The 60,948-nt window shown below is 47.5% G+C and overlaps 5 protein-coding genes across 17 annotated transcripts in view; 2 read left to right on the top strand and 3 right to left on the bottom strand.

Moving 5' to 3' along the window:
* Positions 1–2,669: 2,669 nt before the first annotated feature.
* LOC130528968 (uncharacterized) lies at positions 2,670–6,379 on the top strand. Of its 2 annotated transcripts, none has more exons than XM_057038820.1 (9): positions 2,670–3,334; positions 3,466–3,673; positions 3,755–3,834; positions 3,910–3,953; positions 4,184–4,640; positions 4,736–4,858; positions 5,001–5,139; positions 5,281–5,319; positions 5,574–6,379. In XM_057038820.1, the coding sequence occupies exons 1-9, from the start codon at positions 2,885–2,887 to the stop codon at positions 5,822–5,824; spliced, it is 1,791 nt and encodes a 596-aa protein (XP_056894800.1). In that variant the 5' UTR covers positions 2,670–2,884; the 3' UTR covers positions 5,825–6,379. The 2 variants fall into 2 exon arrangements, with proteins under 2 accessions (XP_056894800.1, XP_056894798.1); XM_057038818.1 differs by having other exon boundaries at positions 2,672–3,334; positions 4,947–5,139.
* Positions 6,380–7,190: 811 nt separating this feature from the next.
* wdr18 (WD repeat domain 18) lies at positions 7,191–10,721 on the bottom strand. 2 transcript variants are annotated; one of them, XM_057038821.1, is made up of 10 exons: positions 10,478–10,721; positions 9,776–9,886; positions 9,489–9,622; positions 9,277–9,418; positions 8,796–8,939; positions 8,526–8,596; positions 7,998–8,122; positions 7,754–7,917; positions 7,564–7,635; positions 7,191–7,478 (listed from the first exon to the last, which is right to left on the bottom strand). In XM_057038821.1, exons 1-10 carry the CDS (start codon positions 10,685–10,687, stop codon positions 7,350–7,352), a joined length of 1,302 nt encoding a protein of 433 aa, XP_056894801.1. In that variant the 5' UTR covers positions 10,688–10,721; the 3' UTR covers positions 7,191–7,349. The 2 variants fall into 2 exon arrangements, with proteins under 2 accessions (XP_056894801.1, XP_056894802.1); XM_057038822.1 differs by having other exon boundaries at positions 7,564–7,632.
* Positions 10,722–11,047: 326 nt separating this feature from the next.
* Positions 11,048–16,759, bottom strand: LOC130528844 (ELAV-like protein 1). Of its 4 annotated transcripts, none has more exons than XM_057038625.1 (8): positions 16,587–16,759; positions 15,267–15,324; positions 15,104–15,175; positions 14,703–14,871; positions 13,448–13,551; positions 12,865–13,024; positions 12,568–12,793; positions 11,048–11,886 (listed from the first exon to the last, which is right to left on the bottom strand). In XM_057038625.1, the coding sequence occupies exons 2-8, from the start codon at positions 15,300–15,302 to the stop codon at positions 11,571–11,573; spliced, it is 1,083 nt and encodes a 360-aa protein (XP_056894605.1). In that variant the 5' UTR covers positions 15,303–15,324; positions 16,587–16,759; the 3' UTR covers positions 11,048–11,570. The 4 variants fall into 4 exon arrangements, with proteins under 4 accessions (XP_056894605.1, XP_056894606.1, XP_056894607.1 ...); XM_057038626.1 differs by having other exon boundaries at positions 16,659–16,759; XM_057038627.1 differs by having other exon boundaries at positions 12,871–13,024; positions 16,587–16,758.
* A 798-nt stretch (positions 16,760–17,557) lies between these two features.
* Positions 17,558–32,559, bottom strand: apc2 (APC regulator of WNT signaling pathway 2). Of its 2 annotated transcripts, none has more exons than XM_057038473.1 (14): positions 32,381–32,559; positions 29,647–29,796; positions 29,427–29,517; positions 28,957–29,314; positions 28,464–28,572; positions 27,538–27,651; positions 27,263–27,337; positions 26,964–27,047; positions 26,212–26,611; positions 25,940–26,038; positions 25,726–25,865; positions 25,448–25,642; positions 24,911–25,125; positions 17,558–24,759 (listed from the first exon to the last, which is right to left on the bottom strand). In XM_057038473.1, the coding sequence occupies exons 2-14, from the start codon at positions 29,785–29,787 to the stop codon at positions 19,320–19,322; spliced, it is 7,461 nt and encodes a 2,486-aa protein (XP_056894453.1). In that variant the 5' UTR covers positions 29,788–29,796; positions 32,381–32,559; the 3' UTR covers positions 17,558–19,319. The 2 variants fall into 2 exon arrangements, with proteins under 2 accessions (XP_056894453.1, XP_056894454.1); XM_057038474.1 differs by having other exon boundaries at positions 27,538–27,639.
* A 2,721-nt stretch (positions 32,560–35,280) lies between these two features.
* Positions 35,281–60,948, top strand: part of bcar3 (BCAR3 adaptor protein, NSP family member) — a 35,730-nt gene continuing 10,062 nt past the window's right edge. The window contains exons 1-6 of one of the 7 annotated variants that reach the window (XM_057037631.1): positions 35,281–35,416; positions 39,333–39,469; positions 41,409–41,523; positions 51,644–51,839; positions 52,045–52,263; positions 56,234–56,276. In XM_057037631.1, the coding sequence (XP_056893611.1) occupies positions 39,380–39,469; positions 41,409–41,523; positions 51,644–51,839; positions 52,045–52,263; positions 56,234–56,276 (663 nt within the window). In that variant the 5' untranslated portion in view covers positions 35,281–35,416; positions 39,333–39,379. Of the gene's footprint in view, positions 35,417–39,332; positions 39,470–41,408; positions 41,524–47,065; positions 47,222–50,080; positions 50,097–50,444; positions 50,592–51,643; positions 51,840–52,044; positions 52,264–52,744; positions 52,786–56,233; positions 56,277–60,516; positions 60,830–60,948 lie in introns of those variants that run through there. The other 6 variants (XM_057037632.1, XM_057037633.1, XM_057037636.1 and 3 more) reach the window with 6 other exon arrangements.

Genomic DNA, 60,948 nt, shown 5'->3' with positions numbered 1-60,948 from the left:
TGAGGGCGATGCTGCGAGGGCGATGCTGCGAGGGCGATGCTGCGTGGGGGTGATGCTGCGGGGGCGATGCTGCGGGGGGGTGATGCTGCGCGGGGGCGATGCTGCGAGGGGCGATGCTGCGTGGGGGCGATGCTGCGGGGGGGTGATGCTGCGCGGGGGCGATGCTGCGAGGGGGCGATGCTGCGGGGGGGTGATGCTGCGGGGGGGCGATGCTGCGCGGGGGGCGATGCTGCGTAAGGGTGATGCTGCGTGGGGGTGATGCTGCGTGGGGGTGATGCTGCGGGGGGGTGATGCTGCGAGGGCGATGCTGCGGGGGGGCGATGCTGCGTGGGGGCGATGCTGCGTGGGGGCGATGCTGCGTGAGGGCGATGCTGCGCGGGGGCGATGCTGCGGGGGGGGGGCGATGCTGCGGGGGGGCGATGCTGCGTGGGGGCGATGCTGCGTGAGGGTGATGCTGCGGGGGGGTGATGCTGCGTGAGGGTGATGCTGCGGGGGGGCCATGCTGTGGGGGGGCGATGCTGTTTCCTGTTTCACTCTATCACCAGACACAAGTGGTCCAGCTTCAGTCAGGTTGTGTTTTATGTTGTGGAATATTATTGTTGCCTGATATCAGGTAAAGATAAATACTCAGTTCATAGTTTCCACTGTTTTCTTTGCCTGATACTTTCACACGTTTTTCTTCTTCAGTTCTCTTTCCAGCACAGAGGTTTGGTGGTTTCTGCAGGCAGTGAGGGGGGCTCCCCTTATGTAGGTTTCCATGGCGACAGCAGCACGTTTGAGTGACTGTTTATTTTAAGTGTATAAAACTAGATCAGGCCTGGCCAACCCGGATGCGGCTCTTTGTCTGGTTCATGCAGCTCTAACGTTCACATTGAAGTTTTTATTTTTGTTTTGTTTTTTATGTGCGTGCTCGCTTCGCTTGAGTTCAACACGGTACTTTCGCCAAAGGTGCATGAAAATACCGCAAAGTTTCTCAGTAGGGACGAGATCTTTCGCCTTCAAAATGGCAGGAAAACCTGCACGAACGCTTGGTGACCTGGTTCTACAACTGAAAAGGCCACAGATCGCATCCCTCTGTTGCCCCTTTTAATGTGGAGCCGCACTGTTTTAATGCCCCGCACTGTTTTAAAGCCCCGCACTGTTTTAATGCCCCGCACTGTTTTAAAGCCCCGCACTGTTTTAATGCCCCGCACTGTTTTAAAGCCCCGCACTGTTCTAATGCCCCGCACTGTTTTAATGCCCCGCACTGTTTAATGCCCCGCACTGTTTAATGCCCCGCACTGTTTAATGCCCCGCCGGTCACAGGTGAGGCTGCAGCTGATGATCGATCTTTGTGAGGAGGACCAACTGAAACCTGCTTTAAGGGAAGGGGCCAATGGAAAAATAGCCCAAAATAGCCCAAAATAGCCCAAAATACCCCAAAATAGCCCAAAATAGCCCAACGGGCTGCGCTTAAGATCCTGTCAATATTTGGGTCAACACACGTCTCGAGTCTGTGTTTTCTGTCCTGAAACACGTGAGACCAAAGCACCGATCTGCTCTGACTGACACCCAAAGCAAGGAATGCCAGAAGTCCCACTGAGCAACATGCACAGTAAGAGAAAAATATAGATTTTAATTTTTATTTATTTTTGTTTGTAGACTTAGTTGAACTGAGAGTTTGTGTGTGTGTGAGACAGTTTGTGTGTGTGTGATGCGGCTCTTGGGCTCGGACTGGTTGGCCACCCCGGAACTAGATAATTCCATACGAGTGGAACTGGTTTGTGCTTCAGGGAAATGTTCTTTTGTCCAGACACAATGATGTGCACTTGTTTTGGCTGCTGCTCTAAAAGCATCTAAATGTTAAACCCCCCCCCCCCAGTCATTATTTCATTTTAGTGGACCTGCCACACGCAGCTCAACAGAACCTCCGCCACATTTCCTCCGTGTTCCGTCGGACCGGAAATGTCTTTCCATCCTCATGAGGTGACCCAGGCGGGGAGCCCAGACCCAAACGAACTCAGACAATCCTAGATGTCGTTAACAAAGCAACGGTGTATCCCCAAAGTGAACCGCCAACAAGTGATTAAACATCGTATAACATCATAACAGCAATAAAGAAATAAACCAGATTTATACCCAGACCGCTCACAGTTCATTAAAGGGAGCCTAAAATGGAACCAGACGATGGTCAGACAGCTGCTGAGGGATGTCCTGGTTCTGGTTATTTAGAAAAAACCATGCTGCCACATTAAAGGACAGCCAATCAGCAGCACGGAGGAAGCCTCATCTCATCTCAGCAACTACATGAGGAAGCCACAAAACTATAAAGAGGCTTCACAGAGGTTCTGGAGCAGTGCTGCACTGATAAACGGCTGCTTATCTGCACATGTGACATCTGTTTGGACAGCTGCTGGACACTGGACCGATCTGGAGCACAGGAAAGACAGGGAAGACAGGGAAGACAGGGAAGACAGGGAAGACAGGAAAGACAGGACAGACAGGAAAGACAGAAAGACAGGGAAGACAGGAAAGACAGGAAAGACAGGAAAGACAGGGAAGATAGGAAAGACAGGAAAGACAGGAAGACAGGAAAGACAGAAAGACAGGGAAGACAGGAAAGACAGGACAGACAGGGAAGACAGGAAAGACAGGGAAGACAGGAAAGACAGGAAAGACAGGGAGACAGGGAAGACAGGAAGACAGGAAAGACAGGGAAGACAGGAAAGATAGGACAGGCAGGAAGACAGGGAAGACGCACCGTATAGGAGCATTGTTATTATATCTGGAGATTAGATCATTACATGATAGCAGAAGAAGAACGTGTTTCATACAGCTGCTAGAACTGGTCCTGGAGGTTCTCTGCGGAGGAGTCTGATCGGTCCCTGCCAAACAGAAGAGCATCATGGGTAACGGGGTGACGGCTTCGAGAACATGGCGAGAGCCAGGTGACCCTAAGGTGTGTGAGGGTGGTTCGGCACCGTATTGGCTGTGGCAGCCGCAGCAGGTGGGCCTGATGGGGAACCAGAAGGACCAATTTGTTCTGAGTCACATAATCCGTGAGTTCCTTCACCCAGACCTGGAAGCGAACTTTGTGAAGAGGTGCCGCAGGCGCCTGATCAAGAGCATCCAGCCGGTGGACGCCATCGTGGACGCCCTGCGTGAGGTCGGGGTCCTGAACACGGCCAATCTGGAGGCCATCAGCATCCACGCAGACCAGAGGGAGAAGCAGCGCATTCTGGTGGACCAGGTTCTGTGGAAGGGGAACAAAGCTCAGGACGCTTTTTTCCTGGCTCTAGCCAGATCAAATCCATTCATCCTTCAGGAGCTGGACCGCCGGGCTCTCAAGAACCAGGTTCGCTGTCAACCCGTGAACCGATGATGGGGAAAGTCTCATTTTCAGGCTCTGTTAAACCTTCTGACACGTAAAAACATGTTTGTTTAACTGCACGTTAAACTGTGACTGTTTGGTTGTTGTGGTCCCAGGGTTTCTCAGAGGGATCCATCCAGGAGGACCTGGTGGATTTCCTGGTGCCAGATGAAGAGAAATGGCTTCACTGGGTGTTGCGAGACCACTTGATGGAGGGAGACTCCAACGGGCCAAGAACACACGGACCTCTGCAAAAACATTTTGGATTCAAACAGTTGGACACCATCACCAAGAAGGTTCTGTTGAAGATCGTCCCAACTCTCAGTAGGTCTCCGAAAAGGGCCGCCAACGCTCCTGCTTCCCGTCTTAATGCTAATGCTAATGCTAGACATCATCCTGCTGCAGGCACCTGTTTGGAGAAGGAAGAACTGGTGACATCAGAGAGCTCCAGCGCCATGACAACGGAGAAGAACCTGGAGCCAGAGGTAGAAACGGCACAGTGGCGTCATGGATAAGGCTGGTGATGAAAGGACTGATTGGTTTCTAACTGATGTGCTCAGGTGGAGGTCAGCCCTGACGTCTTCGAGGATGGGGACATGTTCAGGTAGCTCCTCCGTGGTCCGATGCAAACAGGCGGCGCAGCTCCTGGGCCGAGGCGCCGCTGGTGGCCTCAGCCTCCTGAGATCTTCCAGGCAGTAGTGGAGACTCTCCACTCTCTCTGGCGTCCCCCGCAGGCTGGGCCACGCATGCGGCGCCATTTCCTGTAGTAGCTGCAGCCCGTTGCTCAACCGCGGTCGTTTACGTCCGTCACCTTGACGCCCAGCGTGTGTGTAGGTTGCAGTGCGAGCACCAGGGGCTGTTTCACTGCCGGCTCACGGGGCTGCGGCTGGAGGGGGTCGGCGACGTGCTCTACCAGCTGGTGCCCTGGGACCTGGACTTCCTCTCCTCTAAAGGGCTGAGACCTGCTGGACCACTCTTCAGGTTCACCCTGTTGTCGGGGCGATTTCACCGGCTGCACCTGCCGCACTGCCAGCTGCTCGAGGACGTTGCAGAGGGAGGTCAGCACTTCCTGTCTGTGGTCCATGCAACGGAGGAACGAGTGGACTTCATCACCCCTTCTCACGTGACCCAGAGCCACGTGATCGTCGATGTTCCGGGCTTCTCTTGTTTCGGGCTGGTGACAGGACGCAGGAACAACAGTGCGATCAGGGGTCTGGTGGTCCTCTTCTCCGAGATCCGCCAGCACTTGCTGTTCGTCCTGCTGCTGCCCAGGAACATCTGTTTGACTCAGGTACACAGAACTCCCACGGACCTGCAGGCCCTCCTCCCAACCGGAGGAACGCTGTATCCTTGATCTTCACTGGTTGTGCATCCTGTGACCAACAGGTGATAAAGGAGTGGAAGCGGCGAATCGGAGCAAAGTATGTGGAAACAGTCCCGGACTGTGAGTTGATCCCAAACCACACCTACAAGCTGAGTGGTCAGCCCGTCACCCTCATCCAGCCGGAGGTCAGTGACCCTGCCCCCCCCCCCCTCCGTTAGCTGCCAGATGTGGAGCGCCACGCTTTTCCTAAACTTCGTCCTGTTTGCGTTTCAGGCCTCAGAGTTTGTCAACTTTAGCGACTACACCAACTTCCTGCCGTCGTTTCAGGTGCAGCTTCCTGACGAAGCCACGTCGGTGAAGCTGCAGCTGTCGAGTCCCGAGGCCGCGCTGCCTCTCATTGGTTGGCTCTTCAGATCCACGGACTCTGTGACGTGGGAAAGAGTTGTCCAGCTGAGAGCCCACACAGGTGAAACATGTTAGCACAACATGCTAACACACAAGTACACTTCCAGAACATGTACCATGACTCAAACATACTGTGCTGTCATGCTAATGCAACATGCATTGCTGGCATGTTAGGACAACGTTTAAAACTATTTTATTGCAGGTCAACCAGAAGAATTGTGTCCCGCAGTGGCCATGGAAGGTAAAACCCAGCTGAGCTGAAAATAGAATCTATTTCCTCTGCACAGCCAGATGCAACATTTGAGATTCTTTTTTTCTTTTTTTTGCTCATAGCTGCATTAGCATTAGCAGGTAGATAACCGGGTTAGAGTCAGTTTGACTGATATGATCCACTTCAAGCCCATTTTATCAAATCTGAAAATGGGTTTAACTTAGTTTAACTAATTTGGAGCGAGTTTCAACCCGGTCCAACCAGTTCTGTCTCGTTTGTCTTAGAACCAATGCACACCACCCTGATCCTGCTCCAGATGCTGCAATCCCTGGAGTCAGAGGATTTTTTGCTGTTCCACTATCATCTGAAGCTCCGGCCTAATCCGATCCCTGTCAGCCGGCTGGAGAACGCAGACAGGCCCAGAACTGTGGACCTGATGGTTCAGCAGTACCAGCCTGAAGGGGCCAAACAAGTCACAGAGGAGATCTTCAGGATGATGAAGTTTGAGGACCTGGCGGATCAGCTCAGGGCCTGATCTGGACCAAAGCCTGTAACCTCTCATATTGATTATTATTGATTTTATTTTAAAGTTATAATATATCAGCATTTTTTAACAACGATATGGACCTGGTGTGTTGGGGTAAATGCTTTTAAATGATTATGTTTAATACAATCATCCTGTTTAAGATTAATGTGAATTCAATGTTGTTTTAATTTATCTAATATATTTTTTAGTATGATATAAAGTCAGAGTTTCCTATTTCACTTTATTATCAATCACAAATGGTCCAGATTCAGTCAGGTTGTGTTTTTAGTTTTTACTCGATTTTGCAGCATTGGTCAACCGCTTCGTGGCGACCACCGCTAGGTGGCGCTGCGCGGCTGGGTTTATTTCTAAATGTGTTCTGAAAGTAAAATCTGCCCATCAAATGGAACTGGAGGCGTGAAACGAACTTTGAGGAGACCAAGCCGACTCGAACTACTTAAAAAAGAACCACGGAGGATTAAAAGATGCAGATTATCTGTGATGAGGGGTGAATTTATAACAGTGGATTGTTAATAACTGAATAAAAGATATAGTGAGTATGTATTTGTGTGAAGGAAATTCCTAATATGGCAAAGATTCATTTATGTTATTTAGAAGTTCATCTTTATCATAATTTACAGTGATCTCGAGAGCTGGAGGTTTAATCTTACAGAGTTGGTCACAGTTTGGTGACACGTGTAGATACGAGTGGAACTGGTTTGTGCTTCAGGAAATGTTCTTTTGTCCAGACAGAATTATGGGAACTTGTTCTGGCTGCTGCTTCTGAATCCTCTTAGTTGAACTGGACCACGTGAGCGGCTGTTTTAGGGACAGAAATGTTCACCCACCGTGGATCCTGGGTGGTCTTCAGCTGGAATCCACAGGTCTGATGATTTAGAGGCTCAACACACACACACACCACACACACACACACACACCTAAACCTTTAATTACAGGAGGGACTTTAAACATTCCATCATCGCCATAACGGGAGAAAATTGGAAAAACTGCTTCTTCCAGGAAAATTTGATGCAAATAAAATCAAGGAGCCACATCAAGAAGACAAAAGGAGCAAGAAAATGACTGAAGATCTGCATAGAAGTAGCAGCTCAATCCTGCTGATGGGGGGGGGGGGGGGGGGGGCACCTCGCCCTTTAATGCTAAAGCTTCATGTTGGTCGTGGGTCAGTTCTGTCTGCTGCTGACCCGTCTGGATCAGCCTCTCCTGGACCACTGAGACACCGCGAGCTTCTCTACCTACAGAAACGCTGTCAGTGTTGCTAGGATACGCCTGCCACGCCTCCCAGACAGAAGAAACGGGGCTCGCCGAAAACGTGAGATTAAAGAGATTTGCAAACATTAATGAAATAACGGGAGGTTTTACAAAACGGTTTATTTTGATGCATCGTTGATAAAAACCAGACTTCCACAACTAAATCATTACATTTCAGGTGAAAGACGCCCATCGGTAATACAAATGTTCATGTAAGAATTAAATTATTCCCGCGTGTGTGTGTGTGTGTGTGTGTGTGTGTTTATGTGGGTTTGGTTAGCAGCTGACTGGAGAACTCGTAGAGATCTTTGTTGATTTTCTTCAGGGTGTGAACTTCATCTTCAAGTTCTGCAACGCGCACCTTCGTGTTTTCACCATCACCAAAGACCGACTGACACACACACACACACACACACACACACACAGTTAAAATGATGCCTCCCCAGCCTGCCCCGTCACGCCTCACACACACTCACCTTGTCCGTCACGGCGTTCATCAGAGCGTTCAGCCGATGGGCTTTCAGCAGGTACGACTCCTCCTCCTCCTGCTACCGCACCAAGACCACGTCAACATCAGGCTTTTCTCACCATTCGTGCGATGCAAACGAGCGGATCTGACAGGTTTCGCTGCCGTGGTGACGGGGAGGACAGGACGTTCGCTCTCACCTGTGTATAGAGGCCCAGTCGCACACACACCTCCCCCGACTCCCTGCCGTCGCCCTCCGAGGTGTTCAGGTGACGGCTGAAGCGTGGCAGCGGGACGGCGGGACGGCTGTCAGGCAGGAACATGTTGGCTGGAGCTGCTGTGATGACGGCGTTGGTCACCGGGCCTGCACACACACGCACGCACACACACACAGCAGCTGAGGTTCTAAACTGCCTGGCAGGAACCCGCGGGACTTTGCTTTACCTTTGTGGGCGAGGCAGCGGATGGTCTGTTTGCTCTGGATGTCCCAGACGCGAACCGTCTCATCGTGGGACCCAGACAGGAGGAGCGTCCCGTCCATCGACACGGAGACACAACCCACCATGTTCCTGGGGGAGACCACACGGGTCGCACAGCATGAAAAAGGGCCCCCACGCCACGGTCGAGACCACTGGTGGGTCAGGTGACACCGAACACGGAGCCAGAAACGTGTTACCCAGGTAAAAAAGTGCCCTTGACGTCCCTGACCCCCTCCCTCCACACGACCATCTCTACGTGCACGGCACAATCCTGTGCAACTCTGTCACGTCTCCTTCACAGATGTGATCCATCCAGATGTTCTCATGATGAACAGAACCACAGAACTAACTGGACATTTTGGCCAGAAGGTCACGTTGAAGTCACGGAGGAGGAGTCTTATCTCCTGTTACTCAGTCAGTACTCTCAGACTCCATCTTTAAGGATTTAAATTCATAAACTGGAAACTTGATGAAACACATGCTTTGAGCTCACGTGTGTCCTTTGAAGATCTGGTTCTGGTTCTGCTCGGTGTCGGACTGAAACGGGCGGTCCCGGCTGAGGCCCTGGAGACGACACAAGGATGGTTAAACATGGTTAATCAGACAAACGGCCTGGCGTCGTGGACGCCGTCGGTATGAGATGGTCGTCACTGTCACCGCACACACACACACACACGCGCACACACACACGCGCACGCGCACACACACACGCACAACCTAATGCTTCATGCTGGTGTGATAAAATAAATCTCTCTCTACTCACCTGACTGCACAGAGACACCTGGAAAATGTTTCCATCGCTTCCCCCACAAAATAGGAAGTATTCACAGGGGTCAGAGGTCACAGACATGATCTCCACATCAAATAAAATGGACAGGAGCAGCTCGCCGGAGGACAGCTCCCACACCTGCACACAGGAGACACACATTTGCTGCTGACAATGACACAAAAGAAGGTTTCAGACAAAACAAGACAATAAACAGCGGCACCGACGTCCACAGACTAAAAAAGTTACATTTGAAAAGATGCAATGGAGGAGGAAATGGGGGAGGAAAGCAGAGAACCTCGGCACAGAACGACCCCCCAAGCAGAAAACTCCACATTAACGGAGCGTTTCACCTGCCCAATTATGATTCCACTCAGGCAAAGAGAGGCGGAGTTGGCTGAGCCCCATCATGAGGACACCTGCGCAGGTGTTAAGTCTACCTGTCATAGCAGTACAGGTGTACAAACACACATCTTACCTTAACAGTCTGGTCCAAGGAGGCCGTGACAACTCTGGCCTGAACCCCCATCATGCCACAGTGCAGGTCTGTGATTGGCAGAGAGTGACGAGACAGGACGTGCCGCGGCTCAGGGGTGTGGCCTAAATCCAGCTGGATCACACTAAAACACACACACACACGTACAATAACATCCAACAAGACGCGTTCAGATTTGATCAGCTGCGACCTACCTCGAAAGGTTCCACACAAGAGCCAGGTTGTCTTTTCCTCCAGAAACAAAATGGCTGCTGTCGTCCGTGAACTTCAGGCAGGTGACGTCCTGGTAGTGGCGACTGAGCACGGACAGCAGTTTACCTGTGGACACCTGGACCAATCAAAGGACCGAAATCATACACCTGAACCGTCGGGTCAGAAGAGACGATGTTCAGCCCTGGTTGGATGAACTGGGATCAGGTCAGATCAGGCAGAGACACTTGATCATCTTCCACATTTCAGAGAAATTTAGAAATTGACGGACCTCCCACAAATAAATGGCCTCGGCGACGGCGGCAGCCAGGAACAGTCCATCAGGCGAGGCGTTTAAACAGGTCACCACTCCTGGACACACGATCTTCTGTTGGAGCTGGTCCTGGACCATGAACAGAGCCAGTGAATACAGACGGGTCATCCCAGTGACATGACCTCTGACCTGACCGCTGCGATATGGCGTCTGACAATCAGACTGTCGGCATTTCACGTTTTGGCTGAACATATCGAAGGTTATCTTATTGTTTTCACTTCACATCTCACCTGTAGCATCATCTTTAGCTAAGGTGTTGCTAAAGGATAGCAGACAGATACAGACGGGTACTGTCAGTACAGCCAGATGTGCTCGCAGGTTTAAATGTGTTGTGTAATTAAATGAAGAGGTACAGTTGTATCTTATTCCTTTCGCACCAAATGTTAGTGTAGATTTTGCTGCTTTAACGAGAGGAAATCGTCGCGACATTTGACAGGTAAAGAAGGTTCGTAAACAGAGATCTTAGACACGTTAGTCTCACCAAACACGTCTCAATGTGGCCACAGACAATCAGTAACTATTGATAAGAAACTGTAGACTTTTGTTTTGTCGGGACGGCACTTCTGGTGCGGAGGTTCAAATTGTAAGGGACAGGACAAAACCTGGAGGTCCATACGACACGCTCGGTCCGAAGCACGCAGCAGTGTAGCGGGTCCGTACCTTCCTCTGGATCTCCCACACGTTAATGAAATTCTTGCCCAGCTGGGCGGACAAGATGTATTGTCCGCGGAGCAGGGTGAGAGTCCGGGCCGAACTGTTCCCTCCCCGGTATGACAGAAGGCTGGAACCGCTGTGAAGGTCGAACACAGTCAGATTCCACAACTGAGAACCCGAATCCGAGCTCAATATTACTTCTAGAGGAGCCGCCATCTTACAATACAATATTCGCGGGACACCGGATGTTCCCCGCTTTAGATCCGGTGCGATGTGCATTGTGGGACATGTAGGAATCTTCTCTTCATTGTGGAGTTGTAGTTCTGTGCTGAGGAAACCTCATGCATGAGATTTGAAGAAACCGGGATGACTTAACATTTACCACAGCACTTAAAAAACCAACGAGGGATGGATATATATTTTATGAATTTTTTTTCAAGGTTTTTCAAGGCTGACTTGGTTTCAGGGTCAAAATTTACACAAGCGGGAGAAAAGAAAAAAAAAGATGTTATCCATGGTGAAAAAAAAATAATCCAAATGTCAGCTGTAGGAAAACAATAAAACAGGATGACCAACTAGAACTGTAGCTTTTATTTAAAAGACTTCACAATACACAATTGAATCAAATGTTAAGATAATTATAGATAAATCAGATTTTAAATATTATCTTTACAAACATTGTGTTTTACTAGAGCTCCCTGTTGTACTTCAGGTCAACGGCAGGGCCGCGAACCTCAGGAGCCATGGTTGGTTTTAACATTTCCATGTTTACATCAATCAGAATTTTATGTCCTTTAGTACAGACTGAAGTTAACATACACAGTAAAAGTACACACAAGTATTCCATCAACAGATTTATTATGTAACAAACACATAAATCCATACAAAAGCCTACCTGCTTCTATGCTGAGAGAACCAAGCAATCAGCTGACACTCATCTCAGACTCCAAATATCACATCAACAATGTCCAAATTTTAAAAACAGAAAACAGCATGCTGGGGGGGCAGTTCACTATTTGGATCAACCTCAGACTACAAAAAAAGAAAAAAGGAAAAAAAAAAAAAAAAAAAAGAAAAAGAAAACGCTGTCTCCGACCGCCTACTTGTGTCCTTTGCTGGTTTTGAAGGACACCTGTAGGACTTTGTCTCCAAGGCGGTATCCATTCAGGCTGTGAATCGCCATGGCAGCCTCCTCGTAATTGGACATGGTAACAAACCCGAAGCCTTTGCACTTGCTGGTGTTGAAATCTCGGATCACTTTCACGTTGACGACGGCGCCGAACGGTCCAAACAGCTGCCACAAGATGGCCTCGTCCGCTTCCTGACCCAGATTATAAATGAAGATGCACCACCCGTTTGGGGAGTTTCCCGAGGCACTGCTACTGCTCACGTGGTCGACGCTCATGGGAGAAAACCTAAACAGAAACAGCAAATGTAACAAACAGCCAATCAGAAGGGTTATTGAGCAGCAGGATGAAAAGAACAGCCCAAGTTTCTGGTCGTGGGCTTCTGATGGTCAAGGTCAGTTCACCCTATCAAGCTACTGGCTGACCAGGCCGCAAAAGGCTCAAAATGAGCAATAGACGAGCGCGGCGTCCTGCTCTTCGACACGAGCGAGCAATGCGGTGAGAGCGCCCCCTCTTGGTCGCCTGCAGCTAATCAGTGGGATTTGGCTTATGTGGAGGGGAAGAAAAAAGCTTCGCCTGCTAGGAAAAAAAAAAACTGACTGCGGTTTTGGAATCAGCACAACAATTTTAGTTTCAACCAGCATCAAAATGTAATCAGCGTTAGAATCTAACTGACCAAACAGAATTTAAGTGTTATTGGTTCAGAATTTCAATCTCGAAAAGAGCCGTCGTTGTTTCGACTCACACATACATTAGAGATGCATGTAGATGTTCTTGTAGCTTTACTGCTAAAGGAACGGAGCCTTTTCAGCCCTGACCCGACCCCTCCGGACACAGCGTGACTGTCTAAAACAGCACCTATGTCTCTTCGTGCACACGTTCAGCTGTTTAGAGCATTTATCAGGAGCACCTTGGAAGCCTTTCAAATGCGATTCACCGCTGCGTAGCACCGGACCTTTAGGCATGTACCTGAACCTCTGGGCCTGGTGGTGGACAGGCCCACCGAAGCGCCGCGATTGGCCGTGGTACATCTGCGACATCACCTGAGAGCCCCTGGCCTGGTTTGGATTGGTGGCAAATTTGACTGTGATCGGCTCGGCGCTCCCGGGTGGCGTGTGTCCATTGAGGTGTTTGATGGCGTCTTCAGCTTCCGATCGTTTATCGAAACGAATAAAAGCGACACCCCGGGACACACCTGCACAGTCGAGGACAAAACGGGTTAGGCTGAGGACTGGACCCGCCGCTGTTGTTAGAAGGTTAAATAACTGTTACCAGAGGCTTGGTCCACCAGCACTCGGGAGTTGATGATCCGCCCATAGTGTGAAAACATGTCCTCCAGATCCTGCTGACTCGCCGTCCTCGGCAGACCACTGATGTACAAATTAGCATCTTTGATCATTTCTGAGCTGGGCCGAGCGTATGAAACCTGGAGGAGGAAAGAGCGTCACCACGCGTCTTCAGGAAGAGGACTTTCAGTCAAAACCATCTGCTTATCAAAGCAAAATCTTTCATATATTGCAACTTTAATCATTCAACATTATCTGGGAAAAGAAAGAAAGAAAGAAAGAAAACAAAAAGAAAACAAACAAAATCGAGACAATCATCACTGGGCACATTGTTCAAAACTAGAGTATGAAAATAAATAAAAGTCTGTCACACTGAACTTGGAAGTCACATGTGGTGGCAGCATTTAGTGATATTAAAGTAGCAAAAAACAAACAATATGGCAGCAGACTTTGAAAAATACCTTCGTCCGTCACAGTTTTTGTCAGGAGAGCGCCCTCTACTGTCCGGGGAACATAACACATCAGTTGAGTCAAAAAGTCAAAAAGCACCTGTGGAACTTTACCTTGAGGGTTTTAGACTGTAGCCTCAGGCCATTGAGGGTATTGATAGCCCTCACTGCATCACTAGGGTTAACAAAGTTAACAAAGCCGTAACCTAAACTGTGGCCTAGAGAAACAGGAAACAAACAAAAACAACAAAATAAAAAACAAAAGGGTGTGCGTTACAGGCGCGACACATCTGGAACAGTCAATGTACAGAGAGGGAAAAAGAAAATTCTGAACAAATCCAGAAAACCACAGCACCCAGTTTTCCTCAGAGTGAAACTCAAACCAAATGACCGCGGAGGAGAGGTCAGGCTCGGTCAGTCCCGGTTACAGACGACATTCTTCATGACTGATCGAGCGTCATTAAAATGTGTGATAACAACAGCCCAAACCAGAAACACAAACTCCAGACCTCCTGTCTCGCACAAGTCAAACTCTTTAAAATGTCTTGGATAAAACACCAAGAACCGTTTAACCTGTGATGCTTGTTTAGAACTGAACAAGACTTTCTATCCCAAGAGTTTCGCCCCAGTGAAGTTACAGCTGATGGAGCCATTTGTACTTAGGTGACTGCTAGCGACAAGCTAACCCAACAGACCCCAACTCTAATATTGGACAAGCGCTGTGTGTAACCACAGACTTGAGATTGAGGTCCGGTTCTGATTTTTTACTGGTTGCTGACCCAGTTCAAATGAGACCATAGAAGATGATTCAATCATGGATGGGAAACGCTCCCAGGAAATATCACTCTCAGGAAAGTGAGATACATTTACTTGATTTGTTCAGATTTGCATTTAAACTTTACAAAGATTCTGTAAAAACCCAAACATGAAATAAAAACAGCTCAAATATTTTACATCAAATATAAAAACAGCCATAAAACCATCATTAGCAGCTCTGACAAATGCATTTAGTTCCATTTCAGATTTGAACCCATAAAAAAATCCAAACTGTTAAAATTCTATTAACTGGTAAACAAAAACTCTGATAAACATTTAAACTGAATAAATTACAAGTGACAAAAAAGACAGAATTGTCCATCAAGAACAAAATCTTAAAAAGAAACTGGGTGGATCAGCAGTTAAAAGAAAGAAACCAACGAAACAAACTTCAGAGATGAAAGCAGGTCGTTCCGGGCACCACCGTTAAAACTAGTGCTGCGCGTGCTCGGACTATTAGCGCTGTAGCAAACATGCTCTCAGCACTACTGCAGAAGTACTGCTAGGTAGTGGGATGGAGTACTTCTGTGGTGTACTAGCGTCTGAGTGTTACCTGCTACTTTGTCACGGATGAGCTTGGCCGATTCCACGTCGCCAACGCTGCTGAACAAGCTCCGCAGCTCCTCCTGACTCATGCTCTGAGGGAGATAGTTGACGATCAGGTTTGTCCTGGCGTCCTCGTCCTCCATCAGCTGATCCTCAAAGCCATTGTTGTACAGCTCCTACACACAGACGGACACACTCTTAGAGCACGCTCGGCCTTGAGTTCTGCTCATTTCATCGTGTCCGCTCATCCACGCCGTCAACGTTAAATTAGCCTCGTCCAAATCAAGCCTCAAGTCTTCTGATCAAACGATGCCACATATTTATATTTGTTTAGACGGCAGGTCCTGAGTGGTCGGTGCTCGACCCAGTAACAGACCAGAGTGTCTGTGGACAAACCAGCAGGCTCACCTTCCCAGCAGCTCCTTTGATGGCATGTTGTCCTTCTCTAACATCACTCTGAGACGTCTGAACTTCACACACCTGTACACACACACACACACGTTACAGTAGTGCACATTCCCTCCTGCTGCCTTCAGTCCAGATCCAGTTCTGTACATTTGTGCCGACTCACCTTCAGGTACCTGATGTGTCCCCGTCTAAGCGCCATGGAATCAAGTTGCTCACTGTACCTGAAAAACACCACGTGACAGACTGCTTATGGTGGGTAACGTTAACATTTGATCGTCATGGAAACACGAATACACAGTAATGTCTCATGTATTGGCAACTGCCTTATCCAAGAGTACACATCAGCCTGAAGTTGGTAATAAGCACCTCTTTAAGTGAACATAAGCGTTTCAATGGGGTAAACCTCGTTTTCTGCTTCATCATCACGTTAAAAGATGCATGGGAAATTAAAGAGCGTAAACTTAGAGATAAGAGATTTTAGTTGCTGCTTGTTGTCAGATAGCATCGGACATTTTAAGATGAACACAGCATTCTTCAGCCCTCTCAGTCCGATTTTAAACTGTTCCGAGTCGGCACTTTTAAGAGTTTTTAATGATACTTGACTCGCTGGTGCCCACAGGGGTCTCCAGAGCAGATCAACTGTCTCCATCTTCTCTTAGACCAGCTACATACATGTCCTCCATCCACGTCACACATCTCCTGCCTGGTAGATCCATTCCTCTACTGTCCCACCTCTAATGTGCCCAAACCAACTCTGTCTGGCTTTACCTCCCAACATCTAACGTGTGCTGTCCCTCTGATATTTTTCATCCTGATTCCTCCCAAAGAGAAACTCGGTGTCTTCATCTCTGCCACCCGTCCCTAAACCCTAAAGCACCACTGATCTTATTGACCCTTCCTTTGACTCTTACAGATAATACAACTGACCACTTCATACGGCTCAGTTAACAACTATGGCTGCAGTAAATCCATCAATAAATATTAACAATATAAATAAACACTTGACCAAACGAATCGAGACTTGTAACACGATAACAGTCATGGGACAAATTAAAAACAAGTAGTACAATCCTCAAATAAATAGTATTGGGTATTTGAGTTTATTAGTCCCAGATTAAGCTTTAAAATGTGTTTACCATTAATCTCAAGGTTTTGTGCCCCTGTGATCTTTCTTGTTAAGAAGAAAATACCGAGCGGAGATGTTTTCTCTGCAAAGACTGCTCATTTATCTTTACTTATTTTGTGTCTGTACAAACAACAACAATAATGGCGACTTAATAAAATCAGAACAATGCAGCAAGACGAAAACAACGCGGTTTTGAGACCAGAGCCACGTAAACTCTTGATTTACCTCTATTTACTCAAACGTGAACGATTATGGTGCACAAGAAGCTAACAGACAGCACATGTTAGCACTGTTCCACACAAAGAGAACAGCAACTAGCGGCGGGAGCTAACTCTGCTAACACGTCTTATCTCTTACCTTCGACTTTGATTGGCGAATCAACAACAATGCAGAAATTAGTTCTTATCGTGTTTAGCGAATAGAACCTACGTTGATTTTCAGCAAAAACAACTTTGAAAGGAATTCCTCGCTATCCGCCACGCGACACGACCGTCAGAACTCTTCTTCGTCGTCTTCTTCTTCTTTTCCTTCTTCTTCGTCTTCGATATTTACTGGTGGCGATCGACGTAGTGTACCGCCATCTACAGGCGTATTTTAGAACTGAGACCCGAGAGCATACAGCGCACTTTTCTGAGCTGGCTTCTACAACATTTAAATCCTTCTAATCTAATCATGTCTCTTCCAAATCAGCTGCAGTAATTTGACCATTGTTAAAGAAAAATCTTCGCTTGATTCAGATTCTGTACATTACCAAACTACAGACCAGCACCTGGGTGGCTCTGTTGGGGACTAGGCTGAGAAGCAGAGGGTTCCTGATTCAAGCCTCAGGGCAGAAAAAAATATGCAAGGTGTTTAGGGAATAGGGGACAAACACCTTTACCAAGGTACGAAATGCTCATATAGGTGGACCTACCTCCACCCCCCTCTGTGACCCTGAAAAGAATTAAGAAGGTGATATATAGCTAACTTCCCCTTTTACTCCATGTGACAGCAGTGGTGACTCAATTACTGGACCATGTGCAGAGGAACATTCTGTTGGAGATGTTTCAGTCAGATTTCAGGTCAGAACTAAGTGAGGCCTGAGTTTTATGGAGTCTGTGTTAGGATGAGGGGAGGAACTTGAGTCAGCTGACATTCTCCTGCTGCTGCAGGCAGTTACAGATATGAAGAGAGAATATGGTCACGCTTGTGGGTTCCTGTCAAAAGATGAGTGGCTGCTCATGGGTCTCCATGGCCGAGACACTGTCTTCTTTAGCTAAATTAAAGTCTTGTCCCTGACTGATGCCATATGTGATAGGCATAAAAGAAAAATAAACACCATCACCAAATTGGGTTTAATCAACTTTAATTTCAGGAATGAACAGCCTTTGGTAATGTAGATTAATACTGATTTCATTAACACGCTGCTGCTTCATGAGGAAGATTACTGGTAATACATGGAAAAAAATCACGTTGGCCTCTTCCCATCATGACTTGTACACACTTTAGCAGTTATTAACAGGCTATAAAGTGAGTATATCCTTTAAGATGCATGCACCTCAACAATAAAAGTCCATTAAACAAGGCTTCTTCTGGATTCACAAAAGAATCTCATTATCCCCAGAGTTAATGAAGACAGTCAGCGAGTACGCTAGCACGCTATCGGTGGACAAACTGATTCTCTAGCCAATTTTCTTTATTTACAATATTGGGTGTAAAATGAGGACAGAAGTGTTTAAAGTTACTACCGGTCATTTTATACAGCTGAGAAAATACGTTTTGTGGAGCGGTCATGGAATCCAGGAGGTGACGTTCTAAAAATGTATGTCAGTGTTGGTTAATTAATGTAATATGTTTTCTGGCACAAATGAAACCATTTCTACTCATCTTAAGCACTCAAAGTAGTTTTTTTTCCACAGTTCTACAATTGTCAAGGTTCCAGTTTGATGCTTTATTAAGGTTTTTCTCCTGAAAAGACAAATTTATACCCTTTATTTAAGTATAGATCATATCCAGATTTCTAGAGGAAGTGTACCACAGCAGTGAGACTTTCTCCAAATTCTGAGTTGCCTTGAGGTTAAAAACGACTCTTAGGACAAGAAAGTCACCTCTCTGAGGATGGAGGAGTCGGAGCTGGCATGCAAGGGTTACAGACGCATATCTTGGGCTTTGCAACTAATCTTTTTGAGCGCGGTTGTCTTTGTCCGAGTCGTGTCCGGGAATAGGGGAGCTTAGTTTATCCTCCAGACCTTTGCTGGGTGTTAAGCATTGAAACCAATGACGACAGGATCACGTCCCTGCAGCGTTGGGTCGGGGAACAGGTCCAGGCTGCAGCTGAGAGCACCTTTGTTGTGAGCGATGCTTCCCCTGTTTGTTTCCAGGACTGGACTTTTGCTCTGGTCACTACAGCAAACACACAGTTGACTGAAGCCTTGGAGACTTTAAATTGTCCCTAAAGAAGCTGAGGATATAGTCAGAAGGTGGGAAGAATACGTCTGGGAGATTTTCCATCCGAATGACAAGGAAGCACAGCCTGCAGACTCTTTAGCGAACTCTCTTATTACTGGGACTGAGTTCACCGAGGCTGTCAAATGACTCCACATGGAGATCTGTCTGCTCACCAACCGTCAGGTAATAGAAGACTTGAATTACAGGTGATCATAGAGTAGATGTGGATGCAGTTCAGTGCTGCTGATTAGACATAAACATTTAACATTAGAATGATTCTTGCTTACATTCACACAGGGTCCAACCCAAACACACAGGACTCCATGACATGAAAATGTTCGTCATGTTTTCTGCACAGCATCACTCTCCTCTCAGTTTAGTGGAAAAAAGGTACATTTGTGTGCTAAACCCAAACTCATTCAAACACAAGACGGGCTTTGACTCGTCTTCTTCCGGGGGCTTCACCTTCAGTAAAAAAAGTACAAAATGTTGCACGTTCACTTTGTGAGGTTTGGTCTTTAAGTCCAACCCGCAAATGTTTTGTCCGACCTGCATCAGCGCACACCCACCAAACTGCTGTAGTTCCCGGTGTAAAAGGGGCCCGCGATCATTGTCAAAAGATGAATTTCATCCAGGAGCAGAACAAAGTCCTCACGTAACTTCCTACGACTCCCTGCCCTCCGCCTGCTTTTCATTGGTTTTGGCTGCCTGGTTCTGAGCGCTTTTACTGCAGGCCAGTGGGTTGGGTGTGTAATTAAACGGAGTGATTCTGGCAGACTTGCTTGGAGTTCCCTGGCGGAAATAGACCGGCCCACTCCCACCAGCGTGGTTGTCTGGCGTTCCCATGGAAGCGTTGCTGAGGCTTTTTAACAAGCAATCTGAGTCTCCATCCTGGAGGTTATTTCCGGAGGTCGTACCTTCATTTCTGAGCGGTGCGGGTCGGACCGTTTCTTCTGCGATCTCTGGGCCAACTTCCACTGTTGGAGAGGTGCTGGAGCTGATCTTGTTGGAAAAGTCCTCGGTCTGGACTGTTGCATCACTTGTCTTGCGGGAGGCCAGCAGAATGGTTGGCAACTTACCCAAAGGAGCCTGCAGCTTCGGCTGGTCCCCCTCGGGAGAAGCCACCAGGGGTAAGGCATTAGCCGGGAGGGTGCTTTTTAAGATGTGAGGAACATCTTCATCCCTGATCCTCCTCCAGGTGGCCCTGTCAAGTACCCGGGATTTCTGTCCATACTTCTTTGTCTCGTCCTCACTCTTGGCTCTGCTACTTGAATCAGACGATGATGAGCGGAGGGAAGAGCGGCTGGTGACGCGGCTCAGTATGTTGATGCTTGGTGATGAGGCATGACGTTTGAAGGTATCCTTGTCTTGTTGCTGCCTGACGCCGGACACCGTGCCAGCTTTGCTTTGCTTTGCCAGCCTGCATGGGCTTTCAGAGCTAGTTCTTCTGCTTAAACCTCTTGTGTTTCTGTACCTTTCGCTGGAGGTTGCTCTGGAGAGTGTTGCCTGCTGCTGAAGGCCGGGATCAGGTCTCTTGACCCGCTGTGGCTGTCCTTGATCTTTTACTTGTGTTCTTCTCTGGGTTTGAACCGCTGCTTTGAGTTCCTGACAACGTGAAGAACAAAGGAAAACAGCCGCGGCTCCCGAGCCGGTAGGGTGGAGGGGTCTTTTTTGAGATCGGAACATGCTGCATTTGGCACTATCGTGTTTCTGTACGGTCTTTGATTCCTTGATGAAGGTCATCTGTCTCAAAAATCCATTGCGATCGGACTCACGACCAGCTGAGGTCATCCGGAGCAGTTCTAATCGACTGGCAGGCGACACCACTTTCCCATGGACCATATTTGCTGGTTTGCCAGCTGTTTGGTTTGTAACCAGGGGCGACAGGGGTCTGGGTTTGACTGCATTCTGCATGAAAGGGATTCGGACGGGTGACTTCTGAGTTTTTGGTGTTGAGGGCTTCTCATCTGAGTTCAAGGCTGCACCTGCTGTTCTTTCAGCAGCTGGTGGACCGTTCGTCGGCGTAACGCCCTTTTTAGGGATGGTTTTATTCGTTCCACTCAGGGATGTTGTCTTCTTCTGTTTGGATGGAGTCGAGGTTTGCGATGAACCAGAGGAGGAACTTTTTTGCATCCTTGGAGGTGGAGTAGAGCTCCTCTTTGGCAGGGCCAGGTCCATGTCCTGGGAGTGTCCCAATCGATGAAGGCTCTTCGACCTGTGTTGAGCAAGGTTTGGGTTTTTTGGAGGATCTGAGCTGGTCGTCAGTTTGGTGGGAGGAGGCCTTTGCGATGGGGCTGTCTCCTTTCTCGGTGTGTAGATTACAGTCCTGCCTCTGAACACCACTGGAAAGTTCGGGACGGGCTTGCGTTGAGCAAAGTCTAGAGGTTTGTTTGACTTTTTGTCTTTGCAAAACTTCCTTTCTTTAGGCGTGAAGCTCGAGGTTGACATGAATGAAATGACCGATTCAGTCTCTTCAGAGGAAGGCTCTTGAGATTTTGAGGCCTGCAGCCCAGTGACAACACAGTTGGCACCTTCTTGGATAGCTCTCCACTCAACACTGTTGAGATCTGAATCTGCATCATCACTATCTAATTCCTCCTCCAGCTTCCAGGCATCCAGGGCCTTCTTACCTTTGTCACTATTCATTGCTTTCTTCTTCCTTGCTGCGTGCTTCCTTCTCTGCTTTGGCATCGCAGATGTTATGCATTTCTGGAGGAGATCATCCTCTGAATCCATACTGACAGAGCTCGTGGAGCTGGGCTCCTCATATTGACTGTGAATGCTCACGGGCTTCGTTTGTTGGACCGCATTCAGCGTTTTGTTCTGTCTGTTTTTGTACCACGTTTGCTGGGCTTTTGATTTGCCCGCCTCAAACTCAGCATCACTCAGTGAGCTGAGGGAGGAGCTGAGCGAATAACCCTCCATAGATTCATCCTTTAGAAGACTCTGTTTTATTCTCTGAAAGCCTCTGTGTTTTCCTTGGGAATTCTCCTTCTTGCCAGTATTGGCTGCATTTGCTTCCCTGGTCTGTTTTCGGGTCGTCTGTCCGAAAGCGTCGCTGTTAGCATTGCTGTCATCACACACATAGTTGGTGTCATGTAGAAAATGTGCAATCTTTTTACATATTATGTTTCTTTTCTGGAATCCTGCATCTTGGTCACTTTTCATTATGACAGGAAGCGCCAGATTCCGAACAAGATCTTGACACGGTCTATTCTTTTGTTGGTTGGGAGACCGATCGCGATTCCTTTGGCTAGCCACTCGGTCAGCTACCTCTTTGCTTTGCATCAGCACCCTCTGAGTCGGAGTGATGTGTCGGTTTTTCTGTGTTCCAGGGTTGTTTGTCCTGTTCAGTTTGTGGAAGTGTGAGAATATCCTCAAATCTTCGATCCTCTTTTCGTCATCAAGCTCTTGCTCCTTGATGATACTGGTAGATAAGCAGTCTTTGCTCCCCCTGTGCTTCACTGGATACTGAAGTGTGTCGTCACTTAGCGATGTTGTTGTGGAGAAGTTACCAGGTGTTCCTTCAGCGGAATCTGTGAGGGACGAATCATCTAATTTCAGATCCTTGTGTGAAACGATGACTTTCCTGCCAGGACACATTTGGGTTTTGCCATTCGGGAACATCATGTAAACTGGGAGATGGATTGGTTTATGGGTCTGAGAGCTCAATAGATGAGGAGGGATTTGGGTCATCAGGGAAGGTCTAACTTTTCTAAATTTGGAGGGCATTGCTGAGTTAATACATTCTTTTAGGATTTCAATATCATCATCGGAGTTTCCCTCACTGTATCGCTCCCCATTGTCAAATTCCTGGTCCTCTTCATCATGACACGAAAGGTTTTTGTCACCTTGCTGGAGCAGTGGTGTTAACTTTAGCTCAACGTCCTTCTGTATGTAGTGTTCATGAAGAGGCAAGGCACTCAAACTTGAAGCGCACGAGAAGTTTTCAGTAGGCTTTTCCACAGTGAAGTAAATCATTGTGTCCAGGTCAGGGGGGAGGCTCAGTCGGTCCTTTGAGTCTGCAATTTCCATGAACTTCCGCAGGCTGCCTTCCCATTGGCTGACTATTCCTGCCGTCTGTGTTTCTTGAACATGTGACTCAAGGCAACATGGCGTCTTACTTCGACTGGGAGGCATGGTCTGTCCAGGGCTGTCGGGAAGATCACTCGGGCTTATTGTTCCATCGATCATCTCGCTGCAGGGATCGCTCTGGATTGAGCTGACAATAGAGGGAGACTCAAAGCTGCTTAACGAGCTAACCGAGCTGCAGCGGCTCATGACCAGGGGGGTCTCATGTATGTAGTGTTCAGATGAACTTGAAGGAGATTGGTCTTCCACTATGGCCGGGGAAACTGCTCTAAGGAACACCTTTTCCTTTTTAGCAGAGCAGGTCTTACTCACGGGACCGGTGTCTTTACTGGGAAAGGATTTGGAGTCGGTCATCAGCAGCAGGCTATCGGTCAGGTCTTCCAAGGTTTCATCCTCCTCAGCCTTTTTCACCAAGTCTTCATCCTCCACATCAATTATTTCTAACGAGGAGTCGCTCTCCATGTCATTATCACTTTGTGCATCCAGCGCTCCATCACCGGAAGAAAGAGAGGAAAGAGAACTACAGCGGGAGAAGCAGATAGGGGTGTTCTCCACTGAGTACTTCTGGACCGTCTCCATCGTCCCAATGTTCGGGCTTTTGGTGGAGGCTAATGTAGGGGCTTTTGTAACGCCCGCTGCTGTCATGGCAGTGGGGACCGAGGGCTGTTTCCTCATCGCCTGGGCTGTCTGGACATCACCGCTGGCCTTTTCCACACCAAATTTGGCCACACTCTGAATACTGGGGACTTGCTGGTAAGAAGGAGACAGTTTTATTGATGCCATGCTGACATCCGAGGACACTTTGGTGGACGCACTGACAGGCGTCTGGACAGGCTGAACCTGCTTTTTGCCTCCATCTGCAACTGGTGAATGTTTGTTGTCCACAGAATCTCTTTCAGGAATCTCCTGGCGATTAGTGTTACTACAAAGAGAAGAGTCAGCTTCTTGGTAATCTTTGTGGGCTAATTTGAGATCCAGTTGCTTGGGTCGCTGTTGCATCATCAGGGCTCTTGTAACGGGTTGCAGCTGGTCTTTGCTGCCACAGTAGCCATCACTTGTGCTACCACTGTTCAGACTGTCTGTCGATAAACTCGACTGTGCCGTTTTCAGACGCAAGAGTGCACGAGCTCTGCTGAAGCGGTCTCTGTGGACCACACTGCTGGTGTCACATAGATGGGACAGGAGGGAAGGGCTCTTGGTCTGGTCGTTGAGCTCATGTGGTCCGTAAGGCCAATCTGCCAGGTGGTCCTCAGAGCACAGGCTGAAACTGTCCTCAGAAGACGTGTGCATAGTAATGTCATCCACCAATCTGTCAATCTTGGCCACAGTGTTGGTGATTTTCTGCGCCAGTTTATCTGCAGCAGCAGATACGGCATCGGCTGGATATTTGTTCTCGCCACTTGCTGGTGAATCTCCGTCTCTCTCGGGTTCATTGTCCCTTTTGCGTTGTTGGTTCTGTGAGAAGTTAGAATTAGTAAGAAACATAGACAGCATAGAGAAGCTCCCTGTGTCCAGATTACTAGGCACGCTAGGAGCTTCATCGTCATCAAAACAGCCTGAATCAGACGCGTAATCCTTTGCTAGACTCTCGATGTGCCGTAGTGGCCTGTTGAGGGTCAGTTGCCTGGGATTCTGTCTCTCGATTATGTCAAAAGTCTCTGCCAGGTGTTTGGCATCCAGCTCAGCTTCCAGGGCCTTTTGTTTCCTCATGTAGAGCGATGGCATGCACGAACCAGGTGACACAACGGCAGTATCCTTGTACTTGAGGGGCCGATTGGTCAGGAGGTTTCTCAGGGCCGCAGCACTGCCCATTGCTATCATCTTGTGCTTGGAGTGGATCAGGTTGCGCAGCATGCTCACAGCCCCCAGCTCCCAGAGCAGTTCCTGGTCTTTGGAACTTCTTGCAGACAGGTTCCAGAGGGTCCCACAAGCATTACTAACTATAGTCAGGCTATGGGAGCGCAGGTGCTGCAGCAGCGTTTGGAGGCAGTTGTGATCCCGCAGTATTTGTCTGTTACAAAAGAAAATACCAGTAACTTGACGAATGCATTGCTCACATCCACATGAAGTGGACTGGCGTATCATTTACCGTTACAAGTCTTGGATTTGTTTGTTTCGCAGTCCATCAATTCAAATCTTTCTCAGTCTCGGCACAAACCTACCTGTAGTCTTCTCGTGTGGCAACAAGGCTGGACACATTTCGGAGGATCCCACCGCCACTCTCGATGATGGCCAGGGAGTTGGTCTGACATCGGTATGTAAGTGTGCTCACCAGGAAGCCCAGTGCTCCGTCTACGGAACAGATGGCCACCTTGTTGTCTATGCTGTGAGCTGACAGGTTCCACAGAGCACTCAGGATGCTCTTCAGCGTCGACTCCTGTGAAGACAAGAACCAACAAACTTTAGGGTTAGTTTGGAGATTCAGAACCACGATCTCCAATGAAAGTGAGGTTCCAGCTCTTGATTCAGTTTAAAGAGTTAAATACAAAGCAACCTAGAAGAACAAGCAAGAAAACAAAGAAGCAAGGACATCTATGTGAGAGATAGATATGGCCCTGGGGGACAAGTTTAGTTTAGTTTGTATTCAATTAGCATTTAACCACATGTTTTTCATAAAATAAAAAGCATTTTCTGTATTAACAAAAGAAAAAGTAGAGTCTTGGGCTGAATTTGATGTTTCAACCAGGTCAGAATGGTACCTTGGTGGCCTGCAGGGCACAGGTCATCAGAGCAGACACACAACCAATATCACGCAGGACTCTCTTGCTGTTGATGTCGGCCCTCCAGGACAGGTTTCGTAGGATACTGGAGACCACTTGGTGGAGCTCCTCACTGTCAGAGGCCAGCTGAGCCACCAGAGCCTGAAGGCAGCTTCTCTTTGAGCACAAAGTGGCCTGAAAACAACACAATCGGTATCTAGCGAGAGCCTGTTCAAGCTACATCTGGATCTCTATATGATACTTATTGCTGTATTGACCTTGTTGACCACGTCACCGTAGGTCAGATTAGTCATTGCCATCCCAGCATAGCGTCGCAGAGCCATGTTAATGGGGTCATTCTGCATGCCGTGCGTTTCCTGGTCCAGATGGATCAGTTCAGCTATGACCTGTAGACCACCTTAAAGAGTAAACAAGAACTTTAGGAAAATGATGTAAGAAAGGAACCGCTCCAAATATTAATATGTTACTGACCCAACTCTTTCAGGGCGTGTCGGTACTCCTCCTCAAAGGAGAGTTTCATGATGGCACAAACAGCCTGACAGATCTGCGGGTCCATCGGTTCTGGGACATCTGTGCAGAGCCCAACACACGACATAAAGTGGATGAGAGCAGAACAAGCCCAGAGCCTTTGTGTAATTTCATGTATCCGAAGCATAATTAATCAGGAAGACATTCGATATCTCATGGGCTTGAAGTGTTTTTCCATAAGGCAGAACGACCCGGGAAGCCAAAACACTTGTTACCGTTGGTTCTAGTTCCAGTAGAAGTCACTGTGTGGTTCTCAATCCAATCCCAGCCAGTGTCACAGTGTGTCCGGATCTGCTCCAGCAGGAGCAGAACCCTTTTTTCACGGCGGGCCTGTCCCTCATCCTGCTGACAGAAGATGATGTTGTGGAGGGTGGCGCTTGCCCTGGACTTGGCCTCCCGGCTGCAGCCTGTCACCGTGGCACACGACGCGGACTGCTCAAGGCTGCTGGTGCCGCCTGATCCGTCATGCAGGATCTGGACCAGCAGGGGGACACAGCCAGACTTCCTCATGGCGATACAACTGTCTGGGGAGCTGGACAACGCCAGCAGCGTCCGAGACATCTCATCCTTATCTCTGTTAGTAAGAATGGACAGCAGCCAGAACACCATCTCCACCTGCAGGTAACACCAAAGTCCTGCTCACCTGTGTGTCGCTTCTCAAAAACAATGTTTTAATTCACACGTTATTGCCAACATTTCTTTTCCATTTGTTGTTTGGCAGTTTGAAAAGTGGCCTTTAAAGACTTACACACATGTAAGTCCGTATATTTTACTGAGCAACAGCAAATCATCAAGTTTATCCCAACAGCATTAATGCACATCGAATCACAGACAAAAGAATCTAAACAAACAAACAAAAAGTCTGAAGTGATTAATTCAAATTGGGTTTTTGTGATTAATCATATTGACTCACAGCTTCATACCCTGACATTAATCTGATTTAAATATGAATAACTGATCTTGGTACCTTGCTTCCCTCTGCTGGAACGTCTGCAGTAGCTAAAGTGCATTTCTCTGCTTCACCGGCAGGGGGAGTATTTGATCCGAACAGCTGAAAACACAAAAGATATAATATACCTCATATTTTCAACAAATTCTATAGTATCTAAGATTTTAGTTGAAGTATTCTGCACACATACATCTAAAAGTAAATAAAATTCTTTATATAAAAGAGTTTAACAAAGGGAATTATTGGCAGAAAGGGTCAAAAGTGACCATATTAAGGTGTGTTTAAGTTGCTTATTTGCTTCAATTACTGTGTCTGACCTGCAGCTGGCTGTCCTGCCCCCCCCGGGCCTCCTGCAGCTCCTTCTCCAGCTGTTCCAGACGAGCAGCCCGTATCTGCACCACACACACACACACACACACACACACACACACACACACACACCAGCACAGACACACACCACACACACACACACACACGCACACACACACACACACACACACACACACACCACACACAACACACACACACACACACACACATTTGTCAGACCAGCCGTCATGTTGCATCCTGCTCTCATGTGTGTCCAACCAACCTGAGTCCTCTGGATCATCTCATCATTGGTTCCGAAACGTTCCTCCATCACCGACTGAACCTGCTGAGCTTCAAACTCCAGCTGCTGTCGGATCAGATCCATCTGGAGGGAAAACTGCCCGGCAACGTTAGGGATGGAACCACGGAGAGGACCAGGTGCTCCATCATCCATCATCCATCCAACATCCATCCATCCATCCATCCATCCATCCATCCATCCATCATCCATCCATCCATCCATCCATCCATCATCCATCCATCCATCCACCCACCCACCCACCCATCCATCCATCCATCATCCATCCATCATCCATCCATCATCCATCCATCCACCCATCATCCATCCATCATCCATCCATCATCCTCCATCCATCCATCCAACATCCATCCATCCATCATCCATCCATCATCCATCCATCCATCATCCATCATCATCCATCCATCATCCACCACCCACCATCATCCATCCATCATCCATCCATCCAACATCCATCCATCATCCATCCATCATCCATCCATCTACCCATCATCCATCCTCCATCCATCCTCCATCCATCCAGCCACTCATCCATCCATCCATCATCCATCCACCCATCCATCCATCATCCATCCACCCACTCATCCACTCATCCATCCATCATCCACCCATCCATCCATCATCCATCCATCCATCCATCCATCATCCATCATCCATCCATCCATCCATCCATCCATCCATCCATCCATCCATCTCCACCCATCCATCATCCATCCATCCATCCATCCATCCATCATCCATCCATCATCCACTCCCATCCATCCATCATCCATCCATCATCCATCCATCCATCCACCCACTCCATCCATCATCCACTCATCCATCCATCATCCATCCATCATCCATCCATCCATCATCCATCCATCCATCCATCCATCATCCATCCTCACCATTTCAATGCGAGGCAGCTGAGCCAGTCTCTGTGACAGAGCCTCCAGCTGGCTGAAGTACCAGCATCGTTCTCTCTCCTCACGGTCAATCTCTCCCAGTAGAAGGTTCCTAAACCATTTCATTACATGTTACTCTTTCATCACTCATGATGATGACATCCAGCCAGCAGCGGGACATCCGCACACCCACCGGCCACCTCATTAAGCACAACGATCAAGACAACCTGCTGCTGTTTAAACTGAGCATCGGAATGAGGAAGAAGGTGAATCAGAACGTGGTGAGTTCAGAAACTGCTGACCTACAGAGAAACCACATCATCCACCCACAGATTTGCAGATATGACTCCACACCTCAGCGGAATCTTTAGGCAGAGAGATGAGGCCGTTGTGGAGGCAGCAGGGGGTCAAACCCAGCCAACGTGCACCTGGTGACGTGGCCAGTGGGTGTTTTTGACCTCAGATTTAACGCTGCTTCCGTTTCCCTTCAGCCCACCTCTGCATGTGCAGCTCCTCCAGGTGGTGGTCGCTCAGCTGCTCCTCCAGCCCGCCGATCGCAGCGGTTCTAGGTGGCGCCGCGTCCAGGAAATGATGCGTCATCAGGATGCCAGAGTGCTCCTCTGCAGGAAGTGAGCTCAAACAAGACTGAGCTCTGAGAGGACTCTTGGACCGTCTCACCGCTGGTGTCGCGGTTGCCAGGACGGGGGAGCAGCAGGACGCAGGCGGGGCCACGAAATCCTCTCGCTTTGACCCCGCGACATTCGTAGGCCCCAACCCTGCCAGGCTGTCCATCAGGTACCTGGAATTGTGTGGCTGTTTGAGCTCGTAGTATCTGGTGAGGTCCATGTGAAGCTCTGAAAGAGACCAATCAGTCCTGTGTGAATAAGCATTAATGTCTCACGGGGACAGTTGAGACTGCGTGATCGTGCGTGTCCCAGAGACAGGGTCCCTGTGGGGGGTTCGGACCTTTGAGCTGGTGCAGGACATCGCTCCTCCCGGATGAGGCCAGAGTTCCGGCCTCCTGCTCCAGTTTACTCTGCAGTTGCTTCAGAACTTCCTGCAGAAAGAACAAAGAAAGAGAAAAGAGTCCAAATGTGAAGACAAGTGAGTGTTTCTGCCACATAGAGCTTTGGTCAGAGTGGGACCTTCACTGGTGGGACTATTGCTATGATGTGTCCAAGCTGACCTTCATGCCGAAGGTCTCAGTCTCCAGTTTGGACAGTTGGTTGGAGTTGTCCTCCAGCTCCCTCCTCAGGTGACAGTTCTCCTTGCGGAGAGCCGCCACCTGGTGGGCAAGCTGATCGTAGGTGGCCTCGGCGTTGGTCATCGTCACGCGCTGGAGGGCGCCACAAAGACAAGAGAGGGGAAATTAACTTCATGCACACGGACAGTTGGACAGTTGGACAGTTGGACTCCTGACAGCTGTCCTCATATACGGATCACTTCATTAGTTTTTGCTGGTTGACTTGATTCCATGGAAACACCATAAATCAATGTTACTGTGACTTTTCCTGCACCTGAATGCTACGAGGATCAGGATCAGACTCAGAATGATCCTCCTCTGTCACATGACTCCTGGCCTGGCTTGTTCATTGGCTGCCCATTAAATCCTTCTCCTGATCAAAAAGGTCTTCAGAGGCCCAGATCCATCATATGTGGAGAAGCTGATCATCTCACTACAGCCTTTAGCTCTTGGTGCTTATTGTTAACCTTTAGCATCATCGTTGCTATGCTGCTATCAGCCTTTAGCATCATCATTGCTATGGTGCTATCAGCCTTTAGCATCATCATTGCTATGCTGCTATCAGCCTTTAGCATCATCGTTGCTATGCTGCTATCAGCCTTTAGCATCATCATTGCTATGGTGCTATCAGCCTTTAGCATCATCGTTGCTATGCTGCTATCAGCCTTTAGCATCATCATTGCTATGGTGCTATCAGCCTTTAGCATCATCGTTGCTATGCTGCTATCAGCCTTTAGCATCATCATTGCTATGCTGCTATCAGCCTTTAGCATCATCATTGCTATGCTGCTATCAGCCTTTAGCATCATTGTTGCTGCGCTGCTATCAGCCTTTAGCATCATCGTTGCTATGCTGCTATCAGCCTTTAGCATCATCGTTGCTATGCTGCTAGCCTGTCTACACCACCTTCCTCTGCCCATGTTTTATATCTGCAAGCTAACAAACCATCCCCCCACGGGCGTCACATACCTTAGACATACTTATCTACTACCGTTACCATAGTTACAGGGCAACACGCCTGTCTATTTTTGCACCATTCACACACTCTCTCAGACAAACACACACAAATACACACACGTCCTCCAACAAGCTCTGAAAGGCCGACATTATGTGTGACAGATGTGGAGAAGGTTCTGGTCACATGATCAAACGGCTGAAGAGTGAACAGCAACACTCAGTAGTTCAGGGGAATCATGATTATTCACCAGCAGCCTGAGTGGCACAACCTCCATCTGGTGAGTTAAGATAGAAAACATTAAAAAATAAAACAGAGTTTCTCTTGTGTTGGTTAACCAGAATATTCAATTACTGATTTAACAAAAGGCTACATTAGCATTTGCTAGCAACTCAGGTTCCACTGTTCAGCCAAAAGGGTTGGGTTGGGGGGGTTAGGGTGGGGTTAGGGTTGGGTTGGGGGGGTTAGGGTTGGGTTGGGGGGGTTCAAGGTTGGGGTTTGGGCTGGACAGGTTCCCCACCCCTGGCCTGAAGGCTGGTCCTCCAGCTGTGTCCTTGTTCCTCTTCCATGGTGCCTTCATGTATTGTCAGCACCTTAAACCGTCCCGTTATTAAAATAATTGAATTAACAGTGATAGTTCTTGACTCTGATGTACACATCATGTAAATTATGGTATTTATGTGCATATTTTCAGTCAAGTTTTCCACCATCTAAAATCTGCAGCACTGAAATATTGGACATCCTGATAATATATGATATCAACATCAGAGTTTGAGTTCATTTTCATCTGTGCCTGAACAAAGAGATGCACCACCATCTCCTCCCCCACATCTCCTACGCTTGCATCCCTTCAACAACCCTTGGGACCGTCTGGTTACCATGGCAACTTCATCCAGCAGTCAAAGAGGGAAGGAGAAAACGGGCACATGCAGCTCTGCACAGGAAGTGAGCAGAAAAGGGCCCTGATCACAGCCGCTGGCTGTCAGTGCTGAGAACTACAGACGTGGAATTTCTAGCACCGCGCTCAGGCCACAAAGAGAGTTTCACACCTTACTCTCGACAGGACTAATATATGCATGAAATGATCAACTACAGGAGAAATACATCAAAAGTTTTCATTGATTCCATTGGACGTACACGCGCACGAGCACGCACACAGTGCAACAGGACGACCTTGAACATACATCTATGGCTGCTGTGAGCGTGCATTTGTCAAAATAAACGTCAGATCCGATATTGTTAAAGGTCGAAATTCATATTATGGTTAAAATGTAAAGGCAAGAAACAAGAGTGGGGAAATTACTCCGCGTTTGACCGGATCTACTTTTAGACTGGGTCATTAAAAACCCGCTTCGGTTGAATAAACCCGAAGTTTAAACCAGCAAAGAAGCAACGGAACCACTGAGACCAGTACGGATGTGACCAATCCAGCGGAAATGGACCAGTAATCAAAGATTGACGATGACGTGGATGACAAGATCACGTCATGGCGTGAATCTGTTTATCTTTATGCTTATCTAATTTGGCTGATGTGTGAAGCGATGGCGTCTATCACACAGTCGCATCCATTAATTCCCACTCCTCCGTCTTATTCTCCATCCGTCATTGTCATCCCTCCATTTCATCCTTCAGCCCTCCATTTTATCCTTCAAGCCCCATCATCCCTCCATCATCATCCCCATCACCGTCCGCATCCTCCATGAAAAATGAAGCCATTCAAACCTCAAGTCCTTCCTTCGTCTTTATCGCTTCATCTTTAGCAGCAGAACCGATCCGATCCGATAGTGCAAATGTTGAAATAATGTAAGAAAATCCGAGAGAGCCAGAGGGACCACATCATGACGTCGAATACTTGGGGTCATCTGCACTAACCCACCGCCGAACCACCGCTGCTGTATCCCTCCGCCGTGATCGTGGCTCATCGGGATAAATTAAATCCGATCGACACGATTTATTTATATATTATATATCATTACATTTGACTCTAATGCATACGTCTTTTGCAGATTCAATAAATGTTACTTTATTTTATTTTAAATGTGTTTTTCATTTAAAAAATGCCACAAATCTGCGTAATAGAAATGCAGAAACAGTAAAAAAAATCGCAAAAAATAAGATTTAATTCGGAAAAATGTTTACTTTTTTATTCTATCCAAGAGAGAAGAAAGATCAGCTCATTTAAACCTTTGGGACACAAACGCGGAACTCACATACCAGGATAAACTATAAAATTAATTTAAAAAATAGAAAATAAATCCGTTTTCTCCAAAAGCCACAAAACAAAAGTAAAGTTTACAACTTTACACTTTTCAAGGCACTGACCTCAGTGATAAGTTAAATAACATAAAAGCACAGGTTCATGGTAACCTCAAAACACACACACACACACACACACACACACACACACACACACACACTGGACATTTTTTTACAGACATCAGAATCACACGCTGCTTTACATTATCACCCTTCATTAATTTGTGAGCATGTATTAAAACGTTATGAAATCAATATCCAAACCACTTGAAACAAAAAATAATGAAATTATATCTTCAGCTATTCAACTTTTTCTGCATTACTGCTACAAATCTCACAAATCTTCACCTCATTTATTCACTCTAGCAAGACGATAACGCTGCCTTGATAAAGCGCCCCCTGTTGGCTGCTGCTTCATCCTGCACCAAGTACCCCATCATCTGCGATGGCGCCCTCTGCTGGCCACGTTACCGTTCATCACCCAGTATCTCTCAACTGTGATGGCGCCCTCTGCTGGCCACGTTACCGTTCATCACCCAGTATCTCTCAACTGCGATGGCGCCCTCTGCTGGCCACGTTACCGTTCATCACCCCCGTGAGCTCTCAACTGTGATGGCGCCCTCTGCTGGCCACGTTACCGTTCATCACCCAGTGATCTCTCAACTGTGATGGCGCCCTCTGCTGGCCACGTTACCGTTCATCACCCAGTGATCTTTTAACTGTGATGGCGCCCTCTGCTGGCTATGTATCCGTCCTGCGCCCCGTGCTCTTCGCCCTCCAGCGCTTTTCCACTGCTTCACCGGGGTTCAGGCGTTGGCAGACGGTCTTCTTTTAAATGAGTGTTGTCGGGAGCTCTTGGAAGCACGTTTTTCTACCCTCTATAAACGCAAGCGAGCCTTTAAGTCTCTTGTAAATTATCTGTTTCTTCGAAGGAGACGCTTTGATGCTCGGCAGCAACTACTGACGTCACAGTATACGGGAGACCACCTACCACGGAGTACTTTCACTTACTTTTAAAAAAGGTAAAAAAGGACCCATCTCATATAGAGAATGAGGCTTTTTCGGATATTAAAATACAAAACTATTTAAAACAATTAACAATTTAAACAAAAATCGCAACAAGTTCTACATCAAACCTACATTATTGGCAAATGGCATGCTTGAAATTAATTAATTTGCATAGTCCGGCCCCCTGCATGGAACTTATTTATAGTGGAGACAAGGCCACACCCCTCGTCTCCAGTCTGCCCCGCCCATCCCTCGTTAGCATTTAAGGCGTCAAACACGGAAATGGCTCCCTCATTGCGGGGCTGGTTTGGCTCTAGTTCTGCACTAAGGCCGAAGATGGAGACCTCATTGTATGGGGGGGCACTAAGGCTCCACTGGCAGCGTGCAATGGGACCTTAGTGCAGGTTTGGTAATGTTCTAATTAGACACAGGGGGTTGACGTCACTGAGTCGCCTGAGTCACGAGTTTCAAAAACCCAAACCCGCCGTTTTTAAAACCCGGTGACAGTGATAGTGTGCGTGCCTCTTTATATATATACATATATGAATAATGTTAATGGCCACAAGCAAGGCATTACCATGACAACGTTTTTGAGCTGTTCGCCAGACGAAGACGATCCAGAGGGAGCTGCAGGGTGATTGCACATGGTTCTCAATTGGAAAAACAAAACAACAAAACAAGCTAATATTCAGCTCCTTGAATTCGGTGGCATTAATACAGCTGAACAACAGCCTGAGGTTCAATGACAAGGATGCAGCAAAGTGGAAGCTGATCAGCCTCCGACCGTTTTCACTTCTCACAAATAAGTGAACCAATTAGGATAATGTTTGTTCGTTATGTTTACAGGAAGTCTATATTAGCAATTAGCTTCTTTGATTTTTCATCATTGTGCTCATAACAGGCTATTATTCAGCACATTAGCTAGCTGACGATGCTAATTTGGCCTAATTTGTTGACGCTGACATGTTTGCGCAATGTTTGATGAATTTAAGCGTACTTTGTTAGAGAATGCTGTAAACCCACACAGTCTGGGCTAGTTTGGTGGCCTGGTTAATGGTGGGCTGTTGAGCTGAGCCTGGACCAGAATCAGTGCTGCAGTCCAGGAGTCTGGAGGGCTGTGGCGATATTCTTCAGAATGAGATACAGGTGTCTTCAGCCATGTTGCACAGACAGCAGCTTCAGTACCCCCCCCCCCCCCCCTGTGGTCCCCCCCCCTCCTCTGTGGTCCCCCCCCCCTGTGGTCCCCCCCCCTCCGTGGTCTCCCCCCCCCCCTCTGTGGTCCCCCCCCTCTGTGGTCTCCCCCCAGGTTGTGGGCTGGTGCCTGCAGATCATTGGCTGACTCACTGCAGCCTGTCTGATGTGCTCGCTGAACCGATTCCACGGTGATCACAGCTTCAACTGTAGGGCAGCATCTCTACGACAGACCCCCCCCCCCCCCAGCAGCAAGCTGCAGCCTGCATGGAACAGTGTCGCTCACTCTGCAGCTCTCTGGAGGTAAGACATGATTAAATGATTGGCAAGGTCTAGATTTGGTTTGGACAGAAGGAAGAGGGAGAAACTGTCCGTGTCATCAGTCTCACCTTCACCTGTGAGGAGGCTTGTTTTTGGGGGGCGGGCTGAGGGGTTTCTGATCACTTTAAAATCTGCACTATTTTAGAGAAGCAAGCCTGTCTGTCTGTCTGTCTGTCTGTCTGCCTGCCTGCCTGCCTGTCTGCCTGCCTGTCTGCCTGCCTGCCTGCCTGCCTGTCTGTCTGTCTGCCTGTCTGTCTGTCTGTCTGCCTGCCTGCCTGTCTGTCTGTCTGTCTGTCTGTCTGTCTGTCTGTCTGTCTCCATAATAAAGGAACAAACAATGTATTTGTTTAAATGTATTTGTTTTAAAGTAGTTTTTGATATTAATGATCATATTTATTGTGATGTACTAAAGCCCCCCCCCCCCCCCCCCCCCCCGGGTGGGTGGTCCTCATCATGGCTTCAGTAATATGAGACTATAAACCTTCATATAATTTGAGTGAGAAATGTGTATTCTTGGTTTAAATTACACTCTTCCCCTCTGTGCTTGTAAAGTAGACACTTGTGTTTAGGGGCCCTAAAAAGGGAACTGGTTAAAAACCAGTAGAAGCACGGTGGACTGAGTCCTGACTGCTGTGATAACAGACCCTGTGTGTGTGTGTGTGTGTGTGTGTGTGTGTGTGTGTGTGTTTGCAGAATAACAATCGCATTCAAATAACTGTAATTTGTCTCCCAGCTCTGGGATATCAGCGTCCAAAGAAAATATTTAGTTCATCTTCATCACCCATTAAAAATGATAAAAATCTGTCGGATGTTGTGACTATAGATCAGATCAGAGAGGGAGGAGACAATAGAGGGAGCTTTTATTTTGTTTTCCAAGTGAGGCTGGTGAAGAGCAGAACGTAAAGCAGAGGGACGAGATGAAAGGAAGGACGGGTTCCTCTAATCAGCGCCAACAGAACGTCAGGGGTGGCGGCCAGAGCAGACGTGTGGCGCCCTCACCTGCTGCTGAACCGGGTCAAGGTTTGGTACATTTCTCTGAGAGCATGAGCTCGTCCGTCTCCCCGGCCCAGAGAAGGCTGCTGTCACTGGCTCCATGGAAACGCTGATGTTCTTCTAGCAGCTTAACTCCATTGGTGGGATTGTGCCTAATTTCATTGGCGCACCAGGTGCCCTTGGAGGGGCAGGCTGCCGTTAGAGCCGCTCAGAAATGTCCTCTGATGCTGCAGGGTGCTTCCAGACTTTGGACCCTGCTGCTGCTGTTGTGGGGAGTTCGGTCGGTGGGATGCTGGGAAAGGTCAGTTTATATTCCATAATCCGGTGGAGGCTGTGATGGCGCTCCAGAGAAATATGGTCGTGGGAAAATGCTGAGGTCAAACCCACGAGATGGGACGGAACAGGAAGAGGTGCCTCTCGGGACGCGGCTCGGATTTCTGCAGCGTGAACTTGGGGACGGGTTTCCTCACCGTTCTGTCATACTTCCGGAGTTTTGGGAATGTGTAGAAGCATCTCCACACACCCATTTCACTCCTCTTCTTCAACCAAATTCCTTTCTTGGACTCCTTTCAACTCCATCAAAGTTCTGTGGAACCCAAATGTGTCCATCATTTTCCAAGAACGTTCCTCCCGTCAGGTGGGACCGTCCACAGCATCAGGCAACGCTTCAGAGCGGCGAACAGCTGGATCATCTGGCTGGAAGATGGCGTCCTGGTGACGGCCTGGGGAGACGGGGCGTGGCAGGTTCCCTCATTTGTTCGTCGTCCTGATGCCTCGTTTCTGCCTGAGACCTATTTGATTGATAAGCTTCTAGATCTTGAACAGGTGACACAGCGGTTTCTGCACACGGCTGTTAGAGGAGGGTAAAACGGGGCATTTTGGGGTATTTCCAGGAGGCATTAAATGATGATGAGTCATGCATAGTTAATCTCCATCAAACTCTGCCGCTGCGTTGTGTAATAAAGTCAATATCGACTCATTTAGAAATACGCCGATGGTAAATTTTAATCGGTGCTGTAAGTGGCGCTTGTGACGGTGCACGTTAGGGCAGCGGTCCATCAAAATGACCTCTGATGTTTTGGAAAAGGACTTAAGTTGATTGAAAGTGGAGGACGGGAGGAGATGAAGATGAGATATGTCAGTGTGCATATTTGCTGTGTCAGCATAATCTGTTATCAGGCTCATCGTCAGAGAACCAGCCAATAAATCACGTGTGTGTGTGTCTGCACGTGTGTGTCTGCACGTGTGTGTCTGCATGTGTGTGTGTGTCTGCACATGTGTGCGTCTGCATGTGTGTGTGTCTGCATGCGTGTGTGTGTCTGCACATGTGTGTCTGCATGTGTGTGTCTGCGTGTGTGTGTGTGTCTGCACATGTGTGTGTGTCTGCGTGTGTGTGTGTGTCTGCATGTGTGTGTCTGCATGTGTGTGTGTGTCTGCATGTGTGTGTGTCTGCGTGTGTGTGTGTGTCTGCGTGTGTGTGTCCCAGGAACCATGCTGTTCAGCTCTGAGGTGGCACATTAGCCACAGCTGTGGAGCACATGAACACAGACTTAATGTGGTCACCAGATCTGCGTTCTTGCTTTAAAGACTGTAAACGGCACACAGCCGATGGAAAAAGGACATTTGGTGGCACTAAAACGATATCCAGCACTAAAACGATATCCAGCACTAAAACGATATCCAGCACTAAAACGATATCCAGCACTAAAACGATATCCAGCACTAAAACGATATCCTGCCCACTGTTGGTGGATAACATCTCGCTGGGTAAAACCTGCCAGTAGTAATATTGTCACAAAAGGCAGCTTATTTAACCTTTTCATGATTTATCATTAAGTGCAGACAGGTGAGGAGTTTGTTGGACACCTTCGACGGTCCAGATCCAGATCCTCTGGGGCTTCCTCCCAGCCGGGTTTTCTGCCTCCCAGAGGGACAAAAGCTCTTCCTCGTACTTGTCCCGACCTGCGTTTTTCCCACCCAATTTGTTCGGTATCTTCAGATGAGACTTAAGTGGACTCGGGGCAGCTTGGTATCCCACAATGCACTTCAGCTCAGCCAACGGCAGCATCGGCACGCACATCAAAGTGATCCCACTTTTCTTTGAAGAGCCCTTTGTACAATCATGTTAGTGGATAAAGAGGTCATGTGATGCTGCTCCCTGGGAGCCACAGAAGTCGTTCATCCTCCCGAACGACCTCCGTTTCTCCCTGACAGAGAGGAGTCCATCAGCTGTATGAACTGTGTGTAATTTACATGATGACACGCTCAGATTGGTGGTGGTGGGGGGGTTGGAAGACACCTCTACATCTCTGTGACATTACTGAAGGTGATTGCTTGCAGGGGCTGCGTGACTGCGGTAGCAATGGCTTCACACACGCTGACAGATATGTTGGAAAGGCCGGTGAAGAAGAGTTTCCTGTCAGATGTTTCAAATCTAACAGTGAAGATGTGTTGAAGGTCAACACGGGCTGTTTCATGTCCACATGATGAGCCTCCGTTTCAGGCTCAGACTCCCACAGAGAGTCCGTCGTGCTTCTGCTCGCCTCCATCAGACTGGTCCAGACTTGGCTGCAGAACTGCAGCGCTGTCACATTAAGAGCCCAAACCAACTGTTCTTTCTGCTGAGCATCACAGCAATGCTGTTCTTCACACCTTTAAACTAAAATAGCTGACGAGGCACCTCCCTCCCTGCAGGTCAGAGGTCAGAGTCACTCATTTTTAACCATCAGTTTAGTGTTTGTCCTCGCTACCCCGACTTTGGATCCGTTCATTATCCCTCCTTTATTTACATATGTGAATGCTATTAAACACTTATAGATTTGACACCAGTTTAAAAGGCTTCATTCTCTTAAAGAATTGTTTTCCACATGTCTTAGGAATTTAATCATGTTTTTCTACTTTCCAGGTTCACTGAAGATGTGAGTGCTGGACTGCGTGCACGTCCGCGTCGCCATGAAGCACCAATCGATCTCCAAATGGTTGAGCCAGCTGGGTCTGCCTCAGTACTGCCTGGCATTAGAGCAGGAGTACGATGGCGTGGAGGTAAAGGTCTCCCGTTGATGCTCGTAAATGAAGGGGGGGGGCACCACTTACAGGTACATTTCAAACACCGATGTGGGAACCAGGAGCCTCCACCAGACACACGGGAGGGAGGCAAAGACGAGCGCTCGATTTATATTTTATCTGGTTATTGAACCATATTGGCGTCAACCCCCCTGGAAACCGTCAGCCATGCAGAATGAAGGCAGCTTAGCACTGTTGAACTTTCTGCCTATTATGGCAACAACATCCAGCTCAGTGGTTCGTAGCTATCTGGTAAAACCAACCAGCCCCCGTCATCAACACAAACATCACCTGAGGGCACCGGCTTCATCCCTCATTCACCGCCCGCTCCAATGCCGATCACAAAGTGGTGACATTAGAATGATCAGAATGATCTTTTAAAGCCAAAAGAAGCTCAGCGTCATTTCTCAGAGGCCTCGGAGGTTTGACGTGTGCGAGCAGAGTTCGATTCTGAAGAGTTCTTCATTGTTGTAGCAACACTCACATGGACAAAAGCAACATGGAGGACGGCTGTGTCAACCCTGTTATGAGCTTATTTTAGTGTTCAGCGCTGCAAAAGAAAGGAAAGCAAACATGTCAAACCTGCTGCTGGACACAAAAGGAGACAGCATGACTGAAATAATGAATGAGGGGGAGATTCCGCCCGTTTGGTTGGAATATCAAACAATTTTCTCTCTCTCTGGAGTTTTCCCACATAGTGGCATCAACAGAACAGCTGTAAAATGAAGTCATCTCACATCCAAACATGTTATTACTGGTTAGGCCTGTTTACAGCTGCCGCCCTCTCCCTGTGTGTCGGTGTTACATCTGGATAAATGTTTCTACTCGTTAGCTTTAGCTTTTCATCCTGATTAATCCACAGCGTTGCTGTGATTCGGATGATTTGACAGCCCAACATCTGCAAGCGTACAGATGTGCAGTGTTGTGAGCTTGTGGTTATTGTGCAGCCTCATGTGCCCTTTAGTCTCCGTGCTTCTGAATGTCCTTGCGAGTGTGTTGCTGTTGTGTGTGCGAGTGTGTGTAGTCTAAACAACACATTGTGATGAGCTGAAAAGAATGGTTGCATTGTTGGAAAAACCAAAATAACAAGGCCTTGGTGTCGGGCCTGAGTGTTCTGCGGTGCCAGTGTGTGTTATTTGCGTGTGTGTGCAGGTCCACTGCTGTATGCTTGAGTTTGGCTTCAAAGGCTCGCGGCTTCCCCCTCTGGGCTATTTCAGGGCTCATTTATGTTAAATGCAGCGAGGGCTGACGGGTTGCAGGTTGTTTCCGTGTGTGTTTAAGACAATGCTGTAATGACAGGGGGAGGTTGAGGGGAGGCAACGGCACGCTTTTGGAAGATGGGAGGTCACCTGTGGCCTCCTTCTGGAGCCACAAACCTGTCCAGACACACAGGGCTTCCCTGTCCTTCCTCCAAAGGTAGTAGTCTTAAAAAACACCCAAACTCTACTCACTTCATACCTCTCAGTTGTTGAACGGCGAGTAAAGCAGGAAGATCTACCGCAGCTCCTTCACAACGTTTACATCTTGAGGAGCATCAGCAGATAAACATCAGCATCGGGGCCGCTGACATTCTCATCTGACATTCTCATCTGTTGTTAGGGGCTGTTTTACTGTTGTCATGATGAGCCTCAGTAATGTTGAGGCTGCTGTTCAGATCAGGAGAGATCTGCTGGAGTCACGGTGTGGTTGACACCAGCACCGTATCCGAAACACTGTCAACTCTTCCTCAGGGTTGGATGGTGCCGCTTAAAACACATGAATCATTAGTTTAACCCAAGTTATCCCCAAACGCCAATGTTTAAATGCTTGTTTTAAAAAAAATAAAGTACGAGCCAGTGAATTTAGAGCTGTCAAAATTAGTTTTTTATCAAACGCTACGGGCTGCCAACATGTAACTCAACGTTTCTATGTCTTTCAGGACCTCCTCCACATCTCTGAGTATGATCTGCTGGAGCTCGGCGTCCACAATCACCTTCACCGCTTGCACCTCCTCACTTCCCTGCGCCTCCTTCAGGAGCGAGAGAGGAGGAAAGGTACTCTCGTGCACGCACACGTGCGCAGTCAGCCAAACATGATCTTTTCTTACCTCCTCAATCAGCTCCTTTGGTTCAGGCGAGTGTTTGTCGGAGTCTCCGTGTTTTCCTGTCTCTGCCCGTGTTGTGGAGACCCGATAGCATGGCTGTCATGTGAAGACATGTCCATGCCTGGGGGGGTCTGGTGGGGGGGGGGGGGGTTGTCTGGAGGAGGACAATGCTGGCACACACATACACAAACATTTGAACACTTTTAAAGGTCTCAGAAAGTAAGGAAAAGAATGCTGAGGCCTGCAGTCCTGCTGAGTTTAATCGTGTGTGTGTGTGTGTGTGTGTGTGTGTGTGTGTGTGTGTGTGTGTGTGTGCGTGTGTGTGTTGTTTGCCCACTTTCCCATGCATTGTCCTGAGAAATCTAAGTGTTGTCTTGGTGACAGAGTTGTGTAGCAGGAGACCAGTTCATGTCCCAGAATAATATCAGTAGCCAGATCAGATTTATACCAGATCAGTTTCAAGATTATGTTTTCAGTCCGTTGCCTGTTTTTGGTCGTACAGAATTATAATAATTATAATTTGATTTTATATATTTTCTGGTCATGAAAAGTCAGCAAAATTTAACACAAGTGTCATGACGATTACAAAGCGGGCATCTCCATTTTATTCACATTTATTCAGACAAAAATGTGTTTCTAATAACTCCACTGATGTGGGAAATGAGGTGTTTAGGCTTTATCCCTTTTGACGCTAATATATTTGGGAAAAAATACTGACATTTAAAATGAAAGGTCGCTGAATTAGGGTGCAGAAATGAAAACTTCAGCATATACTCGTATACAGCAGGAGGCATCACCATGAAAGCGTGAGGATTTGCACGTGGCATAAACACCACAGCAGTTGAAGGTTTTGGATTATGGCTTTCCGCACACATTTCGGCGTTCCCGGGAACGCCGTGTGACCACCAGCAGAGGCCCGAGCTGCACCTTCGTGTTGGTTACTCAGGGAAAACAACCTGTGGTTGAAACGGCTCTGGTGTTATCTGTCTGCATGGCGTCATCTAATGGCACACACACACACACACACACACACACACACACACACACACACACACACACACACACACACACACACACACTCGCGTACACAAACAACGTATCCTTCAAAAGTGCTGACTCAAGCCGTCTGACCCAGATAAGAGTGTTCCACCTTTGGGATCCACACGTGCGCACGGACAAACGGGCACAAAGTGACTCGGCTTCATCACATTTCTGTCTCCCGGCTTCAGGCTGTAATTAGGAAGATCATCAGGTACTTTCCTGGTTGGAAATGAATCCAATTAAAAGAATTAGAGGGCGAATGAGGAGGATCGTTATGGCGTGGGTATGGAGCCACCGTGGTCCTGCTCGGAACCCCACATCCTTTCATCTCTGCTTTTATGCAGCATATTTTGAAAATCATCTTGTTAAATGTTAAACAGAGAGGAAATCACAAGAGGTAACATTTACCCAAGTTAGAAAAAACTGCGTTCCTATCTAAGATTAGAAATTGTCCTTAGTTTCAGTAAAAACACGTGTTTCCTGGCGTGTTTTCATTTCCACCTGCTCCAAAGCCTCCCAGCTCTGCATCTGAACGCATGTCTGCATTGAATTTTGCACTTTTATCTGGCTTTTATTAGTTTATGATAAAGTTTCCTGGAGGTGACAGGTGATGGGTCGCTGCGTTAGGGTTAGGGTCAGGGTTAGGGTTAGGGTTAGGGTTCACGCCTCAGGGTTAGGGTTAGGGTGAGGGTGAGGGTTCACGCTTCAGGGTTAGGGTTAGGGTGAGGGTGAGGGTGAGGGTTAGAGTTGGGGTTAGGGTTAGAGTTGGGGTTGGGGTTAGGGTTAGGGTTAGGGTGAGGGTTAGGGTTAGGGTTAGGGTTAGAGTTGGGGTTGGGGTTAGGGTCAGGGTTAGGGTTCACGCCTCAGGGTTAGGGTTAGGGTTAGGGTCAGGGTTAGGGTCAGGGTTAGGGTTCACGCTTCAGGGTTAGGGTTAGGGTCAGGGTTAGGGTTCACGCCTCAGGTTAGGGTCAGGGTTAGGGTTAGGGTTCACGCCTCAGGGCTAGGGTTAGGGTTAGGGTTAGGGTTCATGCCTCAGGGTTAGGGTTAGGGCTAGGGTTAGGGTTCACGCCTCAGGGTTAGGGTCAGGGTTAGGGTTCACGCCTCAGGGTTAGGGTTAGGGTCAGGGTTAGGGTTCACGCCTCAGGGTTAGGGTCAGGTTAGGGTTAGGGTTCATGCCTCAGGGTTAGGGTTAGGGCTAGGGTTAGGGTTCACGCCTCAGGGTTAGGGTCAGGGTTAGGGTTCACGCCTCAGGTCGCAGGTCTCCTCACCCACAAACAGTCATCACACGTTCATTCCCACTTCAGATTCAGGTGTGTCGTTCTGACCCGAACACTCGTGTGTGCCGAACACGGTTCACACGCACGCATCCTTGTTGACGTGCATGTTAGAGAGGCGACAGGTGTTGGCGCTGACCGTCTGGGTTGTGTTTGTTTAGCTGGGCTCCGATCTGAGACAGATATAGAACCATCAAACCCACATGGACACAACAACCCTCCGTCCATATTGGGCTCGTGATGATGGCTGGAAATATATTTATCGGACCTTTTCCTGTCTGCCAGTGGTGGTAGAGGTCCGTTGTGACCACCAGAACCAAGACGTGGTTGTTGGATGGTTTTTACCAGCTGTTGCAGATCTTCTTTTTTTTCCTCTTTTCAACAGCCAGACACACATTCTTTACCAGCTTAGGTCACACCACGTTCTCTAAAAACACACAGCTCCATTTTTATCGTAAAATTAAACCTATGCTTTTATCGTAATGTTTTGACATTGTTGTTTGGAGTAAATTACATCTCTAAAAAGCAAAGCAAAGGTGGAGAGTCGAGCCTTTGAAATGAAAATTCTTCAAAAACCAAAGATTTTTCTGGGGTGACTCGTTTTCCTCAGAGCGGAATGACGATGCAACATGATTATTTATGTCACAGGCAGGATCGCCTCCCGTATGAAGGTGATATCCTCATCAACGTGACCTCCAGTTAATACGTAGTGTACTATAAACATGTGCTTCTATCTGTGTGTGTGCAGTTGGTTCTTATCAATCATGTGTCCAAACAGGGAAGATCTAGTTCCCAGAATTGAGTTCATTTAAGATGTGGAACCAAAAAACAGACACAAGTGAGTGTTCAGAGGTGATCCACCTGGTGAGGACTGTTGTGCAAAGATGAATCACGTATGTGGAGCTTCTGTCCTGTTGGTTGTGAATCAATAGTGGCTCTGCTGTCAAACCAACTGAAAACAATCCCATTAAGCAACTATGAGTCAAAAAAAAAACATCTTTTGGTTTCCTAATCCTCCAGGCTGCAGCCTGAGGATTGAGGAGTAAACACCGGAGGTTCTAAACCTGTCTGCGCAGAAACACACGGGAGCACGTGCACGTGCAAAGAGTCTCCCTTCAGAGACGAAGGGGCCGGGAGGAGGAGAGGTGAGGAGAGGCTGGAATGAGGGGGAGACGAGTGCAGGATGCAAAGTCTGAACTTTTGTTACAAGATTAAACCCGTGAGGTTAAAATGCTTTATGCTGTGATCACGGAAACATGTCGGTGTTCCTGCAGGTGCAGAACCCAGGAGTCCTGAAATGTTCTGGTCTTTATTCTTCTTCTGTGGTAGTCGCCTGGAAGAGAGCAGAGGCGTACTGTTGAATGCAGGAGTCATCAATAAAGAGCAGTCAGGTGCTTCGCTGGCAGCTTCACACCGTGTTTGAATATGCTGCTTCTTTTCTGCTCCATCAGTCTGATTAAAAACAATCTCCTTTTTGCCACCTTACTTATTTCCTTTTATCCACGTAGACTCGAACCCTGTAAGCCGTGAATTAGGCGGTTAAATATGAGGATGAACGCATGCAGACAGCTCGTGTCAGCATTAAGCAAGAGGCATCTACTCGTCCTGCATTCTTTGTCTTTTTGCCGGTGTTTTAGTGCTTCAGGAGATGATTACAGATCTCGCTCCTGACTCACCGTGCACCTTCCTGGAAGCGCCACCCTCTGAGGCTCACCAAGATGCCAAGAATTCCCACATGCTCGTGTGATTTAGTCAGAACCGAAAGGCCAAGCGTAGCTCCAGCTCCATATTTCAGCAACGGGTTTCTATATATGTGGCTGTGAGCTACTCTGCTTTAAAATTATTCCCTTAAATGAGCAGAATAATAAAATGATAAGAGCTGAGATCATAGCAAATCACCAACAGTCACTTTTCTAAAAATGAAACCCAAGCAAAATGTTTGCTTTCTACACACAGAGAACAATTCTACTAACAAACACAGGACATTTTTGGGAAGTGAGGACATTATGGCCGATCTTCACACCTTCAAAGAGGGTTGAGACATGGCTGAGGTTAGAGTTAGGGTCAGGGGCTTAAGGGTGTCAGGGTGTGAGGGTAAAGAGCTGGGAAATGCATTATACCTATGAATGTCCTCACAAAGATAGCAGTGCAAGTATGTGTGTGTGGTGCAGGTCATCTGATCATGTCAGTTTTCATAGCAGCAGGATGGACCCTTGTATTGTCTGAAAGGAAACACGCGCACGTCTGCGTGTGTTGTCGTCTCTGGACAATGTAGAGGAATGGGGGGGGGGGACAAAGACAGGAGAGTGTGTTGACCCGGGGGCCAGTCAGCACACACACACACACGCACGGACATCAGGTATGAGGTCACAGCTGCAGCAGAGCTCTTATTGGTTCAATTGTTGTTCGTGCATTCTTTTATTATTTCCTTTTCACATTTCTCAAAGCTGTGGCCCAAACTACAAACGTTACAGCTGCATTTCTTCTTGAAAACATGTCCCGTCAAACTAGTTTAATATTTCTTTTACCGATAAGTCATCTCTGTCGTGGAAAAGCTCGCCTGTGATCCGTCCGATGTCGGTCTCGCTCCATCTGAACCCACTAATGTGCTGATGTTTACGCTATGACATCAGCTTTTACGTGTGTTTAGCTTCTGTTGTCTCTGGTTACCACTTTACTTCAGTGTCCTTGTAGCAAAAAATGTGTGTGAGATGATGTTTTGGTGTTTTAGCAACGGTGCAAAAACTCTAAAAACTCTGATTTGAGCTGATTTATGCTTCATAAAGAGCGAGCCAAGCAGTAAAGTCTGGGGAATGAGCACGAAGTGGACCTCAAGCTGCTCAAACATGTCTGGACCCTGCTGAGAACAGAGTTTTTGGTTGTTTCATCCCCAGTCTGCAAATAGCAACGTCTAAATCTTCTGTAAGTAGAGGAGCCAGTTGGTGCGAGATGTTTCAAACAAAAAGGCTCGGAGGATGAAATATGAGGCAGTGCAGGGAGCAGAGAGGAGAGGAGGAGGGCTGGGAGAGTTTTCTTTAGAGCTGGGGGGCAGCAGCCAAGAGACATCGCCACTAAAAAAGAAGAAAATAAAAACTCCTCCCAAACGGAGGAGGAGGAGGAGCTGGCTCACAAATCACTGCCTAGGGAGGCGTGGGGGGGTGGGTGGGGGGGGCAGAGCAGGCTGATTGTGCGCTGTTGCTTGTTGTTGCCTGTCTGAGTGTAGCGTCTTCCAGCTGGTTCAGACAGTCACTTCAGCTAAATATGAGCCGGGACTCGTGTGGAGGACAACTATCGAACTGAGAGGAGGAAAAAGAGCAGAGGTCACACTCTCAGGTAAGAGTGGAAACCTGTTTATGCAGCTCAGCATCCGTGATACGGTGTGTTTAGGAATGTGTGTGTGCAGCCTGTTATCACCAGTCACATGTGTTTTTAACATTTTAAGCACATGAACTGAGTTTATCTACAGTATAACTTGATTTTTTTAAAAGAATAAATATATATACTGTCCTTTCTTTGGTTTGCCTGTCGCCTGTTTTAGGCAACACGTTGCCATCCCAAGGCGCTGGGTGTAACTGTGGTTGCTGGGATTGGTGGTGCTAACTGGGGAGAAACCCCAGCAGGAAACAATTAGATGAAATATAGCAGATAAGAAGGTTGCTTTCTTGTTTGAGTGTTTCTATATTTAGCTCACATTCTCAAGGGTTGCTTGTACTTAAAAGCTCTGTCAGATTTTTTTGGGGTTACTTTTATTCTTTTTAGCCCAGCTGACACCCTGTAGTCTGTAAATATTGGTGCACAACTCATGAATTAATGAATGCTCTATCATCTAAACCTAAGTAACACTTGATGTGTTATCATATAATCAGCTGGGATAGTGACACACGGGCATCAGGTCAGACGTTCGTCAGAGTCACGGCGGAGCTACTGAGCGGCACCAGACCGTAATGTGTGTGTGTCATATTGGCAGAGCTCAGCTTTTAACCTCATGATTGATGATTGTGACCCGGTGTGTGTGAGTGTGTGTGTGGTGTTGTGTTACCTGTAGGTGTGAGATCAACGCTGGCTGTTCTCAGCGTCTCCAGACCGACTCGGAGGTTGAAGATGGAATCTTGAATGGAATTTCTGCTGTGATCCAGAGTTGTTCTGAGATTTGCAGGCTGGTTTTGCTGCTTATGTCAGGCCTCATCAAGGACCTTGAAGTGTGTGTTGTCAAGGACCGATGGTCCTGACTGGCTGTCTGTCCTTGAATCTTGAACAACATGTTTGTTCTCACACAAAAATCTGGAGACACAACAGTGGGATTTAATAATGTCTCATGAATATCACACACACACACACACACACACACACACACACACACACACACACGCACGCACATTTTTAACCCACACACTGAAGATTCCCCCCCCACAAAAGCTAACTCTACACAATGGTCATGTGACAGTTGTTCAGTTGTTCCCATTGTCCACTTCTGGCCAGGGGCTAGTGTGTGTGTGTGTGTGTGTGTGTGTGTGTGTGTGTGTGTGTGTTTAAATCCTTCAGAGAAACCTCCTCATTTGCTGCATGTTACTGTTGCTTTTGCTGTTTTTGTGTGTCGGTTATAAAGGGCCTTTCTGCAACATTGGAGTTTATTTTTAACTTGTCTGTGTGAGTCTGTTGGAGCAAGTCACACTCTTTCCACTCTCTGGAGTAAAGCGCTATTTAACAGAAGAAATCAAAGCTGGCTCCTGATTTAAGGGTATAATTGAGGAGAAGGACGAGGATTAAAGCAGTTAGAGAAAAGTGTGGTGCTTTACTGGTGTGGGATCAAACACAGCATGAGACAGTGAAAATGGAGAAAGGAAGTGAGAGTAACCCTCCATAACGAGCTGCCCAAATCTAAATGTTTATACTGCTATTTCCTCTTCCTGTTTAACTCCACTTGCTTCCCAACCAAGGCCTTTGTGTATTTGTGGCTCCCAGATAACATTGCCTGAAATATATAGTCTTTCATGACCAGGGAAACCAACCAAATAATTCCCAGTCCAATTTATTCACTGGTCCGACTCTCCCCGATGTGCCCAGATATTAAAATATGCATTAATTGTTCAATCTTTTTAACGACTCTGTTCCTTTAAAACGATGGCAAATTTCCTTTCATTCATTCCTTTATTAAAGAAGTGAATGAAGTTGTAGCAGGAAATACAATATGTCCCACTCCTCCTCGGGGACGGGTGATAGAGCGAGACATCTGGAAGAGAGGAAGGGACAGACGGAGGGAAAAGAAAAGCACATGGGACAAAAAGGGGACAAAGTCATCAAAGAAGAGCTGACATGATGGGCGCACATTAGGAGGGGGAGAAGATGGATGGGAGAGGGAGACTCAAGGAGACAGGCCACAGGTCAATGTTACCGCTCGGGTAGAGGAGAGGAAGTGTGTTTGTTACACCTGAACTTACTTCCTGTCTGCAGGAACAATGTTTTCATCAGAGCACTGAACAAAAACCACGTCTGTGTTTTCACTCAGTGAGGGTCAGATCTTATTATTCTGCAGGGGAGGGTGTGTGTCTGGCAGATGGTCAGATGGTCAGGGCCACACACACACACACACACACACACACACACTGACCCTGCCAGAGGGTCTTATAATAGGTCCCTCTTGTATTGGTTCTGCCCCTCAGAGGAATCCACACTCTGACCCAGCATGCCTAAGCAGGACTTTTACAGTCTCTTTTAGTGTGTGTGTGTGTGTGTGTGTGTGTGTGTGTGTGTGTGTGTGTGTGTTTTACTTGTCATGCTGAAGAGCCTCCAGCTGTTCTTTAACTATATTTGCATTTTTATTGTGATTCATTCATTCAGGCTCAGACCTCCTGCTAAAGCAGCTGCCGCTGCGTTTGTGGCGTCTCATCTGGACGCGGAGACGACGCGATTCCACTCGATCTCTGTGCACGTCGGCAGACGACTACATGCAGAGAATCCAAATAACATCATCAGTTGCAGATTTTGCTGTCCGAGAGCCACGCGATCTGCCATTTCTGCTGATCTTGTCGTTCCACCTCCATCGTTACGGCGGCGTCTCCGGCGGCTGCAGCTATGTTTAGCGCCTGTTACCCAACAGACTTCTGCATTTCTCCTATATTTGACTGAGAGGAAACACAGAAGCTGTCGTTGCAGGCTCATCCATCCGGGCCAAAGCAGATGTAACGTCTTTTCCTTTGATGGGAGTCATGTGAGTTTTTGTGGATTGGAGCTGTTGGGGGGTCTTAAGCCCTCATCTTCATCAGCTCTCGTCTTCATCAGAGCTGGCAGCACCAGAACGACCGCGGCGCCACGCCCACCCGTTTCCTCTGATCACAATCAGGGCGATCAGATAGACACAACAGCAGAGAGCAGTCTTGGTTCTGGGGAGGTTGCTGGAGCAGGAGGGGACTTCCCTGTCCCCCGTCCTTCTGTCCAGCGCGTCTGTCGGCTGATGTTTTGTCTGTCTGGGTGCTGCCTGACGACAGGTGATTCAGAGCAGGATGTAGCAGCCATCCCGTCCTCCCCTCGGCAGACACTAGCCCCCCCTCTGGCTGTTTACACAGCGCAGAATCTCTGCACCTTGACTGAAGACAGAGGTGCTCGGCTGCACCAGCTGAAATCCAAACACTGAGAGCAGCTGATGCTGACTTGTTGCTGCCTGTTCCAGCCACTCAGGCTGCAGCCATTTGTCTCACTTGTTCAGGTTTGTGTCATCTGTGTGTATTCACCTTCTCACGGTCGGGAATGATGGCTCTTCACCACACAGGCGCTTCAGTTTATTCACGCCGTTCTTCATACGAGGCGTCATTGTAGGTCAGCGTGTTCAATTCTGACGGTTTAAAAGAAATCCTAGCCAATGAATCACTTTAAAAATGTAACTGAGATGCGATGACAGTTGGCAGGCTGTATTAATTATTAATATAATGCTAATATGCAGCAGACAACCCTTTGGGTGAGTTCCAGTTCATGTGGTAAAACTTTCCAGAATAAAGACGCCGTCTGGCCGTCCTGACCTGAAGGTGTGTTACGTAATAACTGGCTCCTCCCCCCTCAGGGCTGATGTCACTATGTTACCTGTGTGATGTGAGCGTGTCATTGATACACCTGCTTCACATCTCTGCGTGTCACGTATCCTGATGTTTGGGCAGTATGAGCGTGTGCTCCAGGTCATGTGACCTCACAGGGGTGTTTTCCTCATTTACATCTCGTCTGTATCTTGTTCCCATCCTGTTGTCACTGCGCCCCTCAGCTTAGCTGTAAATTTACGTTATCTTCCAGAATTCTGTGGCTGTCACCCATCACATGTCTGAAACTGTCTCAAACTGTAATAATTTGAGAGTGTTCCTCAGATTATTGAAGTTTTCCACTACATATCTGGAGGTTTTAGCAGAGTTCTGTTATTTGTGTTCCAGCAAAACCTGTGATTTCGTCTTCAATTCTTTCACATTTGGAATCAGAATTGCAGAAAGCTACTTGGTGCCTGAGACCTCAGACGTGAAAGGTGGAAATAATGATAATTTTTCTCAAATTCATCACCAATGGGTCTGTCTCTGAGGCACAGGTTGACATTAAATGATGGTTCAGCTTATTTTATATTGGCTGGCGGCGTTCTTGCCCTGTGGTGTTGCTTCATCGTAGATTTCTATGTAGTTGCAGATCGTCGTCATGAAATCTCCACCGATCTCTGGCCCTGCTCGGCCTTTTCCAGACTAATCGTATAACTCCTCCACCTCTCTGCGTTTGACTGTTTTCCAGAGTTGAAGATGATGGCAGAGGGGCGCTTTGCCAGCCTGCCCCGGTCGCTCCACACACACCACAGCCTGGGAGCCGGCAGCTCACACCCTGGAGTCCCCTCTTCCTCCCTCTGTGTCCCTGGAGGCGGCTCCTGCTCCTCAAGGAGGCTTCAGGCCTCCCTCGTCACCTCCATGGACCTCCTCGGCACCAGATCGGGGTGGGTTGACGTCACAACCAGCCTGAAACGTTATGTTATCGGCGTCCGTGGATAAAAATATACAAGAAACAAACATCTGAACATCTGGATTATAACCCATTTCTACATTTAAATGTTCTAAAAGCCCGCCTGGTGTCCACATGCTGATGCATTTAAGTTCAGTAGCTAAAAGCGCTAATTCCTTCTCTTCACCTCTGGTTCTCAGCCTCCCTCCTGGACAGGACGGCAGCCCGTCAGACGGCTCTGCTGCTGCCTGCCAGCCAGTTTCCATACACGGAACTTTGCCGCGACGTAAGAAAGGTGGAGCCGGTCACGCTCACAGGACCTACACCTGGGACCCCAGATCCAATCAGGCGTCACGCTTCCATCAACCCCCGACTTCCCCGCTGGCCCAAGACAACAGTGAAGAATTTCACCCTTACAGGTAAACAAATGTGCCGCTGAATTTATAGCTGCCACAGTTACTTAAGAATATGGTCCTGTTTTATTAGAAACATTTCGTTTTCTCGAGTCGTCGCACCGTTGTGGCGTTTGTCCATTTTCAAATTCCAGGACTGTTTGAGGGGGTTGGAAACCCGAGCCTCTGAAACCCCCTGAAGGGAGAAGCCCAGACTTCAGAGAGGACACACACACATCAACACACACCTGTACACTCATCCCTCCTCATGGCCTGCCGCCTTTTTTTATCTGTAGTGTAGAGTTACAACAGACTGTAACTCATGATGTGTGTGTGTGTGTGTGTGTGTGTGTGTGTGTGTGTAGCCCTCAGCCTCTGGGTTACCTTTGTAGGTCAGGGTGTGCCAGGACAGATGACAGTGAACTGGAGGCTCTTTGTCTCTTCTCTGGATATATTTCAAACGCTGCTGACATAAACGGAGAAATTTGTCCAGGTCATCGTCAGACGTGCAGGTGGCTTCATAATGAACGTCACCGCCGTCTCAGCCTGGTTCGGTTTCATTCTTCTTCTTTTGAAGTCACTTAAGTGAAGGAGACATAGAAAGTAAAAGATGACATCACTGAAAAGAAGTAAGGGGATCTGAACCGACGCCACGTCGGCTCACGTCAAACTGCCCGTGGCTTTATTATAAATACACAACAAATGCACACATGCTGTTTATAGTTTGGTTGATTTACAAAATCATTTAAAACCAGAAATTGCTCCATTTTCTTCAGGCTTTAGTGTCGGGAAACCCAACTTTCCCAGATCTGACCGTCGTTTAACACCCTTTCACAGCTCACAGTTGACTTTTCTATAAAAAGATAACGGAATGTCTCCACCGCTCACTTTCCATCACTCAAGCTTTCCGCTGACCTCTGACCCCTGACCTTATGTTGCACTAGTTTCCAATTGGCCAGTTTGTCTTTGGTTTGACCCCTTTGGGCAGCGCTGTAGACCACCAGGAGACCAAAGGGGGGGTATGTGTGAGGAGGTCCAGAGAGGAGTCTGGCAGAAATAAGCAAATTCCAGCTGGAGACTCTTTCTCCACTTTCTCAGCCAGTTGTGTAAGTTTTCTGCAGAGTTTACACATTTTTTGTGCCTGAGGATCATGCTCACCTCTTAAGTCATTTTTAAATCCAGTACAGACTGAAAACAAACAGAAAAAGAGATATTTTAGTCATAATGCCACACATTATTGATTATTCTAGGTTTGTTTTTAATTTTTTGAGGTGCTCAACGTTATTAAATTCCTTTTGTAATCAGTCATTCCCAACAGCCTGGTTACATAGTTGGTTGGTACAAATCACTCCTTGCTCTCACTCATGGGAAAGTTTAGCTTTATTTAGACATTATAGATGCCTGGACAGTTTAAATTCCTGATTTTAGCGCTTCCCTGTAGCCTCGTCACTCCTGATTAAACACCACCTGTAGTGAGGCGTGTTTGGGCAACACTGACCCCTGCTGGCCTCCAGCAGACACTGCACAGGCTTCCCACTCACCCATTCCTCCCTCCTCGACTCCCACACATACAAGTATGGTGCCGTCCCTCACCGCGTCCAGCTGCGGTTGTGCTCTGTATTGTGTGGTGAGGTGCAAAGAACAACAAGAGCCAGAAAAAGATGAGTGTGGCGAGGGCCTCTGATTTTTCCTGCTCGCAACATTCACCGCCCTGTTGTTGAGTGTGTTGTGTGGTTATAGTGTGTGAGGATATCTGCTGCTGCTGTTTCAGCAGTCTGGGCAGAAGAGCTTTGGTCCCAAAGTGTTTCCACTGAAGAGTGGAAGATGAACTTTATTTTTGATCCAGTAACCGTATCAGATGTCATCAAGTACGCCTGGAACTGTCAGTAGCAGTCAGGAACCTGTGGAGGGATGAGAGAGATACACGGAAACGCGAACTGAAGGCACCTCGAGGACAACATAGCGCTGTCAACCAAGTCCAGGAAGGACAGTCAGACAACATCACCACTGCTGCTAATGTCACAAGATGGCTGCGCCCATATTCTCCACATTTAGTCTCATTTTTATGTAATGGCAGGAAATGATGTCACACTATCCATCTTCACTTAATGTCAGTGGTTTCACCTCCAGGGCTCCTGACCTCTGACCTCCCCGATTGCACGGGATTTTCCCTCAGCTGTGGCTGGGTGAAGTCCTGCAGGGTTTATATGGGAGTTGTCTGGTATGTGCTGATTCTCTGCGCTCCCACCTCAGAGAACGGAGCTTTAGGACCCGGTTGTGAGGGGCAGGTGGTTGCTGTGGTGACGGTTTGGGGCCACGCTGAACTTCAGCCAACCGCCGATTCCAGCAAAGCAACACTTACTTGTCACAACAAAGGACCAAAACTGAAATCTGAAAAGGAAATTTTAGTTTAGCTTGACCGCAAATGCTCAACATTTCTTCTCTTTACTTTTCCATCTAAAAATAACGGCAGAATATTGTGATGTAACAAGTTGCATCATGGGAAAAGACACGGTTTTATCACGTCCAACTCCAGACATGCTGTGCTCTCTGATGCTCAGCAATCAGAGAAAACCTTAATTGTGATGTCGTAAATTGCATATGTTCATGTTTATTTTGGGTCCTGGTGACACACTTTAAACTGGAGGTTAAGGCTGATGTTTACGGGACGCCATGCATGCACCATCCCATCATTATATATCATAAAATGAAGTAAATTTAGTTCCATATAATACCTATTCATGCATTTAAAAGGACGCTGCATCACATTAATTACGTTGCTGCACCAGATATTGCACAATCCGAGTCCCTAATGTAGTTTATTGTAAAGATGACATCATCTGGTTTAAAACAAGTATAAAAGAACATAACTATGATTTGAAGAATATAACGCTGCGTAAAAAGAGCTGTAATAACCTTGTAATAACAATCATATGATGAATGCTGAGCCTGCTGAAGCTGCAGGAGCTCCTGTAGGGGGCGATAGAGACACCTGACCGAGGCCTCCCAATATGAATAAAGATGCATTGTTGTGAATGGAAGCTTCTGTGTAGTTACGCAACTAATCCTTCTCATTACTTGTGGCAGTATTAAAGAGTGGGAGCATGTTTAGTTTGGTAAGTAATGGACTGTGCTAATATTCCCGTGGGAACAGTAGTAAAGACTTGGGGGGTTTAAACTACCAACCTCGCTAAGGCAGTCCAGGATTTTGAGCTAATTGCCTCTTTTGCTGAGCGGAAGGCTTTAAGCCTCCCGTAGAGGGAGAAATGAATCGATCTGGGAGTGTTTGAGAGACGGCACACAACACAATTAATGAGCCGTAGGTGAACAAGCTGCAATGGGAGCTGGTGATTTCTACATCTGCAACGTCTGCTGGCAAACATGTGAGATGACAAAGAGGCTTAATGGACTGGTTTGAGGGAGGCACAGGCTAATTGGACTGGTTTTAGTGGTGGAAGAGGAGCCCACGTGCAGGTACTGTAGATGCCATAAACACACATGGGAAGTGTTGAACTCCTCGCTCCAGAACCAAACTGAAACATCTAAGAAAGGAAATAAAATGCTGCCTCTGTTAACAAGTTTGCTTTGTAACCTCCTGTGAATTTGTCAGCGGACTCAGAAGGAAAGGCTGCAATGTGTGTTGGTGTGGGGGAGGAGAGAAGGAAGGAGGGAGGGAGGATAAGACAGCCAGGCGTGTTTACCACCAAGTGAGAGTGAGGAGAGAGAGACAGGCAGCAAATGAGACTCAGAAGGGGACAGTCTGCTCCAGTGGGAGGGAGACACGGGACAGTTTATGGTGCAGCTGTAAAGATAAGATGGAGTCTCCTTTGGCTTTGTGACATCTAATCTCAGAAATCTGCGTTTTATCTGCGCTGAACTCTTTTAGCATCCCCTAAAAGTGCCGAGGTGTTTCCGAAACATCCTGGGATTCAAACCTTCGCCATCACACAGAAATGTGCTCCCTAAACCGGACCATGTCTTTGTCTGTGTTCCCCAGGGAACCTGCTGCTGGCCCGGACGCCACGGTGGACTACGTCAAGGTAGGAGCAACACATTATTTACATGCTAGCTGCAGGTTCCACCTGCGTACCGAAGCTGGATTATGATGTTTGAGTGGAAACCCCTGATGGGCAGAAATCGCCCCCACGCTGGTTACACACAGCTTCGAGTGTGTCAGTGTGTTGGCAGCCTGTTGTGTTCAACATAGAATCACAGAAGTGGTCAAACTTGAGCTTTAATCCGTCACCGTCAGTCGGAAGCTGGATATGAAACTGGATGTCTGTCGTCAGGCTGCGACGCTGCTCACGTTTAATCCCGCTGGCCTCGAGGGAAACGCAGCAATAATTGATACGTGCGGAGCTGTTGATCATCATCACCACAGCAGCAGCAGCGGAGTCCCCGTTCCTCAGAAAGGTGGCGGTTCCGTTACCACGGACAGCAGATCTGCTGCTTCGCTGTCTGGAATTCTGTCTCAGGGTGATCCAACCTTGTTATTAATCCACAGTTAAACTAAATGGAGACGCTTCAGTGTCAGTATTTTAGCTAAACTAATTAGTTACAAACATGAATATCTGTCTTGTCACGTCACAAGGAAATAATCCCACATCCATTTAAACATTACTTGACTATTTCATTTTATTTTTTTGTACCGCGAAGCTCTAAATAGGCCCGGTAGTTCCCCTAAAAATAGAACGTATTGATCCACCCGTTTTCCTGAATCCATGCAAAGTTTAATGGGCCCTTCCTCAGCTCAGCGCACATCTTCCCAGCACATTTCCAGGGGTGCGTTCATTAGCTTCAGCTCATCCTCAGCATGGTTTCTTCATCTGCACAACAGTTTTGTTGGTTACATACTGTATGTTTACGTTCTGTTGATAGACCCACAGCTGTTCCTTCTGCTCACGCATGGACAGAATCTGGACGAATATCACGGAACTGCTGTTTGAACTGTTTGTTTTAACCCCACTCATTATCAGTTCTGGAACACTTCATTTTTACCACCTTCTGTTAGCTCATGCTTGGACGCTAACACATTCCTCTGAAAACTAAACAGACTTCTTCCCATAAATTGGGAGCCAGCCACACACACACACACACACACACACACACACACACACAAACACACACACACAAACACACACAGAGGAGTGTTTATTTGGTCAAATTAGCAGTTTGTCCGGGTGTAAACAGTGTGTGTGCTGACCACAAATGGAGCTTCTGTTTCTCACCTATTATATAATATGTGTGAACTGTAGCCGTCAGCTCTGGTCCACCAGGTGTGTTTGAGTTTCCACTCTGGTTGAAAACCAAACTGTGTGTTCATGCTGCCTCTTTGTGTTGTATCAGGTTTAAAAAGGGTCAAAAGTGCAGTGACCTTTTGCATTATTGTTCTATTGATCATGTGCAAACTAATTGTGAAGGATTAGTTTATTCTGGTGTGTGTGTGTGTGTGTGTGGTGTGTGTGTGTGTGCGCGTGTGTGTGTGTGTGTGTGCGTGTGTGTGTGTGTAAAGCTGTCCCTGTCTTGTCAGGCTGGTTGATCTTCTCATGGTGCAACAATGGAATTTTTCTGAGATGCTAAATGAAGGGTTACATAAATGCATGTTTGATAGAAATAGACAAGTACAGAGAGAGAGCAAATGAATAGAGAAAATTAGAAGGAATGACCAAATGTCTTTGGAATCTTCCAAAACTCAGTGATACCAATGTATTGTGTATCTGTTTATATTGCAGGCAAGCGTAAATTAACTGTTTGACTTGACTCCATGCATCTTATGCTAAATGAGAATGCATTGATGTATTAAAAGAGACTGGACTGAACTGCCCCAAAGCCAGAAAGATCAGAAGGAATGGAGCTCTTTGATTTAACTGCTGCATATTTCATTCCGTCCCACGTCTATGACGCGAGAACATCAAAAGATTAGCAACAGTCGTGCTTTGTGTTTCAAACAGCAATCAATTTCCACCACATAGTTGATGCTTTTAGGTCAAGAAGTGGATAAAACATGTCAATATTCGATTCAAACAGAACACACCAAAAAATCTCCACTTATTCCTTAAGGGATCAAAGTGGTTTTAATCCAGAAAGTTTAAAGCTGCTCTCTGGGTCCATCTAGTGGAAGAATGTAGGTACAACACAAAACCCCTGACGTGTACATGGGCCTCTTAGAAATCTATATAGCTCAATGTAGCTTTAATTAGGACCATCACGCTAATCCGACAGGAGCCAAACTGATGTCAGATGGTGACCAGATATTTGGCGAGTCGGCTGATCGCCGCCGGCGTCTCTCAGCTCCACCACACAACCAACGTGCAGGTTTGCTCGTTTTATGCTGGACAGCAAATCAATCAATCATTCAATCGATGACCTAGCATACAAAGAGAGACGTCCCACTGTAAAAATCAATCTGATCATCAGTTTGTTTCGGACCGATCCCAGATGCACAGCAGGCTGAACGGCTGTGATCTTTATTATTCCATAACGAGAACAGCCTGACCGGAGTAGGACCCCCGTGCTGGGAATCCTGGAATTATTTATCAAATCAGACAAATTTAATTAGCATCCTGCCCTGCCTGTGGCCATATGGAAATAAGTGTCTCTTTGGAATCAAATGGTTTTTCCAAATGAATTCCCTTTAGTGTCGTTACACTCTGGATCAATTAAATGGAGCCTGCTCGTTATTCTAAAGTCTAAACTACCAGCACCACTGCAGGACAGAACTTTAAATCTGTCACTATGTGACAGACGGATGACAAATGTTTCTGAGGCTTCACGACTCCAGAGAACCACAGTGGGAACGATTATCTACATCTGGGAAAACCGGGAATGGCACTGAACCTCCCATGACCTGGCCAGTGGCCAGAATATCACCAGGAAGACTTCTACGACTCCAGGAAGAACCCAGAATAACATCTATAATAACTACAGGCCTCGCCTGGTCTTCATCACACTACTTTATAAAAAGACGCTGGACCCAAGGAATCATGGGAAGCTGCAGAGATCAAACCATAAAGAACAAAGACTCTGGAGTGCACATGGGTTCACTTCCATCTACATAATGTTGGAACCATTTATGACGTCACACATCACAACTGCAGTTCGAGGTCACAGTCGTGGCTGAGGATCCGCCAACGACGGTCTGAAGGCCAGTCTGGGACTGAAGGAAGGACGGAAGTGGAAGCAGCAGGTGTGAGGATCACCGTTGCTGGAATTCCTGCCAGACGTGACGGGAGCGCCACAAATCCCACTGACGTTTGATGCTGACGCAGGAGGTAAAGCTCCAGATGCTGATGGGGGGGCAGGGCAGCAGTGCAGCAGCACGCCTGTGGACGTTGGGATCTGAAACAAGTCGCACATCTGTTGTCGAGAAAAGTGCATCCAGGAATCCTTTTGTGTTTTTAGTAACACAATTCCTCCCGTTTGGTTGCTGAAACGGCAACTTTAGAAATAGAAAACAGAATCCCGGCAGGCCAAGTTTTGTCCCTGGCTGTTTTCCCAGCACATTCCTGCCGATACGTGTGTGTATTTTAAGGTGGACTTTTAGCCAAGCTGGTGATTTGGGGCCGCTGTGGTCGGCGTGTGTGCGTTTGTCGCTGTGTAGCGCAACAGGGAACGTTTGACACGCGTTTCCTCCAGATCCTGCAGAGAATTCGCTCTGTAATTAGTGGTTGGGAATCCTGCTGCGGAATACTTGGACCAGGTCGTGATGGGGTGCCACCGGCAACGTGCTTCTGTGTCTTCGCTGATGTTTGTGAGCACCTAAGTTTGATTGTGTCCTGGACAAACGGTCTTTGCTTCCTTTCGGTGGGAATTCCTTCGAACACACCCACACCTCCAGTACGCTCTCCCAGCACAGACGGAACCTGCAGGTGTTCCTTCTCATTCTTACTTGTTTAGTGTTGTTAACCAGGAAATCATTCACCTTCTCTTCATTAAAAGACTCAAATCAGCACCCCAACAAAACAGGAAGGGCATCGTCAGGTGTAGATTGGATTTAGGGAGATTTAAACCCAACCTATGTTGTTGTTTCTCCTCCTTTTAACAGCACAAAATCTAAGTAATTCTATGGTAAAAAGAAAAGCCCTGACATTTAATTAGAAGTAATTGGAATAATTTGCTGTGTGCCATAGGAGTGGACTTTAATCTGTGATCAGGTTCAAATCTCCGTCCATCATCTGTGATTTCAGCCACTCCCACTTTCCCCTATAGATCACGTGGCCCCGCCCCTCACCCATATAAGGCATCTAGGGCGGAGCTACTGTGTGACAGACATGTGAGAGAGGTTCTCCAGAGCTGTGAGAGCAGAGGAGAGTTCACTCTGCAGGAGACTGCAGAGGAGAGAAGAGAGGAGGACGCTGAGGAAGATGAGGGGATCGGAGGATGATCTGACCATCTGTTGTTCCTGTCCACACTCGTATTCTAGAATGGAACTTTTTCTCAGGGCTGATTCAAGCTACTGAAGCTGAAATCGGCTCGCTGCAGGCACCAACCAACTAAAAAAAAGTTAGCCAGAATGTCGGAGCGATGCACTCTGAAGACTCTGACGGCCACCCTTTGCTGCTTCTATCAGAAGAGCTCCGTCATGACTGCAAAGGTGTGTTTGCTTGATCCCGAAGCCTCCTTTTGTTCTGTTTTAGTGTCACCACTGGAAGCAACACCGGAGAGAGAGCATCTGCTCACGCTTCCATCGCCGTGCTCTTTCCCTGGCTGTGC

The sequence above is a fragment of the Takifugu flavidus genome, chromosome 7 (assembly GCF_003711565.1).
Source record: "Takifugu flavidus isolate HTHZ2018 chromosome 7, ASM371156v2, whole genome shotgun sequence".
NCBI lineage: Eukaryota > Metazoa > Chordata > Actinopteri > Tetraodontiformes > Tetraodontidae > Takifugu > Takifugu flavidus.
This window is presented reverse-complemented; position numbering and strand designations above follow the sequence as displayed.

Coding starts and splice junctions, on each gene's coding strand:
- apc2 (XM_057038473.1), bottom strand. CDS start 29,787: ATGACCAACGCCGAGGCCACCTACGATCAGCTTGCCCACCAGGTGGCG. Junction 29,315..29,426: donor TGTCCTGCACCAGCTCAAAG/GTCCGAACCCCC, acceptor GGTCTCTTTCAG/AGCTTCACATGGACCTCACC. Junction 27,048..27,262: donor GGCAGGACAGCCAGCTGCAG/GTCAGACACAGT, acceptor TTGTGTTTTCAG/CTGTTCGGATCAAATACTCC.
- wdr18 (XM_057038821.1), bottom strand. CDS start 10,687: ATGGCGGCTCCTCTAGAAGTAATATTGAGCTCGGATTCGGGTTCTCAG. Junction 8,123..8,525: donor CAGATCTTCAAAGGACACAC/GTGAGCTCAAAG, acceptor GGTCTCCCCCAG/GAACATGGTGGGTTGTGTCT. Junction 7,636..7,753: donor GACTGGGCCTCTATACACAG/GTGAGAGCGAAC, acceptor TTGGTGCGGTAG/CAGGAGGAGGAGGAGTCGTA.
- LOC130528968 (XM_057038818.1), top strand. CDS start 2,885: ATGGGTAACGGGGTGACGGCTTCGAGAACATGGCGAGAGCCAGGTGAC. Junction 3,335..3,465: donor GCCGGGCTCTCAAGAACCAG/GTTCGCTGTCAA, acceptor TTGTGGTCCCAG/GGTTTCTCAGAGGGATCCAT. Junction 5,140..5,280: donor CCAGCTGAGAGCCCACACAG/GTGAAACATGTT, acceptor ATTTTATTGCAG/GTCAACCAGAAGAATTGTGT.
- LOC130528844 (XM_057038625.1), bottom strand. CDS start 15,302: ATGGCGCTTAGACGGGGACACATCAGGTACCTGAAG. Junction 14,872..15,103: donor TCAAAGGAGCTGCTGGGAAG/GTGAGCCTGCTG, acceptor GTCTGTGTGTAG/GAGCTGTACAACAATGGCTT. Junction 13,025..13,447: donor TACAGTCTAAAACCCTCAAG/GTAAAGTTCCAC, acceptor TTCCTCCTCCAG/GTTTCATACGCTCGGCCCAG.